This window comes from Lygodium microphyllum, chromosome 11 (genome assembly GCF_053477565.2).
Source record: "Lygodium microphyllum isolate KBCC chromosome 11, Lygodium_microphyllum_v1.1.10, whole genome shotgun sequence".
Lineage (NCBI taxonomy): Eukaryota > Viridiplantae > Streptophyta > Polypodiopsida > Schizaeales > Lygodiaceae > Lygodium > Lygodium microphyllum.
The window spans coordinates 107246638-107318726 of record NC_141145.1 but is presented as its reverse complement, the minus strand read 5'-3'; the positions used below and the strand labels follow the sequence as shown (position 1 = coordinate 107318726).

General features: G+C 38.6%; 2 protein-coding genes across 2 annotated transcripts; one reads left to right on the top strand and one right to left on the bottom strand.

The window, feature by feature from the left end:
• Window positions 1-3477: 3477 nt before the first annotated feature.
• On the top strand, window positions 3478-7174 carry LOC148029204 (pentatricopeptide repeat-containing protein At2g33680-like). The gene has a single exon (XM_087687963.1). It carries the CDS (start codon window positions 3653-3655, stop codon window positions 6563-6565), a length of 2913 nt encoding a protein of 970 aa, XP_087544089.1. The 5' UTR covers window positions 3478-3652; the 3' UTR covers window positions 6566-7174.
• Window positions 7175-51618: 44444 nt separating this feature from the next.
• Window positions 51619-54813, bottom strand: LOC148029203 (mitochondrial uncoupling protein 4-like). The gene is made up of 2 exons (XM_087687962.1): window positions 53934-54813; window positions 51619-52747 (listed from the first exon to the last, which is right to left on the bottom strand). The coding sequence occupies exons 1-2, from the start codon at window positions 54413-54415 to the stop codon at window positions 52264-52266; spliced, it is 966 nt and encodes a 321-aa protein (XP_087544088.1). The 5' UTR covers window positions 54416-54813; the 3' UTR covers window positions 51619-52263.
• Window positions 54814-72089: the final 17276 nt, after the last annotated feature.

Here is a 72089-nt window from a genome sequence, read left to right as displayed (position 1 = left end):
TTGCATAAGTAGAACCATTATCAAGCACCTTTGTTTCCATATGCACTCTTGTAATATAGGATTGTCCCAAAATCACTGCATATGAGGAATTATCTTGCACAAAGAAGTGTTGCTCTTCTTGTACATAACAATCATCACTTTTACATAAGGACATGCAACATAGAGCTCTCCCGAAGAATTATTTGCAGCCCTCATATGCCAACCATGATCAGTGTCTACAAGCCATACACCATTCTCATACAATCCATGCTCAATGACATTAATCTCAGACCCATGGTCAAGCACATCAACACAAGGAGTTTCACATTCACCTATTTTCACTATCATTTCAGTTATAGCCCTAGCCCAATGATTCCTTGTGTAATGAATTCGAGGAATAAATCCTAGAGCCTCTTCCCCATATTGTTGCATATGCCTTACTTCAACATGCATATTGCTATAAGACAATGTATTTTCAACCACTTTCTTTTCTTTTCCACATGCTGTCCAAACTGATTAGTAGCATCCTGCATAGATAATCCAATACTTACTTCATGCTCATATTCAGCCCGAATACCTAACAAATCAGTTTCCTCTTCAAATTGCAGCAATGCACTAGTAGTATCACCAAGAAACTAATGCTTCCTCTTAATTATGTCAATGATCTCATCATGAAATTCTTGCTTGGTGATGCCAACCACCTCTCCCAAGGTGAATTCCACCGGACTATTTAAGATCCGTTCTTCAAGAACCTTTTTAAGATTTGTGGCTGTCTCAATGTCAGATTGCAACTTATATCCTGGCTACTTGCCCTTCTTTTTGTCCTCTTGTTTGCTATCCTATTTTTGCTCCTGATTGACCTCTTCCATAACATGCTCAGGAGGTGGCTGATTTGTAGCTTTAGGCTGATCCACGCTTCTTCTTGTCACTCTTTTAGATGTCCTTGCATTATCTTCATCTCTCTTTCGTTTCTCTTCCACATGTACATCCGTGTTTTGTACCTTTGCTAAATATGCATACACTGAATATGCATCCACCTGTGATTCCCAACCAGTTATGTCACGAATGTCTTGCCCTACATGAGATATTTCACTATTAGTAACTTTTCTTTTTTCAGCTACATGTAAAGCATGTGTCCATATTTCAGCCTTTGGACCAACTATCACTTGGCCATGCATTCTATCCAACTATAGACCAAAAGTAGAAGCATGTACAGTCGCATGAGAATTTCAGACAGCCAAGTCTTCCAACAACTTCTGCATACCTCCCTTTCCAAAATTCAAAGCAAGAGGAAATCTAGTTTCTTGTATATGGATCTTGCAATCTTTCCAAAAGATGAGATGTCGTGTCAAAGCCTCCTGATAAGCAGCACGATCCTTTCTCTCATGCTGCAAACTATCACACCACATACATCTTTTTCCTGGCTTAGGGGCTGCTGCCTGTCTCCTTTCCTCTTATCCTTTTTTATCCAATTTTATGACATTCAATTGAAGATCCCGCATGCCTTTGACCAATTCATCTAATACATCTTCTCTAACAGTGGGAATAATGGCAGGTACATCCATATGGTTAGCCATAGAAGTGGGTGGCTTACTGGATACATCAATTGTCTTGCTCGTAACAGTGGGTAAGCTAGAGACATGCAATCTTTCTCTTCTTCTATACTTTTTCACAAGTGTAGTAGCAGCTTCCTTGACATGTCTCCACTCTGTTTTAAGACTTGTCTCTATAGTCTGATCCTCTAGCAAATCATCATGCTTCTCTTGAAGCTTAGGATTTGCTGCTTGTAGAAACAATTCAATTTTTTGACTTGCAAGAGCTTACTGTTCTGCAAGTTCCAACTGCTCAAATCGACTTTCAAATTCTCTTAACAATTCTGTAGCCACAAGACCTTTATTGGGTTGTAAAACCCATTCCTGAAAAGTCTTAAGTGTAATCAAACTGGTATCTTTAATGTAAAATTCTTCCATGAGTGTCTTCTTGAAAGCTCCCTAGTCAGCATCCTGAATGTATAATTCAGTAATTTGCGCTTTTAGTTCATGTACAGTGATTCGAACAAAATACCGACTCCATGTAGGTTGAGTCACTACAAAGAATTCCATCTTTTGAGCATAAGTATGTACATATGCAAACACATTCCTACCATTGAACAACTTCATCTCACGCTCAACTGCTTTTTGCAGAGCATTCATCACAATACTTTTTGTTTGAGCAGAAGTCTACATCACCTCTTGTTGTTGTTGTACCTGCAAAAGCATATTCATATTCTACACCAACGGTTGCAAAACATCATTGGAAATTATGTTTGAAGGTTCCCTCATCTCGTCTTTCCTTTTGATGACCTTTCACATCGAGTTCACCAATATCGGAGGGGTTTTTATCGAAAGGTCGTATCCATAGGGGATCAAAGATAGAAGGAAATAGAGATAGGAGATGGAAGAGAAGAAAAAGAATAGAGAAGAGGTAAACATGACAAAACACAAAACACAATGAATCGAATCAATATGTATTGATAGAACCTGAAATCCCTTGTCTGACACTACTTAGACGCATTCTCCAAGCATTAGATCTCCCGGAGCTTCCTCGTAGACCAAAAACGTGGATCAAACAACAACTTCCTCTCTGCTGCTCAGAACCCAAATCTGATGGCTCCCTTGGCTTTGAAAGGGGGGTATAACTGCAGGACACGGACACCTGCTCCAGAATCTCCCAGTTCACTCATTCTTCGTCTAATTCAAAGTGCAGTTTTTAGTCTATTAACTGCGATTACAACGCGTGCGATTTCGCCCATCTTTCTTTTTTATGATAAAACCCAAAAACTGGCTGAAAAAGTAACTTGCTTTTTGCATGCCATCCTAATCTTGAAGCTTTCTTAACTTTTTAAGATTTTTACAATAAATAATATCAAAAATAAGTTAAATTTGTCCAAAAATCTACTATTTTTGGACAATCTATGTCACGGACACTAGTACTAATGACTCAGATCACATTGACTCTCTACATCAATAAGAAAGTCGGATGATGATGCACTTCAGAGTTTTTCGCACTATGCCCGCATAGTGGCACGATAGCGGCCAAATGAACCTTGCTCCATTAGATAGCATCAAAGACCTAAAAGATGATTGTCTCTATGCTTAAGGCCATCGAGCCCAAATTCTGGATGTGTAAGCTGTTTCATAGGAAACTTGAGGCTATGCCTTGAAGTACCTTCAACTTCTATTTGCTCCCAAACAATGGCCTTTGGATGCTGTAACAACTCACCTGGGTGATGTAATTGTTTTTATTTTCATCTAAATACGATACCCTATCACAAAGAAAAAATTTAAATGGTCAAATTAGCTCTATTTTGCCAATGGGGTTGTGGCTTAGTGATTTGGGTGTGGGTTGAGGTATGAGGGTGTGCGAGTTCAAACTTTGCGCACCACATCCCAAGTTTTCTCTTCAAAATAGATTTATTTTTGATGCAAAGTTGCCATTCAACACCGAATTGAGGTGGTGCGCGTTTGGCTTTTTGGGAGGCGGGCGGGGGGCAGCGGGCCGCGCGGGGTCACCTGATTGGCCCCGCTGGACAGGGAACAGAGAGAGTAGGCAACAGGCAACAGACAAGGCCGAGGGCAGGAGACCCTCAACACCCAAGAGAACACACGAGGTTCATGGTGGACAGGGCACGTGCATGCGTTTGTGCAGCAGGATCTCTTTGGCACGTGCGAGCTTGAATTGCAGAGAGTCTGCGCATGGCAGCCGCCCCCTCGGGAGCCAGCGTCCTCTCTTCTCCAGCGATGATCACGAGGGCCTCTGCACCATTCCAACCCTGTGTCGTCAAGGGAAGCTCGACCAGGCAGTTGATGCTCTCCTGCTTCGGTGGACCCCTCCTGGCCCCCATCTCCCAGCGCTGTCAGGTTTATATCTTCTCATTCTCGAGGCATGTTCCAGGGCCAAAGCCCTCGATCAGGTCAAGCGGGTCCATTCGCTCGCCCCCCCACACCTCCTGCACCTGCTTGGGGACTCCTTTGTTGTGGCCTTCGTCAGATGCGGTGCCCTCCATGATGCATACCGCATCCTGGTCTCGCTGCCTGTTCGATCCGTCTATGCTTGGACAGCACTGATTTCTGGCTATACAGCTCAGGGCCATGGCTTTGAAGCACTGGTGTTGCATCGGCACATGCGTGAGGACGGCGTGGAGCCGAATCATTATACCTTTGCCACCCTTTTCAAAGCCTGTGCCCTTGTTCCCGACCTCTTGGAAGCGGAGAAGCTACACATGGATGCACAGAAGAAGGGCATGACTTTGGATATTGTTGTCAGTAACGCCCTTGTGAGCATGTATGGTAAGTGTGGATGCATCTTGGAAGCAGAAATGGTTTTTTGTGGTTTGTCCCAGCGCAATGTGGTGTCGTGGAACGCAATGCTTTCAGCATATACAGAGCAGGGTCAAGGAGAAAAGGCCCTTCGACTTTATAGGCAGCTGAAACATGAAGGTATCAGTCCGAATCCACAGACCTTTTTGATAACTCTTCAAGCTTGTGGCATTCTTGTAGATGAAAAAAAAGCCATCCTGACTCAGTCTCCATGTTTGGAAATTCAACAGGCATTGCATTCTGAGTTGAAAAAGAAAGGCTTTCTGTCAGATCTGTTTGTGAGCAATACGCTAGTGAGTGTATATGGGAAGTGTGGGAGTATTGTCGATGCAGCAAATGTGTTTATCAAGTCATTTCAGCATGATGTTGTGTCGTGGACTGCAATGCTTTCTGCTTATCTGGAGCAAGGCAAAGGACAAGAGGTTTTACAATTATTTAGGCAAATGCTGGAGGAAGGTGTTTGTCCTAATGAGCAGACCTTTCTTATTGCTTTTCCTGCATGTGGCACCTTCACTCAAAGGGAAGTGGCTATGGTTGAAGAAAGACATTTGATCCAGGCCACATATTTTCAAATTTGTCAAGCATTACATGCTGATGTCAAAGGGAAGGGCTTAACATTGGATGTCTTCATCAGCAATACACTCATCAATGTGTATGGCAAGTGTGGTAGTATTGCAGAAGCAGAGAATATATTTATCAAGTTATCTAAACGAGATGTTGTGTCTTGGAATGCCATGTTATCAGCATATGTAGAGCAGGGCCAAGGGGACAGAGCTCTACTACTTTACAGGCAAATGCAGCATGAGAATGAAGGGAACAGCTCAAGCCAACAGAGTTTTCTAATAACCCTTCATGCATGTTGCAGCCTTGTTGAAAAGGAAGAAGCCATTTCAGGGGGAGAAATCACGCAAAATATATACTTGGAGATTGGACAAGCGCTACATGCTGATAGTCAGAAGAAGGGATTGGCTTCTGATGTCTTCATCAGTAACACTCTTGTAAATATGTATGGAAAGAGTGGAAGGCTTATGGAAGCCAAGCAGGTGTTCAATGGGTTGTCCCAGGCCACAGTCATATCCTGGACTGCAATCCTTTCAGCATGTGCAGAGCAGCATCAAGGAGAAGAGGCTCTACAATTGTACAGGCAAATGCAAGAGGAAGGCATCTGTCCTGACCAACAGGGAGTGATGATGGGCCTGCAAGCTTGTGTTTCCTTGGTCAAAACAGAAGAAGCCAGAGAGGAGGGCTCCATGACACTTTTGGTCCCTTTAAAGATTGGGCAGGCACTGCATGCTGATGCTAAGAGGGAGGGTTTTGATATAGATGTTTTTGTTGGTAGTTTCTTGATTAAATTATATGGAAAATGTGGGAGTATAGAAGATGCAGAGTGCGTTTTTGATGATTTATGTGAACATAGTTCAGTTCCATGGAACTCACTTCTATTAGTGTACGTAGAACAAAACCAACAAAAAAAGGCACTAAGGCTGCTCTGCCGGATGCAAGATGAAGGTATGGCTCTGGATGACTATTCGATTACACGTGCTTTGGAGGCTTGCAGGACAATCCTAAGTGTAGAGATTTGTAAGCAGCTTCATTTCAGTGTTGTTGCTGCTGGACAAGAGCACTTTCTGATGCTGGGCACTGCTCTGATTCGAGCTTATGGCAGGTGTGCTTTTATGGTAGATGCTCAGGCAGTCTTTGATGGATTATCCCAGCGGGATACTGGATCATGGGCTGCATGCATAGCTGGTTATGCCCAAGAAGGGAATGCTGTGGCATGCTTTCATATGTATAATGAAATGCTATTGGCAGGCTGTACCCCAGATGGACTCACGTTCTTTTCACTGCTCTCAGTTTGTGGGCGAGCTGGCCTAGTTGAGAAAGGCTTTCACTTATTTGAATCGATGTCCCGAGTTCATGATTTTACTCCAAACTGGAGGCATTATGTTGCTATCATTGGCCTTCTTGGGCGTGCAGGTGAATTCAAGAGGGTGGAGCACATATTATTAAGAATGTCAGTCCAGGCAAATTGGGAGTTGTGGATGTGCGTACTAGGGGCATGTCATACATATTGCAATGTGGATTTGGGAAAGCAGGCATTTGATCATGCTGTGGTTTTAAAGCCCAATGATGCTGCAGCATATCTTTTGATGTTCAACATCTACAGTGATGCAGGGATGCATGGACATGCAGCAGATATACAGAAGAGATTCAATAATGTTGGTTAAAAGTCGAGCAATATGTGATTAAGAGATAGGTTATTAGAAGGAAAAAGTGAGATGAAGGATATAAACACATAATACTGGAGAAGTTGGCCATATCATTCATTCATAATACCCTGCAAGTTGAATCCTAATATACCAAAAATACACATATATTAGCACATTGTGTGTGTCAAGGTGTGCCCTAGACACATTAGTGGGATGCTAACAATTCATGTTCAACAGTGATAATTTTGTGGCCTTACATGTCTCTCATTGTTACTGTAAGCTCACCTCTATGACTGGCATGATGTGCATGTGACAAGATGATGGGCTTTTAATTGTTGTTGTGAACCTACATCTACAATGAGTACGATGTGCATGTGACAAGATAATGACTGATTTGGCTAAAAATGAGCCACATTTTTCACGAACATTAAGCTTGTACATAGTCTTTCCATTATACTTGCAAAGTGGAGCCTGCATTTAGAAGAGAAAACAAGCCAAATGCATCATGAGCATTGTGCTTGTATATAGTCTTGCAATTATATTTGCAAAGTGGAACACGTCATTAGCACTATTTGAAAGGGCATATGCTTTAGTAATGGTAAGATTCCGAACAATTTGCCCAATCAAATTACATACAATGTTAATTGGAACATTGAAAGCAATTTTCAAATATTAGGTGAGTTGCATGTGTGTGTTGCCCCCCCACCAAAAAAAAAAAAAAGTGAGTGGGTGGGTGGGATAGGGATCCAAATACTAATGCTATCTCTTGTCATATTAGAATATGTAAAGCCAAAGATCTAGTGGCAAATATACACACTTTCATTTGTGATTGAGACGAGAGACTAGCAAGAAATTGAGGTAGGCTAGGGTATGTGAGGCTTTTCTACTTAGGTTGTCTCATTGCCGTTTATGATTATAGTTTGATAAGAAGAGGCCTTTAGGCCTTTGGAGCATCATCATCAAGATTACATGGGGTCTTCTAAAACATAATATGGCAATCTCCAACCGTAATTATATTGTAGATTCGGTGTGGTTGTGGGATGGTTGTTGAGAAGCTCTCATTTTGGTCAAGAGCTCATGAAATTGCTCTTGATTACTTGTAATTTGCGGTTGTAGCTTTGTTTGGTAGAGATTGATCTATCAATATAGAGATGAATGTTGGCAAAAGGTTGCTTAGTGCCCATCTCCAAAAGCATCTCAATGGCAAGGGTGAGAAGTACTAGGTGTACCTCCAAGCATAATGTTTAGAACATATAATCATGTGTCTTGTTGAATTTTAGCTTTACAATTTTGCATTGTTTTCTCACTATTATGTGAATCCCTTCTTCTTATTTGTCCATCTTACACAAGGGGGATTAGAAATCCCAAGCAAAGCAGTTCAATTTCAATAATTGAAGATGTTTATGATATGCCCAACATTGATGGGTTCCCAAATCATTATGATCTTTCTGGTAGGTCTAACCCAAGTGACATTTTTAGTATGGTTCAAAGATGTATCCATCAAAGATCTCTAGCAAATGGAACAAACCATCATCATCGTACTATTGAAAGGGGTTTTGCTCTAAATTTAGTGAGTATTGTAACAATTTGTTAATGTACTTGGTTATGTTTTTTTAATTGGGATTTTTAAGTGTTTTTGAAAAGAACTAAAAGCTTGTCAGGGTATAATATAGAGATGTTTCTTTTGAAACAATGTGATTTTATTAGATCTCTCAATGTTATCTTTTATATTTTTGTAGGTTAATCCATACTTTTGGATGTTCCAAAGGTAATGGCCTTTGGTAGTTGAAAATTTGGCTTACAAACATGAGATTATGGATTCAAGTCTAGATAGGTGTATCATTTGGTTGGATACAAGCTAATAATGACTTGTGGCACATGTATACATATCACATGGTTGCATTGTACTAGGCAAATAGATAGGGAATTAATACGTTTTGTGTTTGCAGTGAGCAAGTCATTAGTAGCCAAAGTAATGTAAATGCAATGATGTTTGCATTGGCAAGTGGAGTGTATGCAGTGCGTAGGATGATTCATTTTGGTACCATTGGTGTGCATATTTATTTGTGGACTTATATGCAAGGTCATTTGTTATTGTTGTAATATTCACATCATCGCCTTATGGAAAGACAATCATTTTTCTACTATTGGAATTATTGTATGGACATGAGCAAAACATATATAAGCCTTAAAACATTTAGCAAAAGCAATTTATTTATCCAAGGAAAGCAAAAAGCTCAAAAGGATGTTTTTGAGGTACAAATCATTAGATACATGCATGAGGGAGATGTTCACTCATGCATTAGGAGAGATTGTACCCATTCTCTTATTGTGCACTTGTCTCTATTTCTTTCCTGCTCTCTTGTGTTCTTTTAATTTTTGGTTAATAATTACTTATTATAGTGAAAGGGGATAGCATTCATATCAAAGTGTGAGGTGATTTGACAAACCATCAACATCAAGGCAAATTAACATCCCATACGTAATAGACTCCCTTGTTATCGTCATTAGATATAATCACTCGGTCCACCTAAAATATCCTTCTCTTCTAGCACTAACAATGTGGAAACACCTCAACCCTCTTGCTATGGCAGAAATAGTGATGATAGTGAACCACTTGGAAAGGTGATTTTTTCCTCCATATGCAGATTTGCCTAACATCATCATACATAGCTCAGGTTGCACCTTTGCACATGCTAAAACAACTATGATCCTCATATTTTGTAGAGAATCATTTAAACAAGATATATATAACAAGGGAATGGTGCAACAATGGGGTTATGTGCACTTTAAGTCAAGTATAATAAGGATTGGAGTATCATTTGGAGATTTTGTTTTGTTTGCAGTTTTTAGTACTCTAGACATTGATATTCAAAACTTTGATATGTTGCATGTATGGTTGCTTTACAAAGGTAAGAGCTTGAAAGAAATGCTACATGATGAATGCAAGGGGATATTTGAACTTGATGAGCCTCTTTGCACTTTGAAAGTGTATTCGACAACGAAGACTTCTCTTTATGATCCATGTACATGAAGGAAAGTACAAGTGCCCTTGAGCATTTGGATGCTCTAGCTAGTAGCAATCTGGTAGGATAGGTAAGCATATAGTATTTTTCTAAGAGCCTAAAAACTATTTTATGGAATGTGAAAATTCATGGAAAAATAGGATATGGAGAATGAATACTATATATACATGTCAAGTTCTTGTACCAAACTAGTAGTTGGGGTGTGCTTGGCACTTATTACGTTAGCATGATCATTTTATGTGTATGATATCATGCTTGTATGGATTTTTGGTGTATGCAAGTGCATGACTTATATAGACAAGCTTAGTTTTGGTTTTGTTGGCATTAATCGAGAGCCATTGGACATGTCGAGACTTCTTCCAAAAGGCAATACAGGTTTGGGCATTAAAAATATTTTGGTTTTTATAACATTTATGGTGGATGAAGTTCAAAGGAAAGCCATTGGAGTTTGTATCACTATGTGGACCAAGATTTTCTTTGCATGAAAATATGCTTTTATGTGGACTCAAGGAGGCCATAAAAAAAGGTATAAGCATTTAAATATTTATTATAGGTAGGTGATTCCAAAGTGTAAAAACTACACAGCACAATGTATAGAAATTGAGCAAGAAATAGAGAGTATGCAATAAAACAAGAGAAGAAAAAAAAGTTCTTTAACTGCAAACAAATTGATACAAAGATGGCTTTGTCCACCCATGTGCTTCCACTATGAAGCTTAGGTCATGATCTAGATAAATGATAGTGTGAAGAGCTTAAGACTAGTTGGAAGAACTCTAATTGAGTGATAAATAGATGATGATGGTTCTTAAGGCATATCCCTTTTATAGCTTGTGAAGGTGGTTAGGCGGCCTATTCAACCTACCTTATTATGAATCTTAACTAGTTGGTAGAGAATATTCTAGGGAAGCCAAGGGTGTTACCCTTGCACCCTCGTGCAATGTGCCTCAAGTTGCTACTAGCTTAACTACAATATGTAATCCAAAGAGTAGATCCACAAAGGTCACCTTCTTTCCATATGATCACATAGATCTCATTTGATATAAAATCAAGACCCAATTACATATGGCTTCTCCTCATAATGGGGGTCTTATAACATTAAGCACCATACAGGATGTGTGTGTGTGTGGAAAAGGCTAATGTGGCCTATGAGATATAAGAGAAAAGAGGACTTGATATCAATAAGAAACATTGTTTACGATGCAAAAAAAACCCATTACAAACTCAAATTCATCTCAAATACTTCTACTTCTCTACCTATGATTGAGACAATGGTCTAGCTTGGAGCCTAGCCCACACCTAGGGCATTGCCTCTACCTATTTTTCTATCTCAATCTGGCTCAAACCAAGCCCTTTGTGTGCTCTACTTCAAGACCTCTTAGTCCTAGAATCAAAATGAAAATATGAGTAAATTTTATCGCCTATTAGGTATCATCCTTGCTTACTCCTCAAGCAAGCTAAGCCATTGAATAGAGCATGGGGACATGGATATCTTATGATGTTATACCTCAATCCTCCTATGGTAGGGAGCAAGAGTGGAGAACACGAATACCTATTCTCTTGCCTTAATAAGCTTGCCTCTCACTTTACATCTTATACATGAGAGAGAGAGATGCATAAAGACAAAGGCAAGCAACGAACTCATGCTAAAGCTCTCACCCACTTTTTCTCACACCACATTGACCTTTGCCTAATGTTCCTTCCATGCAAAGCCTCAATTCCTACTTCTTGCTCACAAGTCTTGTAGAGACCAAAGGAGAAAAAGAGAAGTAGAAGAGGAAGGGGTATGAAATGAAAAACATCAATGCTCAACTCTTAATCTCATCTTTCACTCTAACTCTTTTGCACTTCCTCTATGTGCTGTCACAAGAGAAAGAGAAGAGTAGAGTCAAGCACAAGAAGAAGAATTAACAACAATGGAAAAAAGTTCATTATACAAAGAGGGTCTAAATATTTATAAGCACATCCCTTAAACCCTCGGTCTATGGTTGGCATGACGCACTTCTAAAACCTTAGATCTATGGTTTAGCATAACATGCACTTAAAACCCTAGATATGTTGTTGTTCATGAGTTTCCTTGTAAAATGGAGTATAACAACCATGAGAACCAATGAATAGAATAGAAACTTTCAGCCACTTATATTCATGTGGCTTAAAAAAAAAACTAATGGTGGGAAGACTTATGGGGACCCGGAAGAAGTGACTCAAATTCATAGTGCTCATCATAGTTAGATGCAATTGACCCAATCTTCAAGTAGCTTGTGATGCCTCTATGTTGTCTATTGCTTTTGGAATTTTCATTGATGCCTTTACATCTTCCTATATCTCCCTTAATAATACCTTTCTACTTTGATCTTTATATTTTAAATAAACATATATATATGTGTGTATGTGCATGCATATGTTTGAGTGAGTGTGTGTGTGTGCGCGCGCGCGCGCGCGCGAACTCATTTTTTTCCCTATACATGTATTTTGCCTTGTCTTAGATATGCTAAATACCCCACCAAGTGTTTCATTTTCAAGAATCATTTGCTTCAATTGTTAAAATGATAGCTATTTGCATTATAGCACTTATAATAGATGCTATGAAGAAGTGGCCAATCTACCAAATGAATGTTCTTGAATGGGAACCTCAAGGAAAAGGTGTATGTGGCTCAACCACTAAGGTTTAAGGCCCTCCATTTTGATAACAAACTTTGTAAGTTAAAAAATGCAGTAAATGGGTTAAAACAAGCCCTTAGAGTATTGTACTAGTGAATAATTTTTTAAAAAACATAGACATTTAAAAATGTACCTCAAATGCTAACTTGTATATTTACAGGGGTTGATGAAAAGTTTGTGGTGATTGTTCTTTATGTTGATGAGCTTCTTATTATAGGTGACTATGAAGATATGATCCATCAAACTAGAAACACTTTGAGCTCTGAGTTTGAAAACTAACTAGAGCCAAGAAAAGTCATTTCAAAAGAAGTATGCATGGGAGATCTTGAAAGCATTTGAAGTGACCATGTGCAATAGCTACACCTATGGAGGTCAATGTAAGATGTGAAGTAGTATGGTTAAGGAGGATCTTATGGCACATAGAAGTGTAAGATAAATATCTAAAAATGCTAATATATGACAACTAGAGTTGCATAGCCATTTTTAGAAATCCAATGTTTCATTTATAAACCAAACATATAGAGGTCCAATATCACAATATTCATGATTTGATCGAGGATGGGATGGCAAATCTTGTCTACAATCCGGTGGAAGAGAATGAAGTATATATCTTTACCAAAGCTCTTACAAAGGATCCACTTTGAGTTCATCTTTAGAGACTTGACATTGGGCTGAGGATGTAGTCCACTTGCTGCGGACATTGAGAGGGGGTTTTCGATATGCTCAATACCACTCCCTTGAAATGTGCCACCAATTATCCATGGCCCTCAAAGTTTTAAAGCTCCCATTGTAAGGAGAAGCTATGTGTGAGCTCAAACATTGGTAGGGTTGCTAATTTTATGGTAGATGAGGTTTATGTGCCTAGATGGCAAAAATGTAACACTTATGGGCCTAGTCTTTAGGTTATATAGAGTAATCAAATTGGTCGCAACTTGAGGCACACAACATCAAGCTGCGAGTTGTGGGAGTTATCATTGATGGTAAAGGGATTATTTCCTAGAATATTCCTTGTTTGACAAGCAAAAATTCATAATATTGTAGGTTAGAGATAGGCCAACCTAATGAGCTTCGTAGGCTATAAAAGGGAGACCCCTCTAGATCCATCATCATTTTGTCTCTGACCCAATTAGAGTTTTTCCAACTAACCTTAAGTTCTTCACCTATCATTTGTCTTGATCAATATCTAAGCTTCACACAAAAAAAAAAGGTGAATAGAGTAATCTTTGTACCAATTTGTTTAGAGTTAAAGAAATTTCTACTCTTTCCTTATTATTGTCTACTCTCTATTTCTTGCTCAAATTATGTATGTTGTGCCATGTAATATTTACACATTTTAGAAAAATATCATGAGGAGAGAAAAATCAACCATGGAGAGAGAAATATTTTAGAGAGAAAAATAAATAATGGAGAGAGAAATTTTATGGATAGAGTGAAAAATCAATCTCTTACATACACACACACACACACACAGATCATTGAGAAAGAGAGATATTGCTTCTTTCAATCCAATCTCTCTCTCTCTCTCTCTCTCTCTCTTTGAGAGAGATGATGATGATTTTTTAAAGTTCTTATTTTTTGTCACAATTCCATAAATTTTTTCTTGCGAGGGAGGGGCATGCCCCCTTCCTTAGTATAGAAAAAATTTGGAGTAAAGAAAATATATCTGTGTGTGTGTGTTTTTTTTTTTGGAATGTTGTGACAAAGGACACGCCAACCTCAAGCATGCCCTCATCCATCCATGGCTATTGAGAACTTCACTTACTCCTTAGATGTTCTTACTCCTCATCCATTATACCATTGAAGAAATCAACATGTAGGGTGAATCATTAGAAAAAAGTGGTGTGAACAGATCCAAGCATTCTACTCCAGTTCAAGAAGAGGATGTAGCAGGTCCTCTTTAAGAGGTCATGACACGGGATGTACAAGTGATAACCATCAAAACAAGTTAAATCAACAATTTGGTGATATCCAGGTTTCAGGAGGCCGTGGTAACATAGAGACTAGGGGAGCTCTAGAGGAAGAGGGAGATGGCAACATAGAGATTTTAGCACTTCAAGTATTATTTATCATTATTATGGAAAAACAAGCCATATTGTAGCCCATTGTTATGCAAAGAAGGATGATATTCGTAGTGGCAAATTGCAACAAGAAAACTATGCATCATCTTCACAATAAAATGAAGGTAAAAATGAGCGTTTGTTTGTTATACATCATATGATGAATGCTGTTACAAGAAAGGGGACACGTGATGATATATGGTATATTGATTCATGTGCATCTAATCATATGACCAGCCATGTAGAATGATTTGGAGAGAGAAAAGATTTACAACATCTAGGTTATGTGTAGATGGGTGATGATTCATGCCACCCAATTTTACAGATTGGAAAAGTTTTCTTATCCTTATATGATGCTCAAACAAAGAGTTGATCTAATGTATTACATGTGCTATCCATCACAAAGAATTTAGTGTTTATTGATAAGATAGTAGAGCGAGGGCTATAGGTTTGATTTAATGCAAAAAGTTGCTTTGTGGAAGATTTTGATGATAAGTGTAGGTTGGTTACAAAAGGATGTAGAGTTGGCTGCATGTGTACCTTAGAGGCTAGAATTCTGCCTATGAATCCTACTATGTATGTTGAAGGAAAAGAAGTGGTTGTAGACATTTCCTATGGCACAAATGTATTGGACATGCAAATGCACATATGTTTAAATTAATGCAATCTAAAGGGCCACGTTACCTCCACTTAGAGTTGTAGAATTTCATAAAGTGCATGAAGCATGTTAGTTTGGTAAGTAGACAAGACAACCTTTTTTGTATGATAGAGATGTGAGTAGGGATATACTTGATGTTGTGTATACAAATATTTGGGGATCCACACAGAACATATCTCTTGGTGGCAACAATTTTTTTGATACATTTATTGATGATTGTTCAAGAAAGCTATGGGTGTATTTTATGAAGGAAAAGAGTGATGTATTTGAGCACTTCAAAACTTTTAAGGCTATTATTGAAATAGAAACATGCTTGAAAGTTAAGTGCTTGAGGTCAGATGGAGGGGGAGAGTACTTGTCTAATGAATTCAATGACTTCTTGAGGTCTCATGGGATAAGGAGATAGTTTGCTTATAGGTATATCACATAGCAAAATGGGATTGCAGAAAGAAAAAATAGACATATTGTAGAAGTTGCATAGACAGTGATGACTGAAAAGAATTTGGTAAAAAATATTTGGTTTGAAGTTTTTCATATTGATGTCTATATTATGAACATAACTCCCATAGTTGCAGTTCATGGAATGATGCTCGAAGAATGCTTTACAGGCAAGAAGTCTGATATGTCACACTTGAAAGTATTTGGTTGTATTGCATATGTGCTCAATGTGCCAGATGAGATGTGAAAGAAGCTTGATCCAAAAGTTGAAAATTGTATTTTCATTGGATACTCTTTAGAAAAGAAAGAGTACTATTGTTACAACCCTATCATAGGTGAGTTCAGAGTAAGTAGGGATCTTATTTTTTATGAGATGCACAGTTAGTATGCATCTAGTGGTGATGCATTAGATGATGATGATGATGACCATGATAGTTATGTGCAAAAAGAAAAGAAAGAATTGCAAAGCCTTAGTGGACCAAAAACATCATCTAGTACTACATCTACAGTTAGCCCTTGGTCTGGGAGACAGAAATAATGTCATATTTTTAGGTGCACCTACTAGTGTTGTAGGTAAAGATAAAGGAAAGAAGAAAGTATTAGATGGTAATGATGCATCTACTAGTCATTTGGGATTTGATGGATATTTTGATGGGTCAGAGAGTTTGGATGATGAGCTTGGTATTTCTTCAATTAGTACACTAAGTGTATAGAGAGCACAATGTAATGTAAAAGCTCCATTGAGTGATCTAGTGGTACGCAAGTCCAGTAAGGTCAGATACCCTATTAAAAGATTTGGTTTTGAAGGCTATGTATCTCACCATTATGCTCATATGGTAAAAATGGTCAAGGATGTTGAGCCCACTTTTTTTGAGGATGCTATTGGTCATGCTTATTAGGATGTGGCAATGGATGACTAGATGGTCTTATTAGAGGTCAACAAGACTTGGCATCTAGTACCATTGTATAAGGGCAAGAAAGCTACTAGGTGTACGTGGGTCTATAAAATTAAGAATAATGTAGATGGTTCTGCTAGCAAGTATAAGGCGAGGCTAGTTGCAAAAGGCTGTGCTCAAACATATGTCATAGATTATGAAGGAACTTTTAGTCCAGTTATCAAGATAGCAACGATTAAATGTGTGATTGCTTTGGTAGCTAGCCAGAGGTTGGGATTTGCAGCAAATGGATATAAAGAATCCCTTCTTACACGGTAAATTACAATAAGAGGTGTATATAGAGCAACCAACAAGTTATGAGGATTTAGAGCATCCCATATATGTGTGCAAGTTAAATAAGGTGGTCTATGGGCTGAAGTAGGCACCTAGAGCATGGTCTGATGAGATCAAAGAGTATATTGTCAATATTAGCTTTTATCTTTCTGATATTAAATCACTCACTTTATGTGAGAATGGGAGATAAAAGTTTGGTCATTGTAGTCATCTATGTGGATGACTTGATTATTATAGGTGACGGTAATAGTGGATTGCTAAAGTTAATATGACCTTTTGAAGAAGCTTGAGATGTAGGATTTGGGTAAGCTGAGATACTTTCTTGGTATTGAGGTGATCAGATGTGATGATGGTATATGGGTACCCCAAAGGTAGTATGGCTTGGATATGTTGTCCAAGTATGGTATGGCATTGTGTAAGCCTCTTTCAGTGCTATTGGAGCAAAATGTGAAGTTGAGTATTGATGTTGGGGATGAGATAGAAAACCCTACTATGTTCAGGAGAATAGTAGGGAGTTTGATTTACATGACTACCATAAGGCCAGCTAGACTTGAGCTATATTGTTGGACTTCTCAGTCAATTTATGCAGATGCCTAGAAAGCCTCACTTGGATACAGTTAGATACATATTGAGGTATGTGAAGTCCACTTTGCTTTTTGGACTTTTTTATGAGGTAGATAAGGATATATATGTGTTTGGATACACAGATGTAGATTGGACCAGTAGCATATCTAATAGAAAATCTACCAATGGATTCATGTTTTCCCTTGGTAGTTCAATAGTTATACGGAGCAGCAAAAAGCAACCTACAGTTGCTTTATTGAGTACAGAGGTTGAATACAGAGGTGATGCTATAGCAACATGTGAGGTGGTATGGCTACAGAAGTTATCAAGGGATTTGGATGTGTAGGTAGATAGTCCAATTGCCATTCATTGTGATAACATGAGTAGCATACAATTAGCTAGGAACCCTATGTTCCATGCTAGGATAAAACACATTGAAGTGCATTACCACTTTGTGAGAGAGAAGGTACTTGTAGAGTGAGATCAACTTGCGGTATATGTCAGCACACATAGGATCAAATAGCTGACATCTTCATGAAGACATTGGGTGGAGAGAAGATTTGAAAGTTTTGAAGCTTACTTGGAGTTGCAGAGATGCAAAGTTGAGCTTGAGGAGGAGTGTTCAGATGGTAAGCTTAACATGTGCAGACATTGATGATGGACCACCTAGTTTATGGATCTGCACGTCTACACTTAGCACATCAGTGGTCATTATGACTCATACATGGCCATTAACTTATTACTTATTATATTTGGTATGTTACACCTATCTACAGCTAGAATAGTTATGGCATCAGTCAATTAGTATAGTCTATTATGCATTGTTTGACTTACTAGACCACTTTTCTTTATTTTGTACCTTATCTATACTTTGTATACATTTGAAAAAGTATGAAAGAAGAAGAAGAAACCACCAAGAAAACATTTTTGCCTCCATCTCTTTTCTTATGTTCTTGAGTGAGCTTCCTCTTGTGTGTATGGTGTGTGTTTGGTGTAGTAGCTCAAGGAAGGTACAATAATCACCACCCACATTTTTAAAAGCCCTAAGTTAACCACACAGTATTACCTACAACCTTATAATCAACTAGAATAGTAATTCAGAGTACCAAATCAAACAAAATAATAGAACATGAAAAAAATTGTAGATTAGATAAGGTTGGGAGTACCCAAAAAAATATTGACAATTAGATACAATAAATCAGGTGATATTGTGGTAGGTAGAAGTGATTGTGTATAGCAAGGCCATCATGTAGCTTCTAGACATTAGGGCTGAATTATGAAGTGCAAAGAATTTCACATGCTAGCTATAGGACAATTTGTACATTTGGAGGTTTAGGCTATATGAATAGCCTTCCATCCAAATAAAGTAATTAGATACTTGGGGACAAGTCATCTTCAACATCAAACCTTGATGTTGTCAACAATAGGCTAGTGAGAAGAGATATTCAATCCATCGTTGAAGCCAAGGCTCAATTATTTCCATGAGATATGATGAACCATCTTTGGGCTCAACTTCTGGCATATAGGAATGGATTGCTAAGTAAGTTTTCATATTCATTCTTTAAAGACTTGTAGTGGGTGTCTTCCAAAAATATTGTAAAAAACACAGGCTTCAAGCACCAACATAAGCAATGTTTTAAAACTCTCCTACCATACTTTGCACTCTTCCTGAGAAAATATATCTACTTATACAAAGACGGTAACCTTTTGGCCTCACCATATAATAACATTTTCTATCAATATGGATTGGTTTTGACCTATCCAGCTAGTCTTGTTTATAGGGATTTTTTGAATCCTTCAAGAGCACCCCATTGATATCCCCAACTATCAATGTACATTTTCTCGCTAGAAGATAATTTGGAAGCTCACTTTCTATGGCATTATGCTCATCAAGCCACTAAGATCTCATGGCTATGAAAGAAATTAACAAGTGAGATATGTGCAAGAGATAAAACAAATAGTTGAACTTGAAAGGGGCATAAACAAGATGTATGTGAGAAACGAAACAAATAATTGAACCCAAAAAACATGAGAAATCAGGTGTCATAGAAGACTCATGACAAAAGGTTGAGTTACAAGGCTATGTAGTGCTTACATATACAATGCATGTGCACATCTTAGGTATATGCACATGGGAGTGCTTTGTCTCTTTTATTAAAAAAAACTCTACTAGAGGAGCATCATCTTCACCTGTTTGCTGCTCATTTTTTGTAGGTCCTACATCTTGCTCTTACTCTCCCTTTATCTCCCCCTTCTACTCTTCAATTATAGGAACTTCAATGGGCATCTCGTCTCCCTCCAGCTCCCCCTTTTTCTCTTCATAGATAGCAAGCTCAATGGGGTCCTTCTCTCTCTCCAAGTCTCCCCTTCTACACTTCATAGGCTTAGTGGGTTCATTCTCTCTCTCCAAGTGCACTTCACAATAGGCTCAATGGGTTCCTTCTCTCTCTCCAAGTGCACTTCACAATTAATAGGTATCTATATTGATCATCACCTCATCACAAGACTTAGTAACTAGGGGTTCATTTACACATGGCTTCTCCTCATGCACATCAAAAACTACCCATGAGTAGGAGTCACCTAGGCTTGATGCATATCTTCATCAAGTCCCATAGTGGGGTCCTTGTCTCCCTTTGAAATGTCCGTTTCAAGATCATCTAGCACATCTTGAATTTCTTTTATAACATTGTCATGCATTTCCATGTCACCCAAGTTTTTGTGGGGATCATCAACCCCTTGAAGCTCTTCCATGTCATTATCAAAGTCATATCTATGCTTTGAGTCATTATCTATAGCATGGTTGTATGTATACTCCATATTTGCCTCATAAACTACAAAGTTCAACAAGATGACCCATTATAAATAAGGAAAGTAAGAATAAGGGAGACAATATAAAGAAGTGGATAATTACTTACTCTTCTGAAGACCTCCCCTATGAGCCCAACTCTTGGCCACTTCGAGGATTTGCTGATTACAACTAGCTTTCAGACTAGTGTCATTTGTCTCATGAGAGTGGCAGTGAGACAAAGGGGGTGGTATTGGTGCCTATAGACTAGCATGAAAGAACCAATCACATAGGTAGAGTTTAAGCTCTCCCCACAAGCAACACAAGACCCCAAAACATGGATTGCATTTCCTTCATCCATATTGTGGGTTTTGAAAAATAATGTAAATCTTCTACCTCTTTTCAATTCTACAAGAAGCCACTCTAGACCTAAGCCTCTTGACACTCGGCCTTGAGCAAATCACATTCCATTTGTAAGAAAAACATGAAAATGTCATGCCAGTAAATAATAGTAGGGAAATGCCTTACAAGAATGTAAACAATAATAAAGAGTAAATAGTGGCAGATCACATTAAAGCAATCAAGTAGTACCAACAAAAAAGTAACAAAGTTTGATATTGGTACTAAAAAAACCCAAACTTGGTACTCAAGTTACATTCAACAAGCTCTACTTCTTTTGTTGGAGAGTTTTCCTTGGCTCATGCAACCTACTCAGTTTCTGCATCATACAGTTTGTTGATGGAACCATATTGGCAATGCTTTGCAAATTAGAAATGTAATCTACTTGAATCTTGTGTGCAATCAATCTTTTTATTCGACTCATGTAGGCAACCCTAAAATACGTCGTTTGCCCTCCTCCAGTTGTCCAACTTCCTTTCTAGCTCTCTAAGCTTACTTTTACACATGTTTAGCACATTTTTCCTAAACTTTTCCCATGCAATATTATGTGCTGATGGGTCATTTTTTTCCATAAGTACACCTCTCAAATGCATAGCACTTGGCAAACTTTGTCGTGATCTCCATGTATGAGGCGGGGGCTAATACACCATGTGGAAAAGTAGTTTGTAGTCCTTAAAAAATCGAGGCTATAGATTGTTCATGTATATCTTGGAATTTATTTCAATATCACAGCTTGAACATAATGAGCCATTGATCATGGGTGGGAAGATATGCATTTGTCAAATCTCGAGTGCTTCCCCTCAAGACTAAGCCCATATTCCTCATGTAGTTTCTCTATTTTATAGCAGAATTTGCTGAATATGGAGTACTCATCCATTTTGTTTTTCCATGCAATGCACGAGTACTCAATTAGTTACTGAAAAGCACAAAAAAATCATCCTATAGATACCTATATTTGATCATGCAATCGCTTACCCCTATTCTTCATTGTGATGATCTATTCTCTTGCACAAATGAGGGTTTTTTCGTGATCTCACTGAAGAGATTGCCTATCATCTCAGATGATGACACATGCCTATTTCACTGCTCTAGACCTCATGATGTTGCATTGCTCCTTAGTTCTATGGGCCTCCTTTTAGCTATTGCTGGTCGGTGTTTTGACCTCCTTTATCTTGGACCATTTCTCACAGTAGCGGCTCTAGGGATTGCCCTTGGAGTGCATTTACACACTGGTGTTCTTACATGTAGCAGCTATTCTCCATACCATGATTGGGATTCCTACAATTTGTTCTTTTTTATTCCAAATTTTTGTTATGAAGGTTTCTTCAAACTTCAATGGCATAAAAAGAAGTATGAAACTCCCTCCAAGTTTGCCAAAGAGAACCAAAGGGACAAACTAAAAATGAGTACAATTTTTGTACCACCAAACCATGCTTTCACCCATTTATCATTTGAGGTATTCTCATTTCTTAGAAGCAACTTGAGGAAACATAGAGAAGCTTGTTAAGATAGTTCAAGCTAAATGAACATCATAGTGGGAGATGAACAAGGCCTAAGCATCATCAAAGAGGTATAAGAGAGATGTTATTACCTCTATGTCAAGTTGATATATACAAATGTTTGAGGAGATGCCCAAATCTATATTGCTCTCCTCTCATAGAAAATTCTCTCCTTCTCTTCTTGTTGATTCCAATTCACTAGTCATGCTTAGGCTCATTAATTCACCAAGATTGCCACACACACTCAAGTTGATTGCCTTGAGCTTGGCATAGCTCTTAGAGCCCCACCATGCCTAAGTGCATTTACTTAGTGTGGAGGGGCTTTGCCATGAAAGAATTGTGGCCACACACAAGTCCATACGTGTGTGGATCCCACAGGAGACATATGTGAGATGTAAATTATCATAATATTAAAGGCCATGGATAGTTTTGATAAGAAAATCTGGGTGTTGATAGGCATGCCTAAATGTAGGTTCCTTTCTTAAATTTGAATTTTTTGCATCAGAGGAAAAGCCAAATACATAACCATTTAGGGAAAACATGTGATTGAGTAGATGGAGATGCACAATTGAAAAATTGGATCAAGAAATAGACATTCAAGGCTATGCTATAGGATGGTGGAAAATAGATTAATATCGAGTTAGGAGGACTACTACAATATTCGAGTGATAGTGATTCATTCTTCCAATTCACATAAGAGATAAGGTAGAAGCACATAGATAACATATTTCAAAATGCTTGAGTGATTTCAAACTAGATGAGGACATTGAATCTCAAAAGATATGCAAGTTAGTGGCATGGAGACTTCTCTATAGGTATAACATAATGTCCTTTTTTAGAAGCATATTGTAATGCTATTTTCTTTTTGGGTTTTTTATAAGTAATTTGACCATGTATGGTAAATTCATATACATGAAATTGAAGAGGAGGGTGCTAAAAACTTTGCCGAGGGAATGTGAGGAATAGGTGGACTTGAAGGAGGAGCAATGCATGTGTGAGGATAACCAAATTGAGTAGAAGTGGGATGAGGATGTGTACAAGAGATGCCCTATCTTCCTTGACTACTTTGTAGGAGAATTCCCATCCAATGAGAAAGCATTATATCTAAAATAATCGAAGAGAAGACAAGTGCAGAGATACAACTATCCAAAGTCATAGTATGTATTTATATTTGGAGTTCATATGTTTCTTTGGAATATTTGGCACTATATCTCCCCTTCTAATGAGAGAGAAACTGGTCACAAGCAAAGTAAGGCTAACATTACAATTATTAGAAAAGGGAAAGAGAAAAGTAAGCAAACACTTAGTATTGATTAAGAAAGGAAGAGTTAAAATCATCCCACATCACTAATTGATTTGCTTTCTCTAATCAATAGAGGTTTGATATATTATCCACCATTTGTAGCCATCAATTCTCATCTATTGTAATAAAAATATATTTCCAAACACAAACTATGACTATGATTGTGTAGAGCACATGAATACCAAAAGCCATATATATAAATGTGCATGAAAATAACATGATGAAGTGGGTGGGGAGGTACACATGGTGACTAAGACACCATACTTCCATGAGCACAAGAAATAGGATACTAGGTCAATAGATGCATGGAGGTTGTACATTAAGAATTGTCATCTTTCACATGTTTGGTATTGCAACTCTAAGTTCCAAATGTTCTATATCAATATTTGGTTTATATTGTTTTGGATTGCAATGGAAACATCAAGTGAAGAAGTGTATATAGCATAGATGGAATTCTTTAAGAAATAATATGATATAAAAAGAAGAGTACATAGCTAGTGAGGTTCCATGTGTTATAATCACATGATGTGTGAGTTATTAAATCTATTTCTTTCTTATGTTTTAATAGGTATACAAGAGGAAAGAAATCATAAGCATGAATCCACAATGTTAGAGGAGGTAGCATTTATACATATGGGTATGTAAACATAGCTTTTGAACATCCAAGGGAGCTTAAATGTGAAGCCCAAAGTGCATCATAGGCATATCCAAGCACATGCATTAATGGCAAGCAACCATATAAGCATGTAGAGTACTCGAAGCACTTGTAGGAATTTAAAACATAAAGCTCACTATTGTATATTTTTTGTCCATACTATTATTACAATAATAAATTGTTCAATGGCTAAGCTAATCAAGCTCAAAATATCCAAAATTCCTTTCTTGAGCATCAATACATCACCTAGATATTGCATACATTTCCCATAATCATCAATAGAGCATAAACTGATAAAATGCTTGATGTCCAAACTGTGTACAATAGTCAGCCCTGAAATATAGAGCAATGGCTGATCCAAGACTCTTCAATTGATGATGAAAAAGATGAAGCTAGAGAAAGTTGAAAATAGGCCCAAAGATTGGACAAAGTACTAGGCAAGATAGGAAGACCAAATGGAAAGAGGGGAAGTAACAGGATAGTCCCCCTAAAAATGCACAAAAAATTGTGGGGGTTGCTCCAAGGGCTTTGCCTATTGTGGTGAGCTCAAAGCTTACTTGTTGGAGGTTAAATGGTTGGGGGAAGGCCTTGATCAATGTTGACAGGGATGGGGATGATCGGTAAAGGAACTGGACTAATGCATACCTCATTGAGTGGTTGTGCCATGAAATTTGAGTTGAAGCTCTTCTTACCGAGATAAAGCAAATGTCCGATGAAGCTCCTTAAATGCCCACTTTGACACCGATTGAAAGATGGAGTGGAAGTGGAAGCAGAAGTAGAAGCAAGAAGAGGGCGAGACCTATGGAGGTTCAAGCAAGAAGAGAGAGACCGTTGCATGGGAACTCCAACCATCACAATATGTGATGTGTCTTCCCTTATTTTATTACAACTATAAGAATAAATAATAAAGTGGTAGTGATGGGTCCTTGTCACTTGTTATGTACAAGTGTGTAGAAACTATATACAAGTAAATGTAGGCAACTTGGCATAGACGGCCTTTAACCCCCAACACATCCATAGTAGAGCAAGCCCCAACATTCACAATGGGAGTGGAGCAAGTGGTTGTGACAAAGCAAGTAATTTCATGACAAAAAGTGTAGCCCCTCTTTCACTTCCACCACCCACTGGTTTATCATGTGGCTTAAGATAAGTTTATTTTTCATTAGAAACTCTATTCCTTCTCTAAAAACCATGGGATTGAATCTATTTTGTTTTAGTCAAGATATATTGCTAGTCAATCCCTTAGCGTTTTTAACAAGAATATAATATACTTTTGCACTCAATAAGTAATAGAATTATTTCTTACCTTGTTGCTTCAATTCTACATATATAACTAATAAAAGCTTTGTTTGAAAAAGATTGTATTCTTTGTCTTGGCATGTTTATTTTATGGTTGTGCTTGTAAAGTAATAATAAAGCTTATGATGGATTGAGAGTGGGTGTAGCTATCCTATTGAGTTCTTTTACTAGAAACTGGTTATGTCACATGCATGCTTGGGCCGGCGGGCCCATAGATGAGAGGCCTCTCTACAAGGTGCAATCAATTGCCTAGAGACTGTGATAACTAAAAGGACACTAAGAAGACTTTTATGGATCGAAGATGAGATTAGTAACTTCCGATCGTGGATGCATTCTGGAATGTCCCCATATGAGTGATGGGAGATGGTGAAGGTCTGGTACTAGTAGTTTTAGCCTAAAGAAATTTGCTTGGGTCTATACAAGGTAACCCTCAATATTGATAGTTCCAGTCCAAAGTGATTTGCTCAATATCAGATACACTATCTAGATTTTTTTTTACTTTTGCACAATACAAGGAGGTTTTTTTTGGCTCAGTGTAGGGCGATTTCATCTAGTTCCAATTGTTATTCACTTGTTTGAAATAAGTTACTGCTTTCACTTGTTTTAGTGTATGCAATCTAAAATATGTAACAAATTTGTACCAAATAATTACTTAAGAATGTTGATTTTGAATATCTAAACTATGTGTGGTAGGATCCTAATTAGGAAACCAAAGATGTTTTAGATGTGTGCATGAGAAGTGGGGGGGAGGGAGGGTTTCCCCAACAAATATTGTCCTATGGTTGGGTGGATTCAATTAGTCAAGTGGCTTCTCAATAACTAGCTTTAGAGTTGAATGCTAACTTCCTTGAGATCCAAGTCTTAAAACCGAGCATAGCACCATTTTAGGGGCCGGTGTGACATTATGCCTTATGGGTGGAGGGATTGACATTCTACTCTCCCTTATTTCTCACTCTCATCGAACCAAGTGTGATGCTTGTCCACTTCAAGTTTGATAAATCAAGCAAGTGGGTTTCTTCATTGTGATCACAATCGAGTCATTAAGAAACCTCAAACCAATCTATGTGGATGAAGCCAAATATTCCCTTGTGAGACCCAGAAGCAACCTAATTGTCTCATGTGCTCCATGGGATCCAATTGGTGATGCTTAAGACAACCCAATGTCACTCACTGGGTTTCCAAGGCAATTTACATTAGAGAGAGAGAGAGAGAGAGAGAGAGAGAGAGAGAGAGAGAGAGAGAGAGAGAGAGAGAGAGAGAGAGAGAGAGAGAGAGAGAGAGAGAGAGAGAGAGAGAGAGAGAGAGAGAGAGAGAGAGAGAGAGAGAGAGAGAGAGAGAGAGAGAGAGAGAGAGAGAGAGAGAGAGAGAGAGAGAGTGAGAGAGAGAAGGTTGATGAAGACAAACTGCAATGTGGTCTTAGGGGGTCCTTTTATAGGCAAAAGAGAGAGAAGGGGGGAGAGCAAGAGTGAGAGGGAAGGAGATTGGGAAGGATGGGGGGGTACTTTTGAAAAAAATTCATAAAAAAAGAGGTCATCAACAATGCCTTTTCAATGAAAAACATTTCAAGACACACACACACATACAAATGATTAAGGTAATTTGAAAATTTTCTCTCTCTTGAAAGGGGGTTTCTAGTAGCAAATTCCTTTCTAACTATTAAAATTTGAAAGCAAGGTCCCCCATTCTCTCTCTCTCTCTCTCTCTCTCTCTCTCTCTCTCTCAATTGAGAGGAGGGTTTTACATTTTATTTCAATTGGAATGGGGTTTCTCACAACCCCTTCCTAGAAAAAGAAAAATCAATGCTCCCCCCATCATCATCATCATCATCATCATCATCATCATTGTCATTGTTGTCGTGACACTACACGTCCACCACTGTGAACTTGATGGCAGAGTTTTTTGCTAGGAATTTGAACTTATTAGTCATCGTCATTAGGAATTTGTTTTCTATCGTGTGTGTCTTTTTTGTTTGCATTTTGCATTACGCACAAGCACATGTAGTTAGGCTAGGCACATTCTCTTCAGTGCATTCATACTTTTTGTGTGGACATCGTTTGATTGGTTGCATATCATGGATTCCACATTGCATTTGATCTCGAATCATGAGTGGATGAGCATGAAGTTCGATCTCAAAGCATATTTTCTTGTTAGGGTACGTTGCATAGAAGAACAGGTTCATATGAAAGGAATATCCGTTTTGAAGACTTTAGGATCAAAGAAGGAAGGTCTTAAATCTTACATTGTCAATGAGCACTCTTTGAAGCAGATGGAAAATTTTCATAGGTCTCATGAAGAAGCCTTGATAATGCTTGAAATGTAGAAGAGCTTTTCAAGTGTGAAGTGGATTGTGATGGCAGAGAAAATGGCACAAAGAGGTTGTAGAACTACAGTGAAGGGGAAAGATGATAGGATAAAACAATTCATTGTAGGGGAAAAACAATGTAGGACGATTGCAAATAAATTGGAGGATGTCATATACAAGAACTTAAGAGTTTTCATCTGGAATTATTAATGAAGAATCAATCAAATTGATCGAGTAGATACCTAAAGACATGATCATTTTGACATACGAGATACAACATGATTAAAGGGAGAGCTGATGGGATACGTCTAATGAAAGGATGAATCTCGTGGAGTATTAATGAGGCAAGATTTTGGAGGGTGGCAATGATAACTCACTATCAATTGCAACAAATTTATTTCATATTATTACAGCTATCAAAGTTGTTGGGGGGGTTCTTCATGTCATACTCTAGTGATATATGCTTAAGATGAGCTTGTTATTACCATGGATGATGCTTATGAGTGTTTGGGGATCATGGAGAATTAACAAAGGTATTTGAAAAAAACTAGATCATTGAGCGGGGATTAATCAATATGTTGGGTTGATTCTGGAGGAAATATAAAGGACATTGGAAAACTTTATTAAGATCATTCATATTGGATGATTGGAAAGAATTCGAAGAAGGTGGCAGCTAACTCGATCGTGATTAAGGCGGCATATTTACAATGATGATGGCTATGGCATGACATGCTCATAGACAATCCGTCTTCTTCTTGATGTAATCATTGACGTCAGATATCAAAAGCTTTTCTTGAGCTTTTATGGGGGGGGGGGGAAGCTCCAAGCCTCACTCAACTAGAAATATTTACGCAAAAGTTGTGAGAGAAAGAAAAAGTTATAAAAACGCAAGGCTTAAATCACGAAGGGGGTGTGGAGTGACGACGAGGGAGACCTTCCTACCTACCTAAGATAATTATTGCCTCACACTCATGAATTGTATGAGATGGTTGATATTCAACTTCAAAGCTTCAAATAAGGTAGACGTCTCAAGTCTCTATTTTGAACACAATGATTTAGAGCTTTGTGAGTTTACTCTAGTGTCACCTTTGAATGGATGATATGCATCTCAAGTCAAGCCATTGAGAGCACTTGTTAGTGAATTTGGATTTATCCATTATCAACTTCATGTTTCTAACAAAAATGCTTTACTCATCATTCGTCTTGTATGGATACAACTCAGCAATGTCACACGCATCTTTGAAGATTATGTATGGCTAATCCAGGCCTTGATGCGCTTCATTTTCCTTCCCAAATATTCTATCCTTGTGATCAGAGAGTTTACCACCATCCAATAACATCATATATGCAAGTTGAAGGTCAATAAGCTTGAGTTCCCCAATCATACTATGTGAAGAGAAAAGGATAACAAGTCGACATATGTTCTTATTTTCCCTTTGCCTTGATCATACTCCCCTACTTCCTTGTAACTTACCTCCAATGGAGTATTTTAGTATGTGCCAAGAGCTCTTATCGTATCATCTTGTGAAGGGATCATCATCATCATCATCATCTCTCTCTCTCTCTCTCTCTCTCTCTCTCTCTCTCTCTCTCTCTCTCTCTCTCTCTCTCTCCATATACCGAGGGGAGTTTTGAAACTTGGTCTTTATGGCAAACAATATTTCAAGTCCAAGCAACTCCTTCTCGAAGGAAAAAATTTTCAAAACTCCCCTCCTCCCAAGTGATTTGACTTAAAATTTTTTGAACCCCTCACACACACACACACACACACACACACACACACACACACACATATCTCATCGAGTGATATTTTTCATCAAGAAGGGGTTGCTAGAAATCCCCTTCTTGATGAACAAATATTTCAAAGCTCCCCTCTCCCCCAATGATTATGACACATAGCAATACTCAAAATATGGAATCTATTACTTAATTAGTTAGAGTAAGTTAATAATTAGTTAGTATTTGTTAGTTACTAATTAGTCAACTATTCAATCAGCTACTAGTAATTAGTTAGTAACAATTAGTTAATTAGAAAGTTAATACTTAGCTAGCATTAATTACTTACGTAGATATTCAATTGATTAATAATTATTTAGTATTACTTAATTAGTTAATAATTATTTAGTATTAGTTACTTAAATAGATATTTTATTAGTTAGATAGATAATAATTACTTAGTAGTGCTTAGTTAGTATTAATTAATTTCTTAATTAGTTCATATTAATTAATTTCTTGGATAGTTAATACTTGGTAAGATAGTATTGCTTAATTATTATTATTATGAGAGAGAGAGAGAGAGAGAGAGAGAGAGAGAGAGAGAGAGAGAGAGAGAGAGAGAGAGAGAGAGAGAGAGAGTGTGTGTGTGTGTGTGTGTGTGTTAGTATTTATATATTGTTAATATCTAGTTGTGAAAGAGAGGGAAAGGTCAAAACAATTGGCAACAACAAGACATTGGTCTTAGCACCATCTTGTTGGCCTCCAAAAAAATTGGTTTGTCCTCATTGTGTGTGTGTGTGCGTGCGCGCGCCCGCGCGTGCATCTTCTTTTCCTCTCCCCATTTTGCTTTTCCAGTTATTAGCATCATGATATATAATGTTTTTAATAACATATGTTAGTACATTAATATTATTAATGTTCTTTATATTATTATATAATATAACATAATATTATTTATATTGGTATTGTTTTTAATGATATATGTTAGTACATTAATCTTATTAATGTTCTTTATATTATTATATGAGACAATATAATATTATTTGTATTGATATTTAGTATGTATATCATATATTTAAAATTAGTATATTATTGCAATATAATAATATTATCTATGTTATTATATAATGTTGTTGATGTAGTTTAAAATATAATATATTATTTCAAATTAGTATTATAAAGTAGTAGTAATCATAATTTAGTATTAGAAAATTGGGTTGTGGTGTTAGTATTATAAGTTAGTAATTACTTACCAAAGGTATGCAGTATGTGTTCGTTATTAGTTAGTTATTAGTACTAGTTATTGAACTGTTAGTTATAAGTTAGAACTTTGTAGTTTGTATTAGCAAGTTACAATTTCAAATCAATACCAAAAATCATAAGATAATATAAGCATATTATTACTATACTACATAATGTTCTTTAGTTGTACTAGCAAGTTAGTATTTTAACTTAGAAATTAGGCCATAGTTAGTATTGGTAAGTTAGCAATTACTTAATGGTAGTTAGTTGGTATTACTTAGTATTAGATAGTTAGTCATTAGTTATTATTATTTCATTTCTATTGAATAAAGGTATTGTGTTAAAGGATCCCAGTACCACTACCATTAATGAGAAGAGCTCAACCACCACTTACCAACTCACAAATGAGAGATTGAATTTTGGACTTTCTTGAATTAATTACTCAGCATTAGATACCTCCATTTCAATTAATGAAGGAGATACAAGATTATAGACTTAGCCTCAATCAATGGTTTGATAAGATGCAAGTAGCATGGTCTACAAAGGACCCTAATGCACCAGTAGGACTAGCACATAAAATATAAGGATGGCAATTATAATCCATTGAATTTATCCTTTCATAATGTATGACAATGCACATGCATAGACTAATACTTTTAATAGTTATAATATTTGTATTTTATGTGTATAGTTTATAGTTATGGTATTTGTAGTTTTTGTAGAGAAGGGAGGCATTGGAGAGATATAGAGAGGGGGGAAAGAGAAGTGGGGGAGGGGTATGGGATTTCATTTGCCAAGAAGGGGGTCACTGATGTCCCCATATTTGGCCAAGAAAAAATAAATTTGACATCTCTCTCTCTCTCTCTCTGCATGTGACATGCATGTAATACTCCACTTACTCAAAGTGGTCATATAAGGTTGCTCCCTCCTATGAAACCCCACATTATTGTGGGCACAACTTTGGATAGAAGACCAACCCCCCCTGCATTCTAGTATTCCCACAATTGTATAGATCTCTCTCTCCCTCTCATATGCATACACATTCTCTCACTCTACTTACCCCTCTCTCTCTCTCCTTACCTCTCTCTATGTGTGTAGATTGTACTTGAAATGGACCCATCATCATGTGCCACATCAGAAGCTAACAATGAGGTCTATAAAGCCTCTCTCATTTTCAACCCAAGTGCACTATACAAACAATGAGTTCTAAATGCTTAGGGAGGAGGAGATTTGCATTGCAAGGGTAGACATTTTCTTGCTATCATCCATGTGAATCACTAAATATAACGACATCAATCCATTGTAGAAGTGACCACAAGACTAGCCAAGTATATATTCTAAATACTTTGATTTCAGGAGACATGAAATGCAATTAGATCACGACCATCCCCTACCATAGAACTCACTAGAAGCTCATGAAACGTGGGACAAGAAAGGATCACTTTGGAAGACTCATTAACCATTTGAAATGGCAAAAAACAATATCAGTGTAATCACATTTGATGTGGAAGAGGAGGCATGCATGGGTACAAATGCGAGTGCTCAAATCACAAGTTTTGCTAAGTGCATAATGTATTTAGGAGGATGACATCACGTCTTACATCATTTACTTTAGAATATGAGTGTTCTAGAGAGTGTGGAGGAAATGCCAATTTTGTACCATGGCAATATTAAATACAACAGACGACAAGTTTCCTATGGAGGGTATGGAGAAAAAGTATGATGGCCATTGTTCGACAAAGCCCACATCAACATCAATGGAATTTCCTAGTACAATTCATAAAAGCAAGTGCATCAGAGAACTTGAGTGCCCAAATAGACCAGTCACTCAATCTCTAGATTACCAAACCATGTGGCATGGACAAGTTCAACACTATTCATTTGCAAGGTTTTTAAAAGAAGCATGGGATAACCTCCTATCTTTTTTACCCTATTATTAGCAATTTCTATGAATTAACACCCACCTCTTGTGATGTAGGGAAACTTATTACCAACATAATAGATGTAGGAATGTCATCTAATGGTCTCAAAAGCCTTGGATTCTTCTATTGCAAGAAACCGCTCATTTTCCTCTCCAAGTGTGAGTCCATAGAATATTATGTGATGTAAGCAAGCACAATGACAAGATAGTTTATGCATCATGGCACATATAAACATGAAGTGCATAGAGGCACCTATAGAGCTAATGTAAAAGAGCTTCAAATTATCATAGAGAAAATGGTGAGAGACTTTAGTGCAAATAGCCCTCAGCACATACAAATGACTGTGGCTAGAAGACTAATAACAAATGCCTCCATTGACAACCAAAGGACTCCCATGATTGACATCAAACTCTCAAAAATGCTCAAGCAACTCCAACCACTTGTTTAAGAGAATAGAGAATATGTAACTTATGGTAGGATATCTTAAAAAAATAACCCAAAAGTTAAACTTGGCTATTCCACATATGTAGGTTCAAACATATGGTTCATGCAATATGTGTAGAAACTAACCAAGGAGTAGATTCTTGTCTTTTGAACTTAAAGCAACACTATGCATGCAGATTGTTCCCTAGTAGCCTATTTCTTGGTCAAGTTGCTGACAATTATAGCATGTGCTTCATCTTCAAAATGTCAAAAGGCTAACATCAAGAGTTGATCTTGTGAATCACACATGTGAAGGAATGGTGTTAGGGACCTATGTAATAGTTGGATATGCTTTTTCTTTGACTGTGTGCATCATATAAATTATTGGACCACCAAGGTAGCACATGTGTATGATCTACAGTAATTACGTCTATTTTGTTCTAGCTTCACCATATGAAAGTGAAAATTATATTGTTCCTTGAAGTTTAATTTTTTATTATCTTTTGGAGTGTACAAGAGCGTTGATAACTATGGCAATATGTGAGATGAAGGAAGAAGATACACATCCACAAGCCTTGTTTTGGTTAGTAGAGCTCAATGAAGTAATGTATTAAGTGTGGCTACCCCAAAGCTGATTTTTAAGTATCCATGAGAGACAAGGCAAGTGTCAATTGGAGGGAAATCCGTGCAATATTCAATAATGGTACAAAGAATTGATGTAATGAAGGAAGAGATCTTACTTATTTCACTGTAAACAAAGTCTTCAAATACACACCTTGAAGTATATACATAACAATTTCTTAGATGAGCACAAGCATTTCTGCTACATGTGGATATGTGCATCAATAGAAGATTATGTAACTATGCAATACCTGTACATTCAGGCCTAGTGGGCCTTAGGGAAGGTTGCAAATTACAATATTCCTACAAAGGATTGTTGGCTTACTTGGTGGTATCTTAGATATCCATGCTAGAGATGGCACTTTGCTAGGGATAAGTTAAATGATCTCTAACGGCAGGTAGTGATATGTGTTGTAATTCTGTTCTCACACTCTATACACATTTGTATTGTTTTTGTGTAGGTGCTAGATGGCATTGCTCGTATACCAACCACAAACTTGGCAAAGCAATGCATGCAAGCTAGCTTGTGGGTGAGGGCTTCAAAGGGACTATTAGCTTGTATGATGCATGTTTTATTTATCTAGCCAATCCTTCACTACAAACAAAAAGGTAAATGCATTCATTGGAGGATAAATCCATGGTACAAGACCTAGTGTAGTGAAGCATTTACCTTTTTGTTTGTAGTGAAGGACTACTATTGCTTCACTACCATTGGATAAATCCTTCACTGCCAACAAGGGAGTAGTCCTACACCAACAGTAGCAACACGGATGGTGGAGGAGGTGACAATTAGAACTAAAATGCGTCAACAACATTACTTTAGAGGTGACAAGATGAGTATAACAAGAAAATGAAAGAGTGATAGGAAAGTGATATCAAAGAAAGTAGATGCTACTCATAGGCTAGAGTATGTAACCCAAAATTAACCTGAAATAAAGGATACAAGAGAGTTAAATTTTGAGGGCTCATCACCATAAACCAAGAAAGGCCATTGTTTTTTATTTCTTCAAAGGAAGGTTAGAAGACTTGACACCTACACATGGAGGACCATGGCAACCCAACATTCACTGGATTTTTTAGGAGATCAGCACGAGAGATTTAGGGAGGAGCTTTGAGGTCAGATTTGTGGCGGCCATTATTAGATCTTGGAGATCTATATCTCCATGGCTCCACTAGCTCCCCCTAACTACTATTGAAGAGAATAGGAGACAACATCTTCTCTTTAATCATTATCCGAGATTAGAGTTAGGTCACACGATTGGACAACAGACACACTTATCATGGGGAAGATTCTCTTTACAGGTTGCTACATCAATGGGGGAGTGGTTTGCATTTCAGGAGTTATCACACGAGACCCAAAGGCAGAGATTACATGGTCTTAGGGGAGTTAGGGTTATGATTGAGGTCATGATGGAAGGGGTTCCACCAGATTGGCAAACTAAAATAGCTTCCTCTCAAACTTGGATTGGTCTTTTCTCTAGAGGGGATATCCTTCTAGTAGTCATTGCATCTAGCAAAGACATGACATTCACTTTCACAATTGAGGAGGATGGCCACCTCCAGCGAGAGGACCTTGACCTTACCACACTTAGTGGGGCTGCTCCAGGCTGAGAATTAGAGCAATGGCACACATTGAAAGGAAATGGCACATAGACCTAGACCCAACCACTTATCTTATAGATGGATGGAGATATTGGGCATACTGGAGGAGGCCCCTAGAGAGACTTCAGTGGGATCAGGAGAGTGGGTGTGGAGAGATCCCTTCTTTGATAGGCCATGCAACATCACCTTATTTGGCTACACTACTAGATTGGGATGGAAGATACAAATGAGCAAGATTAGAGCACAGCTTGCAGAAGCCACCCCTCATTGGCACAAAGAGGGAGTGTCGGATGAGTTCCTATATGAATTTTGGATGCAGCTACATGATAGGTTCAAGCCCAAGAAGATATCTCTCTTTCTATGGCTTCTAGCCCATAGGAGTTTAGCAGTTGGCACTTTGCTTGGATATGTTAAGGATCGGGTGGCATGCACGTGATGTGGTGAGCCAGAGGAGACACAGTGACATTGCCTATGGGACTGTCCGAGAGCCCAAGAGATTTGGAGGAGAGCTCTTAAGATAGTATTCCATGGTACAACATAGTCCACAGTAGCAACAATGGGGGCTGTAGCTTGGGTCACATACAGAGGCCTAGCATGTGGCTATGGGGACACTTAGGGGAGCATTTCTTTTCTCATCATTGGACAACATTTGAGCAGGATCCCTACCCCAGACTACTCATAAACACAATGGACTTAGGGACATTGTCACAGATGGGAGATGATTTCCACCATTTAGAGGCCAATTACCTGTACACCCTGTTTATGAAAACGCACCTTTGTTAGAGGAAGAGACTGAAATACTTGAACCTAAAGCTATCATAGACACTAACTTTATGATCACTAGAACTGGCCGAAGATATTCTAGATACCTAGTCAAATTTAAGAACCATCCTGTAGAAGAAGCACAATGGATGCACGCTAGAGACTTAAATGATTTCCCCACTCTGTTAGCTCCACATTGAGCTAATAGCAATTGAGGTCAATTGCTATCCCACCCCGGGGGTATGATGCCAGGAGGTATATTTCACAGTGGATTCCGTGCCAGGGTGGATTTCGTGAGGTTTTATGGTGGATTCCGTAAACTTTGATGACCAGGGCTCATACACAAAGTGGATTCTTTGTGCGAGAAGTTGATGGGGACGCCTGTCCTTTTCGGCCGTTTCATTAATTTAGTGTGTACATAGGTGATTCCATAGCGGGTGATTCCGCAAAATGCATATTAAATTAATAAACGTTTATGAGTTTAGAGTGCGCACTCATAATAAATTAAGGTTAGGATTGATTTCTAACCAGTTGATTTATTTATGTAGCTGAAGACTGCTAGGTATTCACTTTTGTCGGTTTAATTGTATTATTTTACTAACGATTGTGAATGCTTCAGTTGATGTGTAGAGATAGCAGCAGTGGCGGAGGAAAGCATTGGAGGATAGCGAGTATTCGATTTATCACTTATATTTTGATGGGCGCATATCTTAGGCATGGTGCCTATATTTTGTTGCGCCTATTTATTGAAGCGTTGGATGTTTATTTATTATTTTTGTATGCGCATGGGCGCACGATTATGTTATTTGTACTTGGACATTGTATTGGGCATGCCAGACTCTTTGGGCACCGCCCACTAGCTTTATTTCTATTTGTGCTAAAGCAAACTCAAAAGCTAAAAGCTTGCTATTTTGTAATTTGGGCTATTATTTGAGCTGAAAGATGATTAATACATAAAATACATGCTTTGTGGAGCGCTCACACAAGGCATGGGGGGAGATTACACCCAATTGGTCTCTTGTTCATGTCATTCATGCTTTTTACCTTGAATTTTGTGCAAAAAGTAGAGTTCTATTGTTCTTGGGGACCTTCCGACATACACTACGTGAGCGTATAGCATCCGATCTGCGCACCATCCACATAATCGCAATTGTCCTAAGGATGAAAACTAAGTTGAGGAGTAATAATTTTCTTTAAATTTCACTTTGAAATCCCTTATTCTTTCACTTAGATTCATGGTATTGATCATGCATATGCCAAATATATGAAAAAGTAAAACTTGAGAGTGTTGGAAAATCACATTTAAAATAGGAGTTTGCCTATAAAAATTGTATATGTTGAGATTTAAATCAAATAAAAACCCAAAGAACCATGAAACCAAATTTAGATCTCACTTCTCTTTTTAATAATGAAAAATGAGTATAAAAACAAGTGTATGTTTATGCATGGTATGGTTTTTTAATAATTAAATGATGCTTTCTATTTAGGTATGACTACTTTTGGTTCTAATGGTGATTGAGGTTATCTCATCCTAAATCTATTCTCATATGACTATAAGAAAAGAAAGGGGTTATATTGGTAAAGACCATTGAGACCCCCATGCCAACAAGTCTTAAGTATCTTGTGTTATGATAGAAAAACTCATCTTGTGAAACCCTATGCTCTTGCAGAAGTGGTAGGCATTTTGTTTGTTTGATTATTCAAGCACTTGTTAGGGAAAAGGATCAAGTGGTAAGTTTCCCATAATTTAGGATGGCTTTGGAGCCACATGAGAGCTTAATAGGGCTCTAAGCTCATAAATCTCTTTTGACTATGAAAGGAGTGTGATCATTTACGGCCTGACCTTGTGGGGTTGAAAGGTCCCATCCTAAGTAGAATAGTTTTGTCCATTATTCCAAAAGTGATGATTTTGTAATAACATATTTTATTAATATTTTTTCAAAAATATTTTTCATGTACTTAAAGGTTGTGTTAATAAACCATTTATAACATATTAGTAAAAGAATGTTCTTTTTATATATTTATATATTATGGTAGTATGCCTTGCTAACTACATAATTAAAACAAACCTATTAAGAAAAATACAAGACCTCAATCCCAACGATCAAGCTTATATAGGTAAATGGATCTAATAAGTCAAGTAACTTTCATAGAGATCAAGCTTATATAGGTAAATGGATCCAATAAGTCAAGTAACTTTCATAGAGCTACTAGAACTTGATCTCTCCCCCCAAATTTTGTTAGATAGAATGGGTTTAACATCATTTCGAGGAACTAGCTTATGGTTGACTACTAGATCTAATGTCCATGGAAGTTAGAAAGTTGGCTTCACTCTATTTGAACCAAGCCTATTGTTAGCCCACTGTCACCTTTGATTGGTTGCAAAGTTACTCTTGTTAGGTGGGCATTGTTAGGATGACTATCCCACGCTTCCCCTATGAAGTAGAATCAAAACTTCCACATTCAACTAAGTATTCCATTTCTCGAGGGGAGATTGGATGGCGTTGCATATGGACTCAGGGTTTTGGTTGACTACTAGATGACTCCTCTAGTTTATAGAGAAGACACCTCAAACTTATCCACATCACAATTTTTTGATACAATAGATGTGGATGAGGAGTTTGAAGATTCTAATAATCCTTTTTGTGAGTAGTTCAGCAAATCTTACCATTATATCTCAGAATATATTGATCAATGCACAAAGAAGAAAGAAAATGATTCTCAATAGAGGAGCTAGAGTTACCATATTGGATTAAGTTTTTGTTTCCTAAAATTTTGCATAGAGAGCAATATGGTTTTATCTATGGTAGGCACATCCATGATGTTATTATGAATATTGTCTTCTAAATTGATATTGCTCTTGAGAGAGGAGGAAAATTCATGCTAGTCAATATGGATATATGCGGATAAAGCATTTAATCATATGAGGTGGAATTTCATCATTGCTGATGACACTCAAAAATGTGCAAAAACAAGGAACAAAGATGGTCTCTAAAAGCAACATGTTTTTATGTCATCTATATTTTTCATCACAAAATAATCACTTTATTTGTAAAAGTGAGATAGAACAGGAGAGGGTTCACATTGACTATCTCCCACTAAAATACAAAGTATGTGTACATTTAAAAAGAGAAGAGAACTCAAAGGCTTATTTTAAGCCTTTGAAATAGAAAGAAAATGTATCAAAAGGAAAATTAAAGGAAATAAAATATGGAGAGGTGTGCTTTTTGGGTGAAAGGGTGGATTTAGGACACGAGTGGTTGTGTGTCTCTTCCTCTCCCTCTCTTCCTTCAGATCACACGTTCTCTTCTTCTTGGTTGTGCAAAATACTTGTATTTGGCTCTCTTTCTCTTTCTCTTTCTCTCTCTCTTCATCCTTTATTTCTAAAAGCTATGGAGGATCATGATGAAATTGATGAAGATAATAGTGGTTTTTTATATTATTGTGGATATGGTTTCTTTTAAGAGAGATGTTTGTAGTTTTGGGATCATGGGTTCAACCCACTCAAAGAATTTGAAGGTTCTTTTGCCCTAGTTTGTGTTCGATACTATAGCCCATTTTTGGTGCATTGGCTAGGAAAGAATTGATCTTTGAAGCTGCAAATAGAGGCATTGTGTTGTCTTGGAATCTGTCCTAATAATTAGGAGTAGGAAGGAGCATAAATCTACCCGTGATAAGGTCTAAAAATGAGTGCAATGGCTTGAAGGGAAGGTGGAAGAGGAGCCACTGTGCATAGAGGGTGTACCTTCACTCATTTGAAGGGAAATAGACAACAAGAGAAGAAGGTTCTCATGTTGTGCATCATCATCGGCAACCCTACTTGATCAATTCCTATAATAGCCTAAGAGCAAAAGAAGAGGAACTACAAGAAGAACAACAAGACAAAGAGTTCGATAGAAACTCAAAGGACTTGCTACAAAGGAAGAACAAAGAGAGAGAAACCCTTCCTCTTCATCAAGTTCCAAAGGGTTCAAAGAAAGAAGAAGGCAAAGAAAAAGAAGAAGAAAGAGAAAGGGACAGAGATCCACACAGAGAGAGAGAGAGAGAGAGAGAGAGAGAGAGAGAGAGAGAGAGAGAGAGAGAGAGAGAGAGAGAGAGAGAGAGGGTTCCCCTTTTAATAACTTGTCGATTCTTCTGTTGTCTCCTTCGTCTTCCTATTGTTATTGTTGCTAGTTTTTTGGGCAAGGCCATCATCATCCTTTTGGCTCTCATCAAGCAGGGTAAATGAAAGAGAGAGAGAGAGAGAGAGAGAGAGAGAGAGAGAGAGAGAGAGAGAGAGAGAGAGAGAGAGAGAGAGAGAGAGAGAGAGAGAGAGAGAGAGAGAGAGAGAGAGAGAGAGAGAGAGAAACATCGTATACACACAAAGTGAGAGCTCGTCTCTTGTCCTCCTCCTCCTCCTCCTCCTCCTCCTCTAGCTCTGGCTCTTCAATTTGTTTACGATTGCAGAAACATGACTGACACATGAGCTTTTTCCTCTAGCACAGCAACCCTTATTCACTTGCTTTTCCCATCTTATATTTGCATGTGTTCTATCTAGTGTGTGTGTGTGTGTGTGTGTGTGTGTGTGTGAGAGAGAGAGAGAGAGAGAGAGAGAGAGAGAGAGAGAGAGAGAGAGAGAGAGAGAGAGAGAGAGAGAGAGAGAGAGAGAGAGAGAGAGAGAGAGAGAGAGAGAGAGAGAGAGAGAGAGAGAGAGAGAGAGAGCAAGAGAGATGGAGAGTAGCATTATATCATCATGAAATGGCATCATAAGAAATGAGAGGAGAGAAAGTAAGAATGTGCAACAGACTCGAATAGGTCTTGCCCCTCCATGCGGAGCCATAGCCAGGATCTCAAAGTTCTTGATGCAGCAGAAAGGGAAAAGAAGATGATGGACAACAAGGAGAAACCCTAATCCTTAACATTTTCCTCTTTTCATATATTTTCCCTCACCCTCTGTCCATGATGATAACCCCTTCATCAACCTTTATATCCTCACCACATGCTTGGGGCATGCCCATACTCATTTGTTGTATCCTTTGTCTATTATCAACACCCTTTGCCCTTGGTCCCCTCTACCTATCATCTTCTCCCCTTTGCTTTTCCTTTTTCTCCCTACATTTTCCCCTCTTTTTCAACTACCCTCATCAGGGGTGAACGTCCATTGAATCCAGACCCTTTCGGACCAAATACACAAGGACAAGAAGAAACATAAGAAGATATTGAAGAATAGGAACCAAAATTTCCCCAAAGAGAGAGAGAGTGTGTGTGAGTGTGAGAGAGAGAGAGAGAGAGAGAGAGAGAGAGATGTGTTTCCTAGTGCTAAAAGTAAAGGGAGTGGATTATTGTTGGTGCCTCCTTCCTCTTTGAGAATGCCTCAGCAGTCCCTACATTTCTCCTCATCCTTCTCAAGATCTACAGCATTACAGCATGGCTTTGACAACCATGATGGCCACAATATAGGGAAGATAGGATTCTTATCTATTTAATTAAAATAATAGATAATGTTTTTAAAAAAATTTAATGTGATTTTTTCTTTCTTTGACAAGTGAAATAAAATAATGAGTAGCTTTAACCTTCACCTCTAACATTACCACCATCTACCCTTCCATCCCCATCTTTGCTAATTCTATACTTCTTTGTTCCATCCTCTCAAGGATGGTAACCCACATTTTGTTTTTCTCCCCTCACACATATACCCATAGGAGAGAATAATTTTAAATGAATCACCACCATTTTGACAAGAAATATATCCTTTAAAATAAATCCCTTTTAAAAAAATAGCAAAATCAAGCTTCAAAAGAAATGCTAATGCTTAAAACCCCTCATAATCTGTTCGTAACATTTAGAATGAAAGCACTTTTGCAAAGGCTTAAATGAAAAACCAAACCCAATTCCCTTAAGTGTTTTTGAGTTAAGTGATGAAGTCTTCATTCTTCCCCTATTGGAATGGAGGAGTTGTGCTCATAATTCCTTATTGAAGGTAGAACCCTATCCTTCAACAAGTATGCAAGTTTTTTAGTGTGGGAGTATGATGGAGGCAGGAGTTCCCTTACTCTGGTGGTCATGGCTTTGGAGTCCCATACCCTACCATGGCTAGGCCTCGTAATCAAAGTTGTTTTACTAACAATTTTGGAAGTGTTTTGTGTTAGACAGTGGTTCTTCTTTAATAAGGTTCGCAACAAGGACGCTTCACATTTCAGTGTGGGAGAAAAAAATGATGACACTAAAAAATGTGCAAAAACAAGGAACAAAGATGGTCTCTAAAAGCAACATGTTTCTATTTCATCTATATTTTTCATCACAAAATAATCACTTTATTTGTAAAAGTGAGATAGAACATGGGAGGGTTCACTCTCACTATCTCACCACTAAAATACAAAGTATGTGTACATTTAAAAAGAGAAGAGAACTCAAAGGCTTATTTTAAGCCTTTGAAAAAGAAAGAAAATGTATCAAAAGGAAAATTAAAGGAAATCAAATATGGAGAGGTGTGTTTTTTGGGTGAAATAGTGAATTGAGGACACGAGTGGTTGTGTGTCTCTTTCTCTCCCTCAAATCACACGTTCTCTTCTTCTTGGTTGTGCAAAATACTTGTATTTGGCTCTCTTTCTCTTTCTCTTTTTCTCTCTCTCTTCATCCTTTATTTCTAAAAGCTATGGAGGATAATGATGAAAGTGATGAAGATGACAATGTTGTTTTATATTATTGTGGATATGGTTTCTTTTAAGAGAGATGTTTGCAGTTTTGGGATCATGGGCTCAGCCCACTTATAGAATTTGAAGGTTCTTTTGCCCTAGTTTGTGTTCGATACTATAGCCATGGCAGGGTCCTCCAATTGCCACCCTAGAGGCCATGGGCTTTGGTCTACAAGTTTGTGATATGGTGTTAGGGCACAATTTCATTCATGTCTTACACTACTTCAAGAGTTTAATTAAAAATGTTGTGCAACAATCAAGTGCAGCTTCATGACCATCCCCCTACATATCTAAGAAATGGCAAGGGATTTGGAAGTGATGGTGCTATTAAGTAAGAGGATGATGGGGATAAAAACCCATAATTCAATATGCTTCAATACTTGCCTCCTCAAATTTTGCATCCCTAAGGGTCCCTATTCTTTCTTATTGGCTAGTACTTTCTCCATATCTATTGTATGTGGTGGTATCTATTATATTAATCAGAGTTCCTATTCTTTCTTATTGGCTAGTACTTTATCCATTTCTATTGCATGTGGTTGTATCTATTTGTAGGCATATTTTCTTCAATCACACTATACCATGAAAAAACAATAACTCATGTTGCATAGTGAAAAACACATTTTAGTCATGGGCTAGACCAAAAGGTTGTTTTTCTTTTCTTGAGAGGTAATGCATAAATTGTCCAACAATGCTTATAGACTTAAACAACTTTTATGCCATTTTCAAATAAATAATAGTGTTGGCACATAACACAAGTGTATATGCTACAAATCAAGGATCCACAATAAAACCCTCAATTTAGAAGCTTTCCTAAGTATATTCATTCTGTAAGCATCATAATCAAATGATCGATGACAAAATTTGATTATTCAACATGAACCTTATCATTAACCTTCCCAATGTGCTTAATAGTTCAAACTACACTTTTATAACTCCTTTAAACAAAGAATTATAGATATAATTATCAACATGTATTTGAGGAATAAAATACTTCAAAGGTCACAAATTTCAAGTCCAAAGCCACCACAATTTGTTTGATCCTTGCTTCAAATATCAAGCCAAGATGTCTAAACATGGAGTACTAGGGCTAGATTTTTCAAACTAGAATACATGCCTTCAGCATCTATTGCATACTTGATTATATGCAAAGCTTAATTATTCAACTTGCATGTATCCTAAAGGTAGATGACGAAATTTCCACACCTTCTCTTGGGATGTTTGTTACTAAAGCATCACAATCACCCTTACCAATGTCAGCTCCTAGTTTGTGAATGTACAAGAAGCGACCTTGCTAGAAAGGAAGTTCAAATCTACAAAATAGGAAATACAAATGTTTTATATTGGCATCACAAACTAGAAGAGAATTTTTCATAAAGGTAACTTCAAGAGCAACTTGTTCTGTGACTTTGCAATGAGATATGGTAAAAGGATTGCCACACCAAAAGAAGAGCCTATCTAACATCTATCCAAAGACAAAGAGATAAGCTAAAGACAAACAAGACATTAGATTTCCATATAGACATGAAAGACAAGGAGAATGGATCCTCTTTGCCTAAAGAAAGGATCCTCTTTTTTTAAAAATCATACAAGCCTTATCTCAAAAAACTTGTATCTCGACCATTTATTATGTGTAATAATGATAACTAAACCCCTACACAACAATCACCCTAAGGTTGCTACCATAGAACTACCTTCAAGTATGTTGCCAATTAGATAGCTTCCACTATACTTTCACATAGGTGAGTAACCAACTTGCTACCACACAAGTATGATAGCAAAGTAGACTATATCTGTACAAAAAGCCTATAGATAGTTAGCAATCTTAATGCTACCTCTTGATAGCTTGCGAAAAGCTACTTAACACAATATTAGTGAGTTTGGGAATCTCCCAATTTCCATTTTTTGAATACTAAAAAGGTGGCACCCCAGATAACATGCCCATAAGTTTCTCAAAGCCATATGATGTGACCTATCACTAGAAAGTTCTTGAAAAATGGAATCTATTGAGCTATAGAGCGCTTGATTTGGAGTTATGGTGTTCAAGTTATGACAAATTCAAAGATTTAACCACATGTCCCAAACTTATGGGAAATTTCCATATTCCCCAATATGGTGTTACTTGGATTGTATTGCTAGGCATCTATGAAGCTGTTAGCCACCTAGTTATATGTTAACATAGTGTTGCCTATCTACATATAGCAAACTAGTACCCTCGTGCATCTATCAAGTTGCTAGCTACCAACTCGTATGGTAGGATAATGTTGCCTACTAGTATGATAGCATATTGTTAACCACATGCATCTTTTAAGCTACTAGCTATCAAGACATATGCTAGCACAATGTTACATGTGTGTATGGTAGCATGGTGGTATCGTCATGGCATATGATAGCATTGTGTTACCTACACGTATGGTAGCATAATGGCACCCATAGGCATCTATTAAGCTGCTAGCTACCAAGCCTATAACTATGAAGCTAGTAGCAATCCCGTTGGTAATTATCATGGTGGTAATATCCAAGCCAATAGAAAGCAAGCTAGTAGCTCCCAAGTTGGTGCTAGTAGTCACCATGGTAGTACAATCCGAGATAGTCAAAACTAAGCTAGCAGCATCCAAGCTATATAGGTAACAACCATCCTGGTGACAATTATATTGGGAGTTCCCAAACATAACCATATAGGTAGATTTTGTTATAGGTAATACCATTCATAGAGTCTTAATTGCAAACAAGAAGTTGGACATAAGAAAACTATCCCACAATTATTGTTAGCCATGTTTGGTCTTGTAGTATTCATAACAATCATGATAGTTTCCCTCTCTAAAAATAATTCTCTAAATCTTCTAGGTTCCTTGATGGAAATAAGACGGTCTCTTAGAGTTGCTAGCAAGGAACATTTTTTGTAATCTATAACTCCTTGTAAACATCTAACATACAAACCTCTCACAAACGGATGTTGGAAAACATTTTTGAGAATTTCCATTTGTCTCATTTTCAAGTCCCTATGTATAGTGCTTATAGTAGTTCACAATACCTATTGAAATATTCGTGACACTTTGCATCACTCAACTTTAGTGAGATCTATAAGTTAACCACTGCTTCCCCCTATTTCTTCTTCAAGTAGAATTCCCACTTCCTCCTTGCCTTATACTCCTTAATAAGAGTTTTATTGTTTGAACCATAGTCACATATGGCATCTTTGTCTTGTACATTGCTACTGAGTACTGAAATAAATACTTGCTACATTTGATTGGATTGTTGCTCCATTTTGATTGATTAATAGAGAGAGAGAGAGAGAGAGAGAGAGAGAGAGAGAGAGAGAGAGAGAGAGAGAGAGAGAGAGAGTGTGTGTGTGTGTGTGTGTGTGTGTGAGTGAGTGAGTGAGTGAGTGAGTGAGTGAGTGAAAGCATTGTTCACAAATCACATGGTGGGGGGACATGCTTGAGCTACACCATCAAACACAAACAATACACACAAGAGGAAGATTACTCAAGAACACAAGAAGAGATAGAGAGGCCAAAATGTTTTCTTGCTAGTTTTTCTCAACAATGCAAACACAAAGTATAGATAAGCTATAGCATAAATAAAAGTAGCCTACTATATGAAACTATGTATAACTGACTATACTGTTTGACTAGCACTATAAGTATGCCAACTATAGGAGGCGTAACTAACCAAATATAACAAGTGATAAGTTATTGACTATGTGAGAATCATAATGGCCATTGATATACTAAGTATAAACATCTAAACCCATCTAGCCAAGTAGTCCATCATCAATGTCTGCTCGTATCGAGCTTGCTATCTCAACATGCCTCCTCAAGCTCAAATGCATCTATGTAACTCCAAGTAAGCTTCGAAATCTTTGAAGCTTCTCTATACCCAATGCCTTTGTGAAAATGTTAGCTATCTAAGCACGTATATTGATATACACCAAGTTGGTCTCTCTTCCAAGCACCTTCTTTCTCAAAAGTAATAATGCACCTCAATGTGTTTTGTCCTAGTATGGAACATTAAGTCCTACCTAATTGTATACTGCTCCCATTGTCACGATGAATCATAATTGGACCATCTCCTTGTAAATCCAAATCATCCAATAACTTTTGTAGCCATACCATCTCACTTGTAGCCATAGCATCGCCTCTATACTTATCCTCTATACTTGATAAAACAACAATTTGTTGGTTTTTTCTACTCCAAGTAACTGTTACACTACCAAGGAAAACATTGATTCTCTAATATAACTTATATCGAACTCATTACCATCCCAATTTTCATCTATGTATCCAAACACATACATCCTTTCCTACCTCATAAAAGTCCATAATCCAAGGTGGACTTCATGTAACTCAATATGCATCTAACTAGATCCAAATGAGGCTTCATAGGCACCTATATAAATAGACTCACAAGTCCAATATTATAGCTCAAGTCTGGCCTTATGATGGTTATATAGATCAAGTACCCTACTATCTTCTTGAACATAATAGGGTCTTCTCAAGATTTGCACTAAACTTTACATTTTGCTCCAATGGCACTAAAAGAATCTTATATATGGTCATACCATACTTGGATAACATATTCAATCCATATTGCCTTTGGGACAACCATATGTAATCATCACATCTGATCACTGCAATACCAAGAAAGTATCTTAGCTCATCCAAATCCTTCATCTCAAACTTTTTCTTCAAAAGTCCCTTGACATTAGCAATCCCACTATCACTATCACCTATAATAATCAAGTTTTTTACATAGATGACTATTACGACTAGACCTGCATTACCCTTTCTCACATAAAGTGAGTGATATGCATCAGAAACATAAAAGCTAATGTTGATAATATACTCTCTCATCTTGTCAAACCATGCTTTAGGTGATTGTTTAAGTCCATAGAGTGCCTTCTTTAATGATGCACATATATGTGGGGTATTCTAAATCCTTATAACCTATCCCCTGCCCCATATATATCTCTTCTTGTAAATCACTATGCAAGAAGATATTCTTCACATCCATTTGCTACAAATTCCAACCTTTGGTTGCTCGCAAGCAAATTGTTGCATCCTAATGAGCATAACAAATAGCTGCCTCAAAACAAGTAGGTTTAACATCCTCAACTACCTTTATCATATGAACATAATGGTGAGTTGTATAACCCTCATAACCAAATCTTATAATAAGGCATCTCATCATGCTAGATATGTGTACCACTAGATCAATCAATGGAGCCTTTACATTACCATCTACTCTATGTATACCTCATAGCTTGACTAAGGAATACCAATCTCATCATCCAAACTCTCTGAGCCACTAGAGTCTCCATCAAGAGCATGGCTAGTAGATACATTATTGCCATGTAATACTTTCTTCTTCTCTTTATCATTACCAGTGTTATGCATCTGAAGATTGGGAATGCTCCTTAGTCTCCTTGAACAAGGGTTGATTGTAGATCTACTAACAAATGATATCTCTGGTTCACAAAGAGTCTTTAATTATTGCTTTTTAGTCTGCACTTTCATTATCATTAACATAATCTAATGCATCTCCACTAGATACATACCAATTTCTCATCTCATAAAAAATAATATCCTTACTCATCTAAAACTCATTACTAATAAGGTTATAAAAACGATACCTTGTCTCTCAGTATATTATCTAATGGAAATATATTTTTTAGTCTTTTAGTTCAATTTCTTCCTTAACTCATTAGGCACATGAACATATGCAATACAACTAGATACTTTCAAGTATGATACATCAAGTTTCTTACCTAAAAAACATTCTACAAGAGTCATGCTACAAAAAAAATGGTGGGAGATATGTTCATAATGTAGATAGTAGTATAAGCACCCTTAGAAAAAATTACTTGGGCATATTCTTTTAGGCCATCAACACCCATGCAACTTCTATCATATGTTTATTTTTCCTTTCTATAACCCCATTTTGTTGTATGATATGCATGCATGTAAACTGTCATTTTATCTCATGAGATTATAAAAAATCACTAAACTCATTAGAGAGGTATTCTTTCCCTCCATCTATCCTCAAATACTTAGCAAGCATGTTTCTATTTCGACAATAACCTTGAAAGTTTTGAGGTGCTCAAATATTTCATCTTTTCCTTCATAAAATATACATAGAGTTTTCTAAAGTAATTATCAATTATTGTAATAAAATACTTACTATCATCAAAGAGATACATTCAATGTAGGCCCCCAAACATCTATATGTAGAACATCAAGTATATTCTTACTTGCATCTCTCTTATGCAAAAATGGTTGCCTTGCTTGCTTCCCAAACTGACATGCTTTATAAACTATAATTATGTAACTTTGAATGTAGGTAAATATGTAGCCAATCCTTTTGATTGCATTAATTTTAGTATTTACAAATTTACATGTCCAATGCATTTGTGCTATATTCAATGTTTGCCACCACATATTTGCATTTAGTATACATAGCAGTACTTATAGTAGGAATTTTAGTATCCAAAGTAATCATGTAGTCAACTCAGCTTCCTTTTGCAACCAACTTACACTTATTATTGAAGTCTTTAATAAAAAAAACCATTTATGTTAAATCTAACATACATCCCTTACTCTACCATTTGACCAAAAATTATCAAATTATTTATGATAGATAGCATATATAAAAGATTTGACAAACACTTTGTCTAACTATTGTGCGAGGACAAAGAAGCTTTTTTAATATGTGAAATTATATGACATGAATCATTACATATCTCTATATAACCTAAACTTTGTAAATCATACATTTCTCCAAACCACTCAACATGGCTCATCATATGATTAGATGCACATGAATCAATATACCATACATCATCACATGTCTCCTTTCCTTTAACAACATTCAGCATATGTTGCATGACAAACAAAAACTCATTTTTATCATCATTTTATCTTGTAGATGATACATTATTTTCTTCTTATCAAAATCATGGATTGCAATATGACCCATTCTTCCACAATAAGGCAGATAATGCCAAAAACATTAGAATCTCTTTTTTGCTATCCACCTCCTCCTATAAAGCTCCCCCTACCTCTAGAATTACCATGTCCTCCTAAGATCTACATGTTACCAAATTGTTGATTAAACATGTTTTGTTGATTATCACTAGCATGACCCATACTAAGGCCTTTTGAAGAGGATCTTTGAACTTAAGTAAAATGCTTGGACCCATTCATTACTTATTTTAGATGACTTGCCCTGCATATTGATCTCTTCAATCTGGTGTAATCATGAGAGAAACTAACTTATCAAAATATGAAAAAGACTTTAATACATGCATAGAAGCAACAAAAGATTTCTAAGTCTTTTTATTATTAAGGATGCCGAAAGTAACAAAATTAAATCATCATCAATAGGCATTGCATCAATAGCTGCTAAGGCATCTACAATGCTCCTTGCCTTCAAAACATAGTCATTTACAAATATATTTTCTTTCTTCAAATTATTCATCTCTTACTTGAGTTGAATTTTCTATGCCTTTGCATTTATATAAAGTATATTCTCGAAGGTTGTTTAAGTTACATATAAAATTTTTGCATTTCTAATATATCCTAGCATAGTATTCTCAATGACTATAGACAATCAATACATTATCTTTTGACTTTTGCATTCCATTCTTTCTACGCCTTTAATTCTTTTGCCACAATTATAGGATCACTTAGCTATGGTTCCTTTTCTTCAATTGAAACAAACTCATACAGAGAAAGAGAGAGAATACTTAGTTCAACTTCAGTGAGAGAAAGAGAGCGAGCAAGTGAGAGAGTGCGAGAGAGAGAGAGGGTAGGGAGAGAATCTTTAGTTCAACTAGAGAGAGAGAGAGAGAATACGAGCTCAAAGAGAATTTGAGTAAGGGAAAAAAGCCATTATTTTGAAAAACCTCTTATGGATTGAAAATCAATAGAAAACATGAAATAAAGCTACCTTTTTTTGCGATCCAAACCAAAGAGCTATAAGGTATTCACTATGTCCGAGAGATGTAGGTATTAAGTCCATATTTTCATATATATATCCATATTTTTCAATTTTGGAAAGAAAAATATTTGCAAAAACACACACATGCACACATGCTCTCTCTCTCTCTCTCTCTCTCTCTCCCTCCCTCTCCCTCTCCCTCTCCCTCTCCCTCTCCCTCTCCCTCTCTCTCTCTCTCTCTCTCTCTCTCTCTCTCTCTCTCTCTCTCTCTCTCTCTCTCTCTCTCTCTCTCTCTCTCTCTCTCTCTCTCTCTCTCTCTCTCTCTCTCTCTCTCTCTCTCTCTCTCTCTCTCTCTCTCTCTCTCTCTCTCTCTCTCTCTCTCTCAAACAATGGATCCCCTATTATGGCAAATTTGTGTCATGAGACCTCTAATTGGTAAATGATATGTTCTATTGAGCTTGACAATTGAATAGGATGGATCCTTCAAAATGCATGCTTGTCTTTGGTGCCAAAAGAAGTTGTGGTTTGAAGTTGAAAGGCATTAAAGTACTAATGCTATCGAGAAAGTTGTTAAGACTTGCTTTGACCCTTTGAAACAAGAGATAGATGCTTTTACAAGGAATTTGCATTGCTTGAATGAAGCTATTTGGTTTGCTATATACCTTTGTATTATATAGATAGTGAGCTTTATACTTGTATTATCAATGTGGTGGACTTGTATATCTACAATTATGCTCAAGTATTTCACTATTCAATGAGTACAACTTCAATAGTCTTGATAGTGATTTGAGAGACACCAACAAACAAGCACAAATCTCTATATATCTCTCTCCCAATCCACCTATCTACCTGTGTGCGTGTGTGTGTGTGTGTGTGTGTGTGTGTGTGTGAACAAAGATGATACAATTGGTTCATGTTAAATATTTTATTTTTTCACGAAATCACTTATGTGACACAATTTACCTTTATGTAGCTTAAGCAATGGATTCCAATTTGCACGCATCATCTATTTATTCATTATTATAATAAGCTTGCAATGATACCAAATTTAGAAATTTAATCACTATCTTTTACAAAAAAATTCCCGTTGCTATAAGGATCTAGTAATGGAATGGGAGAAGTTCCTCACATTTAGAATTCTATATACATATGGATATATACATATTGTATATTTACCCATTCACAAGAGTGTGCTCACAATTGACATTTTATATTGCACTTTGAAGGAAGAAAATCATAAGTTTCTTAAGAAAGAGGAGTCATTTTATTACCTCGTAACATGTAATTAAAGGAGGTTCTTAATAAATAGGTGTTTGATATGCATGGTTCTTACAAGTATGCTTGAGTATAAATATTGCATGCATGTGCTTGCCTACACACACATACACACACACACATGATTCATTAGTCTAACATTAGTGAGTTGGATATAGATACATGGAGGTTTTCATAGTGTACCTTAATTTGACCAAGTACATGCAAGAAGAAATAATACAAGGAAGCGTGCAAGGGCTCACCTTTGAATGGTAAGGCTCAATAAATTACATCCCATTGAGAGTGTAACCTTGGGAAAGATCATTTTTATGGAAGAGTGTAACAGCTCCATGCGTACAGTCCAAAACTAATTTCATGACCATTTGTCCAAAACATGAAAGCTCTTGCTGGCATTGTTATCACATAAAAACCCATGAAGAGAGAAGAATGTAGAGCTTTCATTACCATTTTCTATGCGATATGAAAGCCCCTGAAAGTAAGGTGATAATGATGAGGAAGGTACACATAACAAGGAATGTCAATGGTGGACAGATTCCTATAGGAGGATGTTGAACCACCTAACATCGCAATCCAATGAATATTGTATGATTTATTGCAGGCTTTGCAGGTATGATTGGATCAAGTGAAGGGAGGATGTCAAATGCATGTGTATATATTGGGCGGGATGAGTCAGGTGTTGGGAGGAGGATGAGGTGAAGAGCGGAGGAGCTTGCGGATGCGCTCGAGGGTGACGAAGAGGACGATGGTGAAGGGGCCTTGGCGGAAGATGGTGGGGAGGAGGCCCTTGTAGAGGGCGAGGGGCCCTTCGAGGCGGACGGTCTTGAAGGCGCAGTCGAGGGGCCCCGTGTAAGGCAGCGGCTGCCCAGCTTGCACATGCATGTTCATGAGCCGCGTCTTCACCACATCCACGGGGTTGGACGTCAGTGATGCCGCCACCCCTGCCACCGAGCTGGCACTAACGTGAAGCAACAACCCATCTGACATGAACTGGTGCACCAGCGCCTCCTCCTTCACCTGGTCGTATGTGGCCAGTTGTGACGCTGTCACCAACATCGCTCGCACCACCGTCGGTGACGACCCTCTCCACAGCGCCCCCACCCCTTCCTCCTTCGCTGTCCTTAGTATTGCATCCGCTACGCTCTTGTAATGCCGCCTGCACCACCCACATGGCTCACTATCCTTTTATTATATATATAATTTTCCTTCTCACATTTTAAAAAGTAATTCTTCTTCAAAGCATTGATGTTCCGTGTTTTGTTATTGTTATTAGTCACATATCATTTCTCAAATTCTAATGTGTTTGTGTTTTGCGTGTGTTTTGGAGGGGGGATACTTGATATAGTACAAAATAATTGTGCTACCTCATTTCTTAGCGTTGTCTTTAGGGTGCATGCTTATATAATGGTGTGGTGACAAGGTGGTGTAGGACTCTTGCTTAGCCTTAAAATGTGTGGAATATCTTGCTTTTAGAGAATTTAAATGAATTTATTTTTAAAGGGCTCTCTCTCTCTCTCTCTCTCATGTATAAGGCAGTACTCTTGTGCACAATAGTGCACCATTGTTTTAGGTTTAAGGGCAATACTCTTGTGTGCAATAGTGCACCCTTGTTTTAGGTTTAAGATAAGGACTTTTCATACTAAACCCCCTTAATTGTTGTACATGTCAACTTCAATAAAAGTGGACCAAGTTTCTTTTATTTTCTTCAAATAACTTGAGACATTAGCATGACATAGTTTTGAAGACCTTATAATCCTTTCCAAGGGATTTGACCTTCCAAAGAGAGGTGTGAAATTTTCTACCCTTCAAAGAGTTGCATTTGAAATATTTTCAAAGGTAACCTTCTTAACTTAATGCAATGAAAAGTATGTTTAGATTTTCCCCTTCAAAAGATAATATAAGGTTGCCCTTAGAACCAAGGGCTAGGCATTAGGCTTACTAATAACTAATAATGCCACAAGTTGCATAAACCGACGGGTTCTTACCCTTCGAGAAAAGGGCTACAAGTACTTGAGCTCCACAATGGAGCTACCCCATGCCTAGTGTACTCTATTGTAGTATGGAAATTATTGTACTCTTAACCCCCTTGATAACAAGCTAGTTATGTGGCAACTCCCTTTCACAAAAGCTATTGCTATTGTTCAAGTTCATTAACTTTGAGAAATGGGGACGCACATATAGGAAAATGTCAAAACCTTCTTGTGATATAATTTGTCTATTGATGATGTACGATGGATTAATGTATAATCGAGGAAGGATAATGTTTATGCTGATTCCTACGAATAATGAAACCATACTCTTAAGATAGTAGCCACGTGGAATTCAAAAACGAAGAGACTAGCCTGGAGTCGGGAGGGAGGCGGCCGTCAGCCTGCATGCGGACCATGGCCATGTCGGCGGGGTTGCCGACGAGGGCGCCGACGCCGCCGGCGAGGAGGCCAGCCGCCACCTTCTTGGGCAGGGCCAGGTGGCCGCCCGGGGCGTCCTCCCAGCGGGATTTGAGGGCCTCGTACAGGCCCATCCGCGTCGTCGAGTAGGTGCCCTGCCGCAGCATCGTCGCCGACACGCCCGACAACAGCGCCCTCGCCCCTTCCTTCCGCACTATCCTCACCCCCATCCCGATCGGCCCCACCCTCCGGCCGTTCTGCCCGCCGTCTGGCACCGTCCCGCCCGTCGATTTCGCCTGCTCTCGTGGTCCGATCTTGGCCGTTCCTTCGCCTTCTCCTTGTAGCTGCATCCGCACCTTGATCAGGTCCAGCGGATGCGTTGCGCATCCTGCCACGATTGACGCTGCTCCGCCCTCCACAAAATCCTTCCACCCCATTCTCTCTCTCTCTCTCTCTCTCTGCGCTAATGGTAATTACTGTCCATGTTCCATCCTGCCATTCCGCCAACCCAAAACGATACCAAGCTTCAGACCTTCATTATCACCACTGCAGAGAATACTTGTCTTCCTTCAGCAAACGTAACTCGAGAGCTAGTCGGATACCCAGCCTCTCTTATGATCTGCAGAGGAAAAACGTACAAGTCCGCCAGTCCCCCTCTCCTCATTCTCCTCTCTCGTCCCTCGTCTCTTCGAAGGACGAAAGTTTTTGCCTGGGAAACATGGTCTTGGAGGAGATGAAGAGCCGTCTGCCTGATCGTCACCGAATATTCACGTACCTATCGCGCACTTTTTCATCTCGGACAATCAAAGTATAAGAATCGCGGCGTAGAATTGATTCGTTAATGGATGTGCGACAATCACAGCATAACCATTGGTAACTTGTGAACGGTGTGCCAACAATTTGCTTCGATTCATCATCCATGTGCCTATTGAGAGGAGCCGCTTCGCCAAAGAAAGTAAGGGCACCCGTACTATGGCAGCTACTAATGTTAACAGAGAAACGGAATCCTAAAATATGGTTGGCATTTGGTTATGCTCTTAGAATTAATAATAGACTCACGCTAGTACTTTCGCAAGTGCCGGTGTTCATTATCCTATTGCACAAGCATAGGTACATCACCCTCTCATTATTTTCTCACAATATACCGCACGTTTTCAAACAGAAGAGGAAACCTAACCTTATAATATTGAAAGGTTCTCCACCATGCATGCTTGCAGGATAAGAGGAAACATATTTAATGGCACCCTGAGTCCTTTTTTACCTCAAAGTAGATTGTATGAACTTAAAACAATGATGTATGTCTCTTTATTCTATATGTCTTTGAGGCATCTAAAAGGACACACACACACATATATGAAACATATAAGGCTTCACAATCTAATACTATCTCGTGCTTTGCATGAACCACACAAGGCACATATGTTAGGCCTAAGTTCACTATTTGAACACGAGTCATGCATGTTTTTATTGTAATTTCCACATCTTCATCTTTAAAATTCTCCTCACAATAAAACTTAACAATGTGTTAATGCTAGTATATAGTTGCAAGCATATGTGTGCAATATTTGGTGCGTACATGTGGGGGATTGAATGTTGATATCCATGGATGTGTTAGATGTGTCATGTGTGAATATGTGCTTATGTGTTGAAGTAATTGTATAGTTTTTTAAATATATATATATAAGCAAGTACATGCATTTGTGCACTTACATTTCCCATAAACCTTTAATTCTATCACTTCTTTAAAGTACAATTACTAAACTCCTTCTTGCAAGTATCAATTACTTCCACACATTGTTGCCTGCATATAGCTATGAATAGTTAAGAATTGACACGTATCACACTCAACCCTTTAATAAAACCTACCAATAGAAATGAGCATGTTTGCATGCCAATAAACATGTGATAAATTTGAGTGCCAAAAATAGAATAGAAATACACATGTGAAAGGTGAGGACAAGACTCTACTGCCTCTGTTATCTTGAGATGTGGGAGAGACATGTAGGGTAGACTATGGTGTGACAGTAAGTGCTTTCTCACTAAACTCCTTATATTGCAAGTATCTACTACGCATTATTGCCTATCTATAGGTGTAAATATTTGAACATGTAGAGGTGTGGACATTGAGTGATGAAATAACATTGTTCAAGAACTCTGAAAACCCTCTAAAGCACCTAAATAATCTCACCATTCATTGGGCTAAAAAGATTCGAGTGTGCAATCACGCAATCAAATTCTAATGATATCATTGCCCTATCATTGTCCATTTCTCACCCCTAGAAAATTTTGACTAACTTTGGAAAGGTGCATGTTAGAGGAAAGTTTGATTACCTTATTTCTTGTGCATAGCTAGCTACCTAAAGTTTGTGCAAATCAACCATCACCAATGTTCTCTCTCTCTCTCTCTCTCTCTCTCTCTCTCTCTCTCTCTCTCTCTCTCTCTCTCTCTCTCTCTCTCTCTCTCTCTCTCTCTCTCTCTCTCTCTCTCTCTCTCTCTCTCTCTCTCAATGCATTTACATACATATATCACTACAAAGACATCACTATGTTGAAAAGGGAAAAGTGGAAAGAAGCCTTTTATGCTTGCTCAATAATGAAGTCAATAATATCATGCATCATCTTGACACATGAATTGGGAATAGGCACATTGTCTCTCTTGTTGTATACCACTTGACTTCAGCATCTCCACTAGGATGCCACATGCATCTATGTAGAGAAAGGGACCAAGACAATGATAGTGGGTAGACTAATGGTGGCCAATGAAGGGCACATAGGTGCACATGCTCTTTCTATCATGGCTGAAGGCGAAGCAAACTACAACTAAGGCTGGCATGAAGGACTGCAAGGTGGATGGCATTACAACCACGTAGTTGCAGGGTTGCAGATATAAGGAGAGGTGTTTGGCACCATAGAATACACCCAGCCATTTTTTGATCGCCATCATTGGAGGGAGAGAGAGAGAGAGAGAGAGAGAGAGAGAGAGGGGGAGAGAGAGAGAGACACACTACAAGGAATTGGGCAATTAGCAACACCGATTAGCGACGGCGGATATCGGCGACACTATTTGCGTCGCTATTGGCGTTGCATTTGTGCAAATAGCGACACCAATAGCGACGCCACAAGAAAAAAAGCGCGGCCGAAACCCGAGTACCGTTTTCATTTCTTTTGCTTCGACTTTTGAGAGCGAGAGCGAGGGAGAGAGCGAAGGCTTTGTGAGAGAAGAAGAGGAAGAAGACTTGCTGGCACTGCCGCCGCCGCCACCGTTGTTGTTCGCGAAGGAGAGGAGGAGCCCTCATTGCAAAGAGAAGCCGCCCCACGCTCGCCATATCTCATTGGTGAGTCTCCCTCTCTCTTTCTTTTGCTTGTTGAAGGTTTAAATCGTTCTTTTTTGCTTGTTTAGGAGAGGAAATGAAAGAGAAGGAGAGGGAGAGTGAGAGAGAGGGAGAGAAAGAGAGGGAGAGGGAGAGGGAGAGAAAGAGAAAGAGAGGGAGAGTGCATTCTCTCACTCTCTCTCCCTTTTTCTTGTTTAATGTTTAAATTACTTTCTTTTTTGCTTGTTTAGGAGAGGAAACGAGAGAGTAAGAGAGAAAGAGAGGGAGAGAAAGAGAAAGAGAAAGAGAAAGAGAAAGAGAAATAGAGGGAGAGGGAGAGGGAGAGGGAGGGGGAGGAAATGAGAGAGAGAGAGAAAGAGAAAGAGAGGGAGAAGGAGGGAGAGTGCATTCTCTCTCTCCCTCTCCCTTTTGCTTGTTTAATGTTTAAATCACTTTATTTTTTGCTTGTTTAGGAGAGGAAATGAGAGAGAAAGAGAGGGAGAGGGAGAGGGAGGGGAAGAAAATGAGAGAGGGATAGAAAGAGAAAGAGAGGGAGAGTGCATTGTATCTCTCCCTCTCCCTTTTGCTTGGAGGATGTTTAAATCACTTTATTTTTTGCTTGTTTAGGAAATGACAGAGAAAGAGAGATAGAGAGGGAGAGGGAGAAAAAGAGAAAGGGAGGGAGAGGGAGAGGGAGGGGAAGGAAATGAGAGAGGGAGAGAAAGAGAACGAGAGGGACAGGGACAGGGTGAGAGAGAGTGTGTGCATTCTCTCTCTCACGACGAGTTTGGTTGTTTGTTGTTTGAATCACTTTCTTTTTTGCTTGTTTAGGAGAGAGAGAGAGTGAGGGGAAGGAAATGAGAGAGTAAGAGAGAAAGAGAAAGAGAAACAAAAACAGAAACAGAAACAGAAAGAGAGAGAGAGAGGGAGAGGGAGGGGGAGGAAATGAGAGAGGGAGAGAAAGAGAAAGAGAGGGAGAAGGAGGGAGAGTGCATTCTCTCTCTCCCTCTCCCTTTTGCTTGTTTAATGTTTAAATCACTTTTTTTTTGCTTGTTTAGGAGAGGAAATGAGAGAGAAAGAGAGCGAGAGGGAGAGGGAGGGGAAGGAAATGAGAGAGGGATAGAAAGAGAAAGAGAGGGAGAGTGCATTGTATCTCTCCCTCTCCCTTTTGCTTGGAGGATGTTTAAATCACTTTATTTTTTGCTTGTTTAGGAAATGAGAGAGAAAGAGAGATAGAGAGGGAGAGGGAGAAAAAGAGAAAGAGAGGGAGAGGGAGAGGGAAGGGAAGGAAATGACAGAGGGAGAGAAAGAGAACGAGAGGGAGAGGGAGAGGGTGAGAGAAAGAGAGAAAGAGAGGGAGAGGGAGGGAGAGGGAGGGGAAAGAAATTTAAGATAATAGACTTATTGATAATGGTATGCAATGTGCTTTGCCATGGGCCACGTACATTGGTAACTCTTTAAGATGGCTTAAAAATGGTCAATTCTTCATAATGTCCAAGTAGGGGATCTAATTGTGATATGCATAATTCATTGTTTTTGTGTTAACTTTATAGGCATGCCAAATTAGAAATCATGCCAACTAGCCAACGGAAGGACTAAAAGAAAATGATACCCTAGCTAATGGTCATTAAGGTACTTCATTAAAATGAACCCAAAAGTATTGTTATAGAAGAAGAAACCCTTAAATTGAGTATAGGATAATTTCTCTCAGGTCTTATGACTATGAGTAGAATTGATTGAAATAAATTTTATTACTATAGTTATTAAATTTCATAGATGGCACACATTAATTTTAAAATGGATTACTTATACTCAAAGCCGAGATATAACAAATAATTATCTACCGGGACAAACAAATCCTTGAGCATGATACAAGGCCGAGATATAACATCGAAATATCTCTCAATTACTATATACAATGCAAGATTTATGGTCAACTTGCAACTTGACGTAAATCTCCATAAAGCTATCCATTTAAACCTCGTTTGCTATAATGTAGATAAGATGGAAAACAAAGAAGGTCTTATTGTTCAAGACCGCGAGACGTATCTTAATCAGCGTGTCCCATGTCCTTGCTCTCAATGCAAGTTGGCAATTAGACCAAAACGCCGATTGTCTATAGAACACGTACGACGATTTGGCAAGTTTCAATCTGAGATCATTGATCAGGCGATTGCGGATTTTCAGCAAACGGTAACTTGAAGTTAATATTAATCATGCATTGTACTCTCAAGCTAATTGAAAACCATACACAATAAGATTGGGTCTTGTTGGCAAATTTTCTATCCAGGGGGGTGATGTCTCGACCCAAGGGGGAGTGCACCCTTTGCGGCCAATTAGAAGAGTTCATGGACGTGCGATGGATGGATTGCATGAGCCAATCGACCACTCGCAAGGCCCATCTATACCGTCAATGCCAGAGGAGACATACAACCTTCCCGACCTGCCTACAATCTTGGAGCCTGAGATGGAGGCAATGATCGACGCATTGATTCCCATGGATGTTGAGACATCTGACCCGCTTAGAGAGGAAGCATCCATACCATTATATGATGGGTGTCGAGTATCTCGGTTGAAGACATTGCTTGCACTCTTAAGTGTGCAAGCAAAATACGGTTGGAACGATACGAGTGTGACTGAGTTATTCAGGTACCTTGCACACAGGCTTCATTGCTTTTTTAAAAAAATAGTATTATTGCAAACATTTGTGTTTTTTCAAGGTGTGTTATGATTTTTTTCAGGTTATTGAAATATCATATATTGCCACTTGCAAATACCATGCTTGAGTCTCGTGATGATGCACGACATGTTTTACGAAAGCTTGGCATGGACTACAATAACATCCATGCATGTATCAACGAATGCATATTGTTTCGAGATGAATACGAGACTATGGAGACATGTCCAAAGTGTGGTGCTCACAGGTATCGACAGGACTTGCAAGGGTAAACCATCCCTCAAAAAGTTCTCAGACACTTTCCGCTCATCCCCCGCATAAACCACATGTTTCGCACGTCTGCCATGGCAAGCTTGACAACGTGGCATTTGCAGAATAGGTCCACGGATGGAGTTCAACGAATATCAGCGGATTCGCGCGCATGGAGCCACATTGACTCTACCTTCCCAGGCTTTGTGTGAGAGCCAAGGAATCTTCGGCTCGGTCTCGCCATGGATGGTGTGAACCCATTCGGTCTGCGCTCGACTTCTTACAGTGTGTGGCCTATAGTGCTTGTCAACTACAACATCCCTCCAGGGATTTCTACGAAGAAAGGACATCTCATCCTTAGCTTGCTCGTCCCGGGCTGCTACAAAGTAAAAAATATGGACGTGTATCTTCGTCCATTAGTCGATGAGCTTAAGATTTTGTGGGAGGAGGGGGTCACGGTGCAAGATATGGGCAGGCGCGATGGTCAACGGTCAGCAAACATTCGAGCCATTCTCATGTGGACAATGCATGACTTTCCGAGATTGGGAGAGTGCTCAGGTGAGCAAACCTTTGTTCTCGCTGGTAATATCTATATTTTATTTCATTCAATGAAGTATTCACTAGGTCGTGGATTGCCTTACAGGTCTGGTTACCTCAGGTTATCATGCATATCCATTGTGTGGACCACAGTTAGACTCCCGAAGATCATGAACCATGAAGAAGATGGTATATCAAGGACACGCCGCTTTCTTGCCGGAGGATCATGAACTCAGGGAAGGTTTTCTTGGACGACCTCCAGCACATATGAACGCTGCAAGCTGGTATGAGCTAAAAATGGTGAACCCGAAATCACATCCAAATGGAATGCGACGGTTCTCAATTTTCTACGAGTTGCCATATTGGACCCACTTATAGGTCAACCACTTGTTGGATCCCATGCATATTTTCAAAAATGTGGGCAGCTTGCTATGGGACCACATCATAGGAAAGAGAGACACTATAGGGTCACGAATGGATTTAAAGGAGGTAGGTAAGATGGAGGCGCTTTGGCCACAGTCGAGTGCTGAAGAGGGAGTGCAGCTTCCTCACACTCCTTGGGTTTTTTCTACCAAAGAAGAGCGCATTGTGAAGCAAGTAATCAAGTCTATCCACACTCCGACGGGTATGATGCGTTCTCTCAGGTCCGCATTTTCTAAAGATGACAAAATGTCTGGGCTAAAATCCCATGATTGGCATAAGATATGTCAGGTTTGTGAACAGAATGGATTGTAATTAGCGTGGGCATTTTGCAATTTGAAAAGTGGCCATTATTCATAATGCTTTCTCATTTGTTGCAGTTTGTCCTACTGATCGCGATCGCAGAATGCCTTACTCCAGAAATTCGCGGGGCCATTTACAAGTTGTCGACTTTGGTGCAATGGATCTCACAGAAAGAGATTAAGACATCCTCTATTGAATCCGCAAGGCGGGGAGCAGTTGAGACGGTCTGTCTCTTTGAGAAATACCTGCCCACTAGCATGCTCACGATACAAGTTCACCTTCTTGTGCATCTTGTGGACGAAGTGGAGATTGTTGGACCTGTCCATACGCGATGGATGTTCTTCCTGGAGTGCTTCATGAAAACCCTGAAAGGCTTTGTGCGACAACGAGCTCGTCCAGAATGTAGCATGGCGGAAGGTTGGTTGGTGTCAGAGGCGTTAGTGCATATCTCACAATGGCTACCAACGGTGGAACCAGACAATGAAATGCTATGGACGCTGAAGGACGATGATAGGCTGACTAGAGATGTGGTGGTTGGAAATGGGGTAGAAAAAAGAATGGATGCCTCAATGGAAGAGAAGGTGAATCGCTTTTGTATGTTGCACCATGCCTCCATGGAGACGTGGCTCGCCAAGTACCAGATTGCAAGGCAAGATCGAGAGGAAGCGCGAGCTGAATTCCGATGCAGTATGCGTCACCGACCGATTCGATATCCCGAAGGCATGGAGGAGATACCGCGGTTTATGTCAACATGATGGTTGCATGGAGCCTTGACCGCAGCATCCAGCGAAGGGATAGAGGTCTCAATGGAGGAGTGGGAGTTCTCGAGGGGATGTAGTCCAAAGGTAATGAGGGGTTTAGAATGTGTCGTATCTAAATTTGCTTGCTACATCTAATTTGAGTGTTTCAATGTGCAGTACAAAATATATAGTGCAACGTGGTTGCGCGGATGGCATTTTCGGGTGGAGTGTATTGACAAAATGCGCTCCACAATGGACTGTGGTGTCATGGCAAGGTTTGAGCAAGAGAGCCGGCGACGAGCAACGGATCCGAACACGATTGTGGATGAGATGGAGTATTTTGGGAACTTGCAAAGTATTATTACGGTGGATTACCGTAGCTTCTCCATGATACTATTCGATGTGCAGTGGTTCAAAGTGGTACTTGGAGGAGCTGGAGTAATAGTTCGACGAGGTCCATCTGGATTTCTCGAAATAGATTCTGAAAAAAAATGGACGGATTTGCGCGACACCTTTGTGTTGCCGGCCCATTGTGAACACGTACAAATAGTCATTTGCTTCCTAATTGTAATACGACATGGTTTATGTCACAATGGTTTGAACTCGCTTTGTAAGTGTTTGTGAACAGGTAATCTTCTATCCAAACCCCCGACAACCTTGCATTAGGGCCAAAAACGCTTCAAAAAATGCACTTTTGTTAATCACGGGATTAAGGAAAGGGCCAAAGAGAGTTCGCCACGTGTGCAAGAATATGGTATTCTTGTCTCCTCTTTTTTAGAGATAGTGGAGTCCATTTCGTAATTCTCTCTTCTTTTTTAGCCAAAACCCCTAAAGTCTGACATGTTTTGGAGTCCCAAAGACGTTATTTACTTACAAATCTGACAAAATACATGATAGAGATGTGATGAAATTAATAATGAGTTTTTTGAAAGTCGGGAGATCTTTCAATATTGTTTTTGGCGCCCAATACATACTCATTTGGGTTCTTGGCGCTACTTTTTAGTTCATTCACCCCTCTTTGAGCTTCTTTCTCTGCGCTTTCATTCTTTTCATGGCTTCCTCCAGGCGCCCTTCTCGTTTAATACACTCTTGCACAGTCTATAGCCAGGGAGTAGATGGAAATTTTGAGCCCAAAAACTTTGCTGTAAACGATTGGGTTACCATGCTGCCATCTTGCAAGGGCTCCCATAAGGTGAAAAGAAGAAAACGAGAAGATATAAAACATCACTGGAAGGGGCGTATCATTGCCTTCAAAATTATGCCCGAAGGCTGGTTTGTCAAGGTGCAACATGTTTACATGGCCAAGGATATGCACTTGCCTCCAAACGAACGTGTTCCCCAACAAACACATTGTAAGTTATAAGTTGAATAACGTATATAATTCTTTTCCATTTATGCAAGTTCTAACAAACGGTTCGTCATTGTAGATATCTTTCCGTCAACAAGTATTGAATGGCAACCTGTGGAAAGCCTAAGTGGGACTTTCCATGCCATTCATAAGGTATTGGCAGACATTATTTATGCTGATCAAACTGTGTCTTTTTATAGTGAATGCAAGATTTTTATATATTATGCACAGTATGTGGTTCCCTCTAAAGCGGATAGGTATGGGAATATCGAAGATTTGCCATTGCCAAGTCTTTCATCTCTAAATTGGGAGATTCCTGACAAGGTAACAGTGCAGAGTTTCAAATTCAAAATATCTCAGGATATTAAAAAGTCCATGACAGCTGGAAGGATCTCAAGAAGAATATGTTTATCATGGTTTGTACCCCTCCATATCTTCGTATCTTGCTTCAAAACAGCAAATTTACAAAGAACGAAGGTATCCTGGTTAAGTAGAAACTTTTCGGAAGAGGATTTGGACAACACTATAGGGACGCATTGGAAATCTAGAGAGTGCGATCATAAAGGTGATATCTTGAGGTGCAGTGCATGCCCTCAATCCTTGGCTTTGGCTTACAGTATCCCTCGCTAAAATCTTGCTTTGGGCTTTGATTACAGGCGATACAAACTAAGATTGGGTATTTGGGTTCCCTTGGATTCTGATACAGATAACACACCATATAAACTTGTGGTGCACGTTTTTCCGCATGAAGAAGTAAAGAAGGTGAATGTTACTTCCAATTGGAGTCTGAAAGATGTGAGGGATACCTTGGAATTGCTAGACAATACATCCCCTAGATATAAGTTCAAAGTGAATGGTGTAACAATTGGTAAAAGAGCCGAGCGCTCTTTCTTTTGTACAAGTTGTTTGTCTCCCACAATTGTGAGTTTGGGGCCTTGAGAATGAAAACTTGGCAGGAATTTATCTTAATAGACTATCCTTAAGGTATTTTTTAATGGGAACTTCATAAGCTATCGTAAAGCAAGTCGCCTTTTGAATGTGTATAAATAAAATGTACATTGCATCCGATTTACAAGTGAAAATTTTCATTACACAAAGAGGTACAAAAATTACATAAAAATGTACAAAGCCAAAATAATAAGGCTCATGTATAAAATGTACATTACATTTGATTTACAAGTGAAAATTTTCATTACACAATGAGGTACAAAAATTGCATAAAAATGTACAAAGCCAAAATAAAAAGGCTCGTGTATGCTTATGTTTGCTATTTTCATTCTTTATCGATTTCTTCAAAGATATTTTTTCTCACAGGGCCTTTCTTTGATTGTTGAAAAAATTTGACCTTTACAGGTAGTCTCTTTTCTTGGGGCTTAAGAGGGGATGGATCAAATTTAAGAGGAGAGAGTACTGGCATTCCTTTTTTCTTAGACTCTGCAGCAGTGGTCCCATTGCCTTTTCCCTTGCCCTTGTCTTTACCATTGCCATTGTCCTTACCCTTTCCCTTGACCTTTCCCTTGCTTGTGCCCTTGGCCATTGAAGTTTTGGGAGGAAGAGGGGAGTCAGGATCATACGGTGTGATTGCTTTGTCTAGAATCAGCTCGATGCATCTCTCCCTTATCCACCAAACATATGATTCAGGATAGTCTCTACACTGTAAGAATAAATATTATAAGTTAGTGAAAAGACATCATGATAAGGGTTACACAAACATCAAATGAAATAAACTTACATTCACTCCTTCTATTTGTAACAGCTTTGAATCCACTGTTCTGCAAATGTTTGAGATAACTCTCCATCCACAAGAATGCGCATCGCTTTGCAATGGAACTTCTTGTAGAAGAAAAGTATACGGCCTTTGAGGATCAGCAAGATCCTCGTATGTTGTATCCAAAAATGTAGAAACGAGTCTACCAGCACTGCAAAAGGAAGCTTTGTAAGTTCAAAATATTATTTATAAAAGAAATCAAAGTAAGTAATTTTCTTCCAACATACATTCATGCTTGACCGTGAACACCGCTGAGAGAATTCATAAAGATAATTTCCCTTGAAAGACAATTAATGTAGATGAGACTCCAATGCCCTCTGCAAATTCATAAAAGAGGTGAGTAGAAGGGTGAAAGCAAATGAACATAAATTTTCCTCTACAGAAAAAGAAAAATACCTTTCTACATAAGGGAAAAAGATGTGGTAATTTCTCACACTATCGAAGCTACGAAAAAATGGTGAAATATTAGAACCAGATTTTGCAAAAAGTCCCACAGAGAGAAGTGGATCAACAATGTATATGGTTCTTCGGATATCGAGAGTGAGAGAGGAGACCAATGCCCTGCAGATAATAGCAAAAGCTATTCAATACCAATTTCATCCAAAATATAATTGAACCTATAAGACTTAACTTATGCAACAAAAAACCTTACCTTATGCAACAAAATACTACGGAGTCAGATAGTTTTCCAACATGGGCTTGTCCTCCGGAGATATACTAAGATATTCCTCCTCAGGTTCCCCAGCAACATTCACAAGAATCTGCCCATACACTTTGCCCGTCCTCTCGCTGTTGACGGGAGCAAGTGATGCGGCTTTCCTCTTGTAAACATCGTCTTCAGTTTCAAACACCTCCTGATTTTCTTCACTCAAGAAAGCCTCTTGCTGGGTGGCACCCCTTGTAGGGTAAAGGTCACTAACATCCTCAACATTTAGCTTTTTCTCTTTCCTGGACAATTTTGGGGGAACGTTAAGGATTTCAAAGGCTTTTTTATCATTGGAAGGCAAGGGCCTCAGGACTTTGTCAAACCTATACCTCACTCTGCTAATGATGCTGAAATCTTTATTCATAAGGGTGATCCTATGAGCATGGGCGGCAGCAATGTAAGCGTCGTTCATGAAATCAATAACAAAATCTTCTGCGGCCTCTTGCAGGGCAAGAATGGCTGAGAGTTGCCACTTCTTATTTAGACCAGAGACAGTTGCCACTTGAGACAATCTATCAGAGATCTCTTTAACCACCCTTATAAAAGCAGCTTTTGGAATGACATGCTGTGTAGCTCTCTGGGCTTTCCTGATCTCACTGAAACATCTCTGCATATAGAAGAACCTGGACTTCCTCTTTCTCTTTTGTGGCTTGGGGTGTTCAGTGGCTTCAGCAGATGTGGGCTCAGGTACCATTGTAGGAAATGAATCTTTCACAGGGTAAGCCTCATCCTTTGCTTCCTCAACTTCAGGTGAAGAAACATTTATAGAAGATGTAAGGACAACACCTGGTGTAGGGGGGATTTCTGTTGTAAAATGCTCTGGAGCCTGTGATGGACCAGCTTCTTCTACCCCCTTAGATTCATCAAATTTTAACTTTCTTCTACCCCCACTGTCCTTCCCATCTAGATACACTCTTCTTGTAGTTTGCTTTGTCCTTGCCATCCAGAAAAGCAAAAATAACAACCAGAAGGACAATAACTGAAAGACAAATTGGCGAGGAAAGTGACGAAATGAGCAATTCCGATACGGCGCGATATGAACAAAGCAAGCAGAATGGAACAACGCCTTCGCTCCGTATTGGAGATCAGATGCCGATACGACGCGATATGGAGGAAACCAACACTGCGTAAGGAAGCCCTTGCTCCGTATTGGCACGATATGGAGCAAACTGCTGATACGGCGCGATATGGAGGAAACGAGCACACTGTTTGGACGCCCTCGCTCCGTATTGGAGATCAGATGCCGATACGGCGCGATACAGAGGAAACGAGCACACCGTTTGGACGCCCTCGCTCCGTATTGGTGATCAGATGCCGATATGGCACAATACGGAGGAAACGAGCACACCGTTTGGACGCCCTCGCTCCGTATCGGCACACCTCTTTTTGCTAGCGAAAAAAGGACTTGTATCGCACCGTATCGGCAAGCAAGGCGGGAAGAGCTCGAGAAATGAAAAGTGTACACGTCGAAAAAATGACCACTTATATACCCAGGTAAATCATGACACGTGTCAGACACGTGTCCGATACTGATTGTGCCACGTATCTGCATTTATGGTCCGTATGCTACGTGTCAAGTAATGACCGGTCCACTTGTTCGCCACGTGGTTATCGGCCACGTGTTGCCCAACGGCTACTACCACGTGTATGAGACTAACGGATACTGCCAGGTGGCATAATCCGCGCCTACATAAGGGTGTGTTTCTTATCTGTACAGCTTGTTTCGGTTTCCGACCTCTATTTGTATTGCTGATACGGCGCGAGAGCGATTGTTGGTTTTCTTCGCTTTCCTCTCTTCGCTTCGTTTTGGAGGTTCTGTAGATCTAGTCTTCTTTCAGCGTTCCCCAAGCTCGTGTGACCACCTTTGTTGTGGCTCTAGCACTTCTTACTGGGATCACCGATACGGCGCGAGGGGGCCTTTCCGTCTGAATCGTTTCTCTCTTATCGTGTCGTATCGTCAGAAGTTGGAAACATGTCTGAACCCATAGAATCCAAGGTTTCTTCAGGAACTGGTAAAAGAAGAAGGCTTTCAAAAGGCTCAAGTGCATCAACATCTGATCAGCCTGTGCATTCTTTTTCCTCTCCATCCTCTGCCACCAGTGTGAGAAAGCCAAGTACATCTCCAGGGAAGCGAACGTCAGTAGTGAGAGGTCAAGGAGTATCAGAGCTCATTGATATCACTCCATCAGAGAGGCTACTTGATTTTATGCTTCAGAATGGAATGGATCTCTCATTCTATGGAGTTGTGAAAAATATTTTTAATCCTAATTGGGAACTTGACAAAGTTCTGAAATCTTGTGAAAAATATATCATGGAGGACTTTTTGGAGTTTGAAACTCTTGCAGGTCCTTCTGTTGAAGTTGGCACAATTGAATATGTCCATGTTCCCATTGGGTCAACAGGAAATGAAAATGCAGTATTTACTAGAAAGTGCAGGGCCCACTCTTTGGAGAGGTTTCATTCAACAGACATATTTTGCTGCACTCATTCCAAAAACTGCAAGATGATGAGAAAATCTGCTGCTTTTATTATTTTCAGCCTTGTCAAATACCCTGTGAAAGCTGAGGAGCAACAGTTGGAAGGAGCAAAGACTGCCAGCTTTTGCATGTTGGATGATCTGGCAGATGAAAGGGAAACAGAGGAGGTTGTAGATACAGGTTTTGAGGCTTCCATTGCTGAGAATTTGGATGTTTCTCACTTCAAAGCTGAGACTAACTATCATTGAGGAGAGCCAAGGAGATACAAACCCTCAACCTGATGAGAGTTCTTACCATATTGTTCCTTCCCTGCCATGTATACCTTTCAAGGACAAGGAGTACATTTTACTATCAGATATTCAAAAACTTTTTAATCTCAGGGAAGATTATTGTCTTGCAATTATTGCAGAGGCTTCTGATGCTGCAAATGGGATAATTGACACAGAAAATGAATCAAAGGAAGAGATTCTGAAACTTGATAAAGAAACTCTAGATGATAAGTTTATTGATGCTAGTGAGGCATTCTCTCTTTGTTTTGAAAAGGCCAAAGAAGCTGAGAAAGAGTTGAGTATTACTGATGAGGACTTCGATCGCATTCAAAGCGAGCTCGGCATTTCCAATTTTGGAAGAGAGGAGTCTGAATATGTTAAAGAATTGACTAACACCAATGAGACAGCATCATCAATTAATTTATGGAATCCGTTTAAATTGGAGTACGATGAAAATCAAGTGGTAAGATAATTTTGAATTTGCTTTTACACATTGGTAGGTTTACATTTCATGCTCATTCAGTATGGGTTTTATTTGCAGTTGGAGATTGCCGATACAGATAACTTCTTGGGGCGTGGCAAAGGATCGAGAGCTGCTAGTAACACCACCAAAGACATTGCACTCGGCCACTACCTGGCTAGGATTGACCCTGAATCCTTTTTTGTACTTCATAGTAGTTTCTCAGAGGACGCAGCATGGCCGATACTTTGTATCAAAGCTCTTACAAGGCTTCTAGGTTTCTCAGGATTACAATATAATGCCCACAAAATAATGTTTTTGGAAAAGACTGCAGCAATTAGGATTTTTGGCTACGGTCCAGGTTACTCTGCTTCTAGAGCAGGATACTTTTTGGCGTTTTCATCCTACGCCTTAGCTGCAGACAGAACTGATGTAAAATCTATAGCTGGCTACAAGAGAAAAAAATTTCTACGTTATAGAGGAAAGATTCATGAGGAGGAAGAGAATGTGGGAGTTTTGGAAAACTAGCTTTGTATATATTCTTTCTTATATATAAAAGTGCGATTGCTCATGTGTCATTGCCGTCTTTTATTTGCATTCTTTGAAGTTGTCGTCGAAAAAACCAGTTGAATAGCTCCTCCAAAGCATTGCTTTTTGTAACTCCTCCCCCATGCCTTGTGCTTCGAAAATAACTTGTGCGTGCTTGATAGTGGGATTTTTCCATGCCTTGGTTGCTATAAGTTGCTAAGGGGCCATGCTCCTCCACAAAGAAAGGTCCATGAATATGAAGAATATGCTGCAATACAAAGCAACACAAATTTTATACCAATTGAAAAACCTATCAAAATAAGCCGATATTAAATAATTATTACTTTACCAGATAAAAAGTGATATCTTTTTCTCCCCATGCCTCTTTTATCACCTGAACAAGCTTTGTGATTGATCTTTTGAACTCTTCCGCATATGTATATGTTGTCTTATGTTGCCTGAGGAGTTTCAGAAAAACATCAAGGTGTATCCAGACCTCCATTCTAAGAAACGCAAGCCTCGGCGTGCTTGCAACATTTGTTGTGATCTCACATAGCTCTCTCCAACACTCCCAAGCCGCATTCACCTGCTTTCCTGAATGGTTTCCTAAGAATCGTCTAGCTTTTGAGCCTCCCATAGAGACATCGGCCAAGATATCTCTTGTTTTTCCTGAAAGTATTGGATCCTTTCTCAAGTGAACTTGGCCCCCATGAAATCCCATTTTCGATAGCAATGCCTCGCATTTATCAATACACTCATCTGATAAAGATAATGGCTTAATGAAATATGCGTAGTCAAGATGCAACCTGAGAAGCTTATCGATTATTCTAATCTCTGCATGCAAAGTACAAATATGAACATTCTTAAGAGAGATGGAAAGAATGGGATCCCAGATGTCTTCTATGTTTTTAAATTTACTCAAATCTATAGAGTCTCTATTTGGGGCTCTTCTTACTGGTTGCAAACTACTCCAATCTTTGGATCCAATACTTTCCATGCAATAAATGCAAGGATATTTTGCATTTGCACCATTACATATTCCAAGCATACATTTGATAGTTTTCAAATCAACACTCATATGCCATTCCACATTAAATTTACCAACCCCATCAACTACCAACATTTCGCCTTCACTTTGAGACTTAATGATATTTGGAATACCTGTATGGTTGAACAACCATTTCAACATTTGATGATTTTCAATTGGTACCTGGGCTGCACCAATCCACCAAATCTCCATCTCGGATTGGATCTTATGCAATGGAGCTTTGCCCTCGCCATTGCCATGGTCCAATGCCATGTTCATGAGGCAAATGCTAATTCTTTCCATCTTCTGTCCCTTTTGAATCTGTGCTTCATCCAACTTCAAGGCAAACTTTAGAACACCATAACTTTCTTCTACTGTGATTTTATACATGTGAACCATTGCAATTTGCACCTTTTTTAAATCAACCCATATATTGTTAAACTCATTGTAATAAAAAATTGCCTGTTTTTTTTTGTTTTTCATAGGACATAGACCTTTCGATGTAAAAGTAATCTCCAAAAACATGTGGAATCTTGCGATTCATGGAAATTCTTGCAGTGGAAACTGCAAGGGCTCGGGCAATCCAAATATAGTTATCCTATTGTGTTTAAGATTTTTAAACCATAATCCAGAGATAGCACGGTAACCTTTTCGACTTATACCCACAGTATCGCATGTCTCTACGATTTCATTTGCTTTCACTGTGCCTTTTAAATCCTTCACTAACTCTCTCAGAGTTGGACCTCTCAAATCCACATTTTCTGGTGACTTAAGAATCCTCAAAATGTCTTTCTTATTCATGGTTTCCTTCAAAAGTTTGATTCTTTCCTCATTCTCTCGGATATTTATGCCTAATATGTTAGAGACATATTTCTTTGTAAGATTTAGTCTCCTTTTCTTTGCTCTCTCACACAAGCTGGTTATATTTTTTAATGGTCTCTTCCTCTCTCTAAATCCTACTGGAGTTTCTCTCAAGCGTATTAGCTTATTCTGCAATGAATTATTAATATTTTTCAAAATATCAATCTGACTTGTCAACTCTAAAATTTTTGTTTGTGTAGTTTCTAGTGCTTTTTTCATTTCGTGCACTTGAGCTATATATGTGTAAGATGCAGCGTATAACCTCATACAGTAGCCAAGCATTCCATTGTAACCTTCTCCAGTATATCTTATATAGTCATGGACATTCAAAAAAGGAGGTGGTTTACCTGTAGAAGGATCCCTGGGATAGATATTTCCATCCACCCACAAATCTATATGCTTCATTCCTTGTGTTCGCAACCTATTGGCT

What these genes read in the sequence shown, in the direction of transcription:
- LOC148029203 (XM_087687962.1), bottom strand. Translation starts at nt 54,415, where the DNA reads ATGGGGTGGAAGGATTTTGTGGAGGGCGGAGCAGCGTCAATCGTGGCA. An exon ending in CGCCTCCCTCCCGACTCCAG is followed by an intron (nt 52,748 to 53,933) that starts GCTAGTCTCTTC and finishes TGGGTGGTGCAG; the next exon opens with GCGGCATTACAAGAGCGTAG.
- LOC148029204 (XM_087687963.1), top strand. Translation starts at nt 3,653, where the DNA reads ATGCGTTTGTGCAGCAGGATCTCTTTGGCACGTGCGAGCTTGAATTGC.